Source organism: Platichthys flesus, chromosome 1 (genome assembly GCF_949316205.1).
Source record: "Platichthys flesus chromosome 1, fPlaFle2.1, whole genome shotgun sequence".
Taxonomy (NCBI): Eukaryota; Metazoa; Chordata; class Actinopteri; order Pleuronectiformes; family Pleuronectidae; genus Platichthys; species Platichthys flesus.
In genome coordinates this window covers 3927401-3997837 of record NC_084945.1, presented here as the reverse complement: position 1 = coordinate 3997837, position 70437 = coordinate 3927401, and the positions used below count along the sequence as shown (strand labels likewise).

General features: G+C 42.5%; 5 protein-coding genes across 9 annotated transcripts; 1 reads left to right on the top strand and 4 right to left on the bottom strand.

Moving 5' to 3' along the window:
• Positions 1–2844: 2844 nt before the first annotated feature.
• Positions 2845–12226, bottom strand: apip (APAF1 interacting protein). 2 transcript variants are annotated; one of them, XM_062393610.1, is made up of 9 exons: positions 12072–12211; positions 9169–9244; positions 8976–9044; positions 8106–8206; positions 5191–5239; positions 4942–5059; positions 4250–4385; positions 3398–3565; positions 2845–3292 (listed from the first exon to the last, which is right to left on the bottom strand). In XM_062393610.1, the coding sequence occupies exons 2-9, from the start codon at positions 9223–9225 to the stop codon at positions 3199–3201; spliced, it is 792 nt and encodes a 263-aa protein (XP_062249594.1). In that variant the 5' UTR covers positions 9226–9244; positions 12072–12211; the 3' UTR covers positions 2845–3198. The 2 variants fall into 2 exon arrangements, with proteins under 2 accessions (XP_062249594.1, XP_062249676.1); XM_062393692.1 differs by lacking the exon at positions 9169–9244 and having other exon boundaries at positions 12072–12226.
• Positions 12227–21465: 9239 nt separating this feature from the next.
• Positions 21466–26366, top strand: LOC133958579 (fibrous sheath CABYR-binding protein-like). Its single transcript, XM_062393494.1, has 7 exons — positions 21466–21619; positions 23285–24295; positions 24402–24545; positions 24645–24713; positions 25360–25428; positions 25536–25614; positions 25704–26366. The coding sequence occupies exons 1-7, from the start codon at positions 21547–21549 to the stop codon at positions 25876–25878; spliced, it is 1620 nt and encodes a 539-aa protein (XP_062249478.1). The 5' UTR covers positions 21466–21546; the 3' UTR covers positions 25879–26366.
• Positions 26367–26465: 99 nt separating this feature from the next.
• On the bottom strand, positions 26466–44643 carry LOC133958417 (excitatory amino acid transporter 2-like). Of its 3 annotated transcripts, XM_062393394.1 has the most exons (11): positions 38172–38510; positions 35777–35916; positions 34957–35109; positions 33439–33689; positions 33243–33351; positions 32497–32623; positions 32154–32387; positions 31454–31648; positions 30977–31111; positions 30002–30212; positions 26466–29037 (listed from the first exon to the last, which is right to left on the bottom strand). In XM_062393394.1, exons 2-11 carry the CDS (start codon positions 35907–35909, stop codon positions 28963–28965), a joined length of 1623 nt encoding a protein of 540 aa, XP_062249378.1. In that variant the 5' UTR covers positions 35910–35916; positions 38172–38510; the 3' UTR covers positions 26466–28962. The 3 variants fall into 3 exon arrangements, with proteins under 3 accessions (XP_062249378.1, XP_062249292.1, XP_062249210.1); XM_062393308.1 differs by lacking the exon at positions 38172–38510 and adding an exon at positions 44481–44643 and having other exon boundaries at positions 33243–33689; XM_062393226.1 differs by having other exon boundaries at positions 33243–33689; positions 38172–38515.
• Positions 44644–45719: 1076 nt separating this feature from the next.
• LOC133958335 (inactive serine protease PAMR1-like) lies at positions 45720–53860 on the bottom strand. The gene is made up of 11 exons (XM_062393107.1): positions 53605–53860; positions 52948–53145; positions 52758–52883; positions 51691–51805; positions 50795–51012; positions 48796–48987; positions 48490–48690; positions 48230–48296; positions 47599–47861; positions 47020–47357; positions 45720–46500 (listed from the first exon to the last, which is right to left on the bottom strand). Exons 1-11 carry the CDS (start codon positions 53696–53698, stop codon positions 45994–45996), a joined length of 2319 nt encoding a protein of 772 aa, XP_062249091.1. The 5' UTR covers positions 53699–53860; the 3' UTR covers positions 45720–45993.
• Positions 53861–55668: 1808 nt separating this feature from the next.
• On the bottom strand, positions 55669–59807 carry slc35c1 (solute carrier family 35 member C1). Of its 2 annotated transcripts, XM_062393025.1 has the most exons (3): positions 59673–59807; positions 57862–58373; positions 55669–56701 (listed from the first exon to the last, which is right to left on the bottom strand). In XM_062393025.1, the coding sequence occupies exons 2-3, from the start codon at positions 58364–58366 to the stop codon at positions 56121–56123; spliced, it is 1086 nt and encodes a 361-aa protein (XP_062249009.1). In that variant the 5' UTR covers positions 58367–58373; positions 59673–59807; the 3' UTR covers positions 55669–56120. The 2 variants fall into 2 exon arrangements, with proteins under 2 accessions (XP_062249009.1, XP_062249001.1); XM_062393017.1 differs by lacking the exon at positions 59673–59807 and having other exon boundaries at positions 57862–59577.
• Positions 59808–70437: the final 10630 nt, after the last annotated feature.

The following is a 70437-nucleotide window of genomic DNA, read 5'->3' as shown; positions in this document are numbered from 1 at the left end:
CCCAAATGACAGAATCAAACCGACCTGATTTTGGGAGGTTTCTCTTTGTGTTTCTGCAGTTGGCCTCCAGCAACAAAGTCACTAAACCAAGGTGCTGCTAATCCCATGAATTAAGGCCATGCACCTTAAAGAGAACAGAGTGTTCAATAAGGTCATTATGTTATTATAACGACGAGGCAGTTTGATGAGCAGGAAAAGGCCGAGGTGTTCCTGATAACCTCCATAATGACTCTGCTCTATTCAAGAGGCCCTGTCATTAACAGCATTATTTCCATCAGTGCTTCTCCTCACCTGCTTTCATTTCACACTGAACTCTGGAGATCTGGACTTTATTTTTTAAAAGTAAATACTCAACCAAACAGCTAATTGAACCACAACTTTTGCACATTTTGAATTATTCAAATAACTTTTTGGTTCATAGCTCTGTTACCAGGCTGTGGCTGGAAAGGCGGGAAGAGCTGGAAATAAGAAAACCAGAGCATCTCATTTCAGTCTGTCCGCTCTCAGTGGCTGATGAAGGATGTAGAAGTTGACCTGGTCCTCAGAAGGATGTGGAGCTGAATTTAGACACATATATCGTACTTTCTCCCCTTGGCCCCCTTGGCCCCTTGGCCCCCTTGGCCCCCTGGCCCCCTGGCCCCCTGTCCCCCTGTCCCCCTGGCCCCTTGGCTATAAAATCTGCAGAAACCCCAGAGGACACGATGTGAGACCACAACAGGAGTTTCTAACCAGGGACACATGCAGGAATGGAAAAAAACAAAAAGAAAACAAATATCTCAAGATGAAAAAGTGGAGCCTCAGACGTAGAAGACACCGAGGACGAGGTCAACAGAGCTTCTGGTGATAAAAACCTGAGATGAGCTGTAAATGAAAAACATGTGGTGTCAGAAATGTCAGAAATTCACTGTTTCTCCCACTGAGGTTTAAAAATGCTCCTCTGGTCGGTTCAAATCCTCGTTCTTCTGAGTTCCTGCTTATCTCCAAAGTGACCACCTGTGCTTTGTAGCTCTGGGCCGGTCCCCACAATCCAAAATGGATGTTTACCTGCAGCAGCTTCACTCACTTTAATTATTCGAGCAGCGGGCGTCACCACAGAATCGTTAATGTGCCACAGCCTCTGTGTTGTGACACCGCTTTTTAACCTTCATATTTAATTCTTAATGTGTCTGTTGCTGAATCTTTCTGGCTGACAGGTAATACATATTAATGTGAATACATAGTGAATATTGTAATATGCTGCATAATTCACACATTTGCTGCAGGCAGTTGACCCCTTGAAATGTTTGGAGGCCAGATTTTTTTATCTGATTTTGACATCGCTGAATATTTTGTGGAGTCGTTTTTCTTTTTTCTTGTTTATATACTAGTTTGTTTTTTGTAGATAAAAATAACTGAGCAGTATCAATAAAACTGAATAACAGATCTAACAATTCATTTATGTATTTACAAGGTCTTGCATTCAGTTTCTACTTTCAAATGATTTTCCCAGAATGCCTCAGTAATCAGAAGACAGGGGTATCTCGGCATTGTTAGTACAACAGGAAGAATTATTCTTATGTATATATATATTTCTTGTTTTTCCAATTTTGACTGAGCCTGCGGCAGATTTGCCAGAGCTCTGGTTTCAGAGAGCAGTTGCGGATGCACTGGGATGGTGGCAGCAGAGGTAGCTTGTTAAAAGAACAACAGCTCCAGCTTTCATGGGAGAAGGAGTGCTCTGACGGCTGAAGGCACGCTGAGCAAACATCTACAGGGTTTGTGCAATGCCAGTGCCAAATGGACCTGCCCGGGCCAGCACGGTGCAGTGGGAGTGAGAGGATCCACGGACACAGCGAGGCTCCTCCTACCCAGTGCAGGGTTATTTCCCCGGAAAGGTGTTTGACAAAATGACCGAAGCCGTTTCTACGTATCCTGCATTTATCACAAAGCAACAACAAAAAGGAGTTTGATGTTTTTGTGCAGAAAACAAAAGCAAACATCACTCAGCTTTTTCCCAAAAATAGATAGAGATATTTTATTTTATTTAGGGTATAAACCAGTTGTCAGTAGAGCTCTGGTTTACAATGGAGCCCCTTCATTTACATAAACAAGTAATGCGCTTTTACTCAGTTCCGTGTGTATGTGGGGTTCATCATGTGTTGTTGAGAAGGAGTGTGGTGATCCATATTTCTAACTTTTAAAGGGATGATAAATAAAGAAGTAGCTTTGTACGTGTGGCAAGTGAAGGCCACGCTACTTTCAGGTACACGGGACAATGATGGCTCCGATAACTGTCACCGGTAATAAAGGGAGCTGTGATATAAAGCCTCCGGTGGCTTCAGAGTGTGTAGCAGCTTGCATGTAAATCACATCTGCGTATTTAGCACTGATAAAAAATGTTGCCTGCACAATCTACAATCTACTTGTGAAAGTAAAACACCGATCATTTATTTGAAAGAAACACCACTTATCTTCCTCCTTGGCTCATTAATGTGTTTTAAAAGATAGTTTGTCATCCAACCAGTTATTTATAATTTTAAACTCTTAATTTCCACCAGTTTTTGATATTTAAATCCTGGTTGATTTGGGGTCTGGTGAAGAGCATGTACAGTAATTGGTCTGATCTGGGTCTGATACTAGTCTGAGTTTCGCAGGAGCACCTTGTCTGACCCAAAGCTCTAGAAAAAGACTAGTAAAGAAAGTTGTGTCAGTTCTTTGTCAATGGATTTGAATGCAGCTATTAATGATCGATGCTCCTCTAGGTCATTTACATACAGTGAGGAAACAACAACATGAGAAATGAATTGGTTTTACATTTTTGGTTCATTCTGGATTTTCTGTGGGAGGAGAAACCTCATTTCACAATTTACATTCCATCCGTTTTTATTGATTGAAACAAAGACAGGACAATTTAAATAAAAGCTTCACCACGTTCAAGACTCGATTTTAGCACTCGTCGAGCTTGAACAGGAAAGCATGTGAACCTGAGGACGTTGATTGGACTGCAGTCGTCCCACAGTGCTTTGCAGCGTACCTCCAGGTGCCTCTGGATCACGAGCGTTCAATCTCCTTCAGTCCTGAATCAGCCCGCAGCATCAAATGTCATCCAATTTGAAGCAGACCGGCGTGAAAGGCAAATGATTACGATCGGCCCGCTGATTGAATTCCACACGGGCCCGTTCTGCGACAGACGTCTCTTTAAGGAGCGGCAGCAGAGAGTCAAACGTTGTGTTCCAGTGGGAGGGCGGCAGGGTCCAGTCCACACTGCTTCATCTGGACGGAGATATCGAACAGGTAGTCGTAGCATTCGCACCTAAAAGTGAAGCAGTGTTTTACATTAAAGTTTACACTCTTAGTCGTAAACAAGGTCAGAGAGGTTAATAGCACTGGAGGGGGGGTGAGGGGGGGTAATACTCACATGGTCTTGGCTTTCTCCCACGTCTCGCCCCAGACGTAAACTCCATGCCGGCGCACGAGGACCGCGCAAGTATCTGGGTATTCCTCCATCGCTAGAGCCATCCGATCTTTCAAGTCCTTCTCCTCGGGTGTATTTTCAATAATTGGCACCACCAGGGTTTCATCGTACCTGTGGAAGTGCAGAACACAAAGATATAAACTACACCCAGGCTGGAAACTCTTTGAGACGTCAACGTTCACCATCAGCTTTTAAAAGTGGACTTAACGTTTGAGATAAAGACAATAACAAATCCTGAAGTGAATCCCTGAAATGAAGAGTGTAAATTCACTTTCTTTTAGAAGTGCAACACGGCCTGTATTACACAGATCAACAGGTTTTATCCTGTTAGCTGGTGAGAAAGTCAGGCAAGACAGAACATATTCGTGAGATGCCAACAAAGATCTTTTTATATAATCGTGTGCGTCTAAACACAAAACAGCCTGTGTTGAAATGCTCCTCTTCCCGCAGTTCACTGCTTGTACCCTGGTTATGCTTTTCTTAACCCAAATGAAGGGAATAAGTCAGACGTGTGGATTTCCACTGCACAGATGGCAGCTGCTGAACTAGGACAAGATGGAAATGTCTCTGATCTTTGTACATTTACTTCTCAATAGGGTGAGATGTTGTTATAGGACATGTTTTACTCCCCACTCTCTTTATCGACCCTCAAGAGTTTGGGGCAGTGAGTGAAAATGAACTTTGTACCATGGACACGCTCCTCTACCACAGAACTGAACATCTCGATGACAGTTCAATTACGTCCTAAAGACAAACTTTTCCTTCGTCACCGCTCCTCGCTCCCCTCATACGTACTGGTAGTTGGTACGGCCCGTGCCCTTACGAATCCCCTTGATCATCTCCTGGTGGGTTATCCTGAACTCTTTGCCAGGGTACATCAGCGTTGCCATCACAGCAGCCTTGGAGTGGGTGTGTATTACCGCCTGAGCTCCTGGAATTTTTAACAAAGCAAAAGCAGATTTGGATTTTTATTCCTACGTTATCTACAGGTGTGGGCTTTGTGAAATGATAACTGTAACAAGGCAAGAGGAGAAAAAAAAGCTATGACTGTGAATTACAACGCCCACGATGTGATCACAGCGGTGAAGTTCTCTCTGATTATTTAGTGAAATTACTACAATTTCAGTAGAAACCACAGATTTTCCAAATGGACATTTTCTGTGCTTTTCGCAGTTGTTTATGTCGAAAGTTTCTGGAAGTAAAGTCACAATCTCCTCTTCACTCCTGAGTTATAACGTTGAATACAATTTAATAATTTTTTCTTCTCCAGAACATTAGGAGGCCTTTTTGAAATTAGAGGAAAACCTCATTTCCATTCAGCCTTTTAAATATCAGTATTTAAATTCCAAGTAATTTTCTTCCTTTGTGCTGCAGTACCTCACAGACTTCATCTGAAAGGAAATAGGTGGGAGTCAGACCACTGGTCAGCTCCATCACCCACTGACTTCATTCTGTGGTGCCTATGGGGGACATGGTGTATGACTCACCTCTCATAATGTAGGCATTCATAAAGAGCGGCGTGCACTGGCTCTTCCTTAACTTCTTGGAGGGAGGCGGGCAGCTGATGTCCCTCTCCTCCATGTCACACACAAACAGGTCTTCGGGCTGAGCAGCACAAATCAGAACAAAAGGTAGGGATCATTTGAAAATACTGCTCATTTAAAAACTGCTTGAATACGACTTATCATCTCTGTCAAGCAGAGAAAGATTTCACATTGTGGTAGAAAATAGCTCACCTGTATTCTCTCCTTCTGGACCCCGGATGGTGCGATGAAGATGTGCTCTCTATGAGATACAGGACACACAACATGGTTGGTATTGATATCAGGGAAAGGGACAGTAGAGTTGTTGTTTTGTGTTACATCCAAGATATGTTTTTGTGTTAAAAGGTTTTAAAACGATGTCTGTTGCCACAAGAAAATTGAGCTCTGTATCAGTTATACCCCTGGTCCATACTAACATGCCTGAAATGAATATCATGTGATCACTTCTGTACAGGGTCATTTGGTTTATAGGTGCAGAAAGACTTAGGCTACGCATAATAGCTCGTGTCCTACGCATGAAGGATTTAACTGCCCAACAGAACAGGGTCAGAAACGCTTGTTATTGATTATCCATGTTGCTGCCCTGATAGTCGTGGCCGATAAGGAGGTCATGTGATGAGAGCCTGATGAATCAGTGAAGGCTACATCATGACCGAAAACACCCAATCAGCAAGGGGAGTGTCTTTGTTATTGTTTCCAAGCGTTTCAGATTGCTGCTGAAATGCAGCACCGAACCGAAACTTTGTTTAAGCAGCTCTAAAACTCACAGAGAAGTGTGGAACACCAAGCGTATCCACAGCAGAGGCGGTGCATTTTCAGATGAAAATATAGTCGTTTGGATGTGGCCTTAATTTTGGGATTTGAACTTTGGATGGACGATCCAGTTGCTCTGGTCATTCTTGGTAAAATGTCTTGGAGAATGTCCGAGTGACCCCCTATCAGAATACTCTACGTTTCTAATACGCAACAAATGCAAAACTCGGGGGAAAAAGGGAGATTACAAATATCTCAGGATAACAAAGAGGACCCAGAAGCCGCCCAATTCAGATATCAATCTGGAAAGATGGTGAGATTCCAGGACAGGTCCGAGCGTCTTTTGTCTTCACCTCAAAGAAAATGGTTTGGCTTGTACTGGCTTGCAACTCTCCAGCTATTGCAAAACCTGAGTCACAAAAGCTTTTCTTTCCATAAACCGGGCCCAAAATTTTAATGCACTTATTGTATTATTATTGTAATTTTTCTTGAACTGCTTTTTGTGGATCAGGCTCTGATCTTCCAATTTCTTTAAATACATATTGAACAATCAATGTAAAACACTTGAGTGACTTGTGTTGTGAGTCAGCTTCATCACTTTTCCTTAACAAGGTCTTGTCACTGTGGGAAAGTCTTGCTTCTATAGCCGTGGCCAAACAAAACCACAATGAGAAAGCAGACTGAAATGAAAAATCTACTAACACTGCAATGCGATGTTTAACACACATGAACAGTGATCATATTTTTAACTCAAGTCTTGAGCGGTTTAACGTTTCCCCACAGAAAGCAGAGGATACAGTCACTGTACTCTTCTTTATCTAACAACACACGCACCAGATAAAGGAGCAGCATATTGATTTTCAGTGCAAGTTTTGCCGAGGCTGCCTCCGGCTCTGACTCATCTCTGAGTCAAACCAAAGCAACTGCAGAAAAAAAACAAAAAAAGGGTTTCTAAACTTAAAATGCAGAGCTGCACTCACTGAAAATATAAATACACTTATTTTTTTGGTGGAAAATGTTTGACAACACTCCCGGCTCTTCAGCTCACTGCAGCTAAACCATACAGCTCCTAGATTCCTGAGCACTATTAAAGCTCATTAAATAAACATATAAGTCTATTTATGATTCATTGAAGCTCCCAATTATAAACAGTTTACTAGCAGCCACTAATTAGAATTCTGAGAGTAGACCATCACAGACTTTTATATGATTGTTACAATACAATTTTCGATGTAGTATGAATTTTATTAGTTAAGGATCTAAGCTGGATTTAATTCTATATTATATATATATATATTTAATATGGATGTATTCTGTAGCTACATCCATGGTACAACGTTTTTTTTTTGCTCGTCATGACCAATCAGGAAAAAGCGCATTATTTAACAAAAAATGGGGCCAGCAGTGTTTCTAAACTTCTCTGTTTTACACGCTTGAAAACTTTTGATTATTGTAGACGGTCGGTGTAGAGGTAGCAACAGTGATGTGTTTCTAAAGTAAAATGTAGTAGCCCTCAAATCGAAGTGCACAGAAGCTTGAAGCCTGTGACTCTGCCTGCTGGTCTAATAAACCTTTTCCAACCCAGGCAGCTGCAGTACGAGCTCAGCCTTGTGCTACACACTCTACCTGCTGACAACTTGAAAGTAGCCATCAAACCCACGGCTCTTCTGAGAAATGATCATTTACACAGATACAGTAGTGGAGTTGGGCAGAGAACCGCATATTCTCTATTGAAATCCAAAAGTATAATCATTTAACAAGATGAAAGAAAACTCTCTTGAATCACGTTAGAGTGACAGAGGTTTTTTTTTTACTTCTGTCAGAATGAAACAGCAGCAAACGTGCAGCAGCCGTCAGTAAATCCTATTTGGTTTCATTGTGAGATTTCATCAGGTTCCCCTGCAGGGCCTGAATAAAGGTCTGCCAGTCCCCATTTCAAGCAGGGATTTGCTAATGGGTGGTGCCTTCTTTGTAGCTGCCATCGGAAATAACACAGTTCAAAGACGTTCGTAATAACCTGTCAAAGTTTTCAGTTTGAATTCGGCTTCATTATGGCAAAACCGTGGCCTTCCATCTTCTCCCCCCAAATTTACACACATTGTGAGAACCAATAAAAGTGACCTCACATTAGCCCCCACCGCACTTTTGTCAGCATACAAAGTTTCTTTAAAAAAAAAATGTATGCAAATTCATAAAACGATTCGAATGCCAAGTACTAATTAAACTGGAATAACAAGTGCATTTAGCATTTAGCAGTGTTTGAGATGGAAAACAGATAAATGATTGAGATTAATAAACATGTGCTGTTTCTGATCCTGCGCATTATTCTGAAAAGACTTAATCTATATACATACCCTCGTCTTATACTGATCCCTCCGCCCGTCCCTGTCACCCATCCCAGCTGGTAGAAGAGTCGACATAACTCCGGGATGAGCAGTCGAGGGTGCTCCAGGTCCTGGAACAGACGCAAAAATTGTTAACGGCTTTATCACAGCTCACGTTTATCAAACTTTAAATGAATGAGTGTGTGTGTAAGTGTGTGTGTGTGTGTGTTACTTCTCCTGAAACATATTTCTCACTATGACAGACATGTGTCAAGTTCAGGTGTGTTTCCACAGCCTGTACAGACCTGGTGTTAATTAAAATTTGGAAATATGACTTTGCGAGTCACATAAACTGTCACAGTGAGGGATGGTACACGGGTACAGCATGTGTGAGTCAGGACCTGACGTATGAATTCTGCTACAGAAATTAAGTGTTCTTGTTTAAAACACATCACCGGAAGCTTTGGAATCTCACCCTCTTTCCAGATTGACATCCAAACATGTGCCTTCTAGGGTCATTGCCTCCCTTTGTTATCCTGAGATATTTATAATATATGTTTCCCTAACATTGTATTATTTGCCTACCACGATATCAACAAGGATTTTCAATTTCTTTCTTGCTAAAATCTAATTTCATTGAAGAGATCCACGCAGCAAATTGATTCGCTCGCCCTCTCGTGCAGCTTGGGTTCTCTCTCTCTCCAACACACACGTCTTTATTTGCATACAGAGAGGAGAAATTATATCTGATCACAAGTGGTCACTCCGTTTCAACGTCAGGTGTGAACAGAGGTTCTCGGAGCTGTTCACATGTGATTGGATCACCCGAGATGCATGTTAACACCAGGTGTGATCATCATGTCTCATATACATTTGTGTATCTGCCGTGTTGATGCTTGCCTGTTTCTCTGCGGCCCCTTGACCTTCATCTTGGAAGCCATTGCCGGAGCCACACACAGATGACATCTCCTGCGAGAAAACCCGTTGACAACATTAATAACAATTGAGAATGCCAGGAGAGATGTCTGGGAAAGGGTTGCAACAACACAGGGTTTTTATTTTGTCATCTGAGACCGAGGCTTAGGGCTCTTACGTAAGGGGAAAACAGCGTTTCTTTTTTTTGTTGTCTTACTTCCTTCAGTTGATTCATTCCCTGTTGGAATCAGACACTGTTGGAAAAACACATGGTGGAATACATGATAATCAGCCATTCCTTCCTTTTGTTCACCTCCCACACGTCGGTTAGCAAGAAGTGGTGTCTTCATTGCATGGAAGGATGATGACACGGATGATGGAAAGGAACATAAACTGATGTTCTGTTGGTGTGTTGAGGGAACCAAGCAGTGTCTTCATTGTACTTATAAAATACATTGCTGTACAGTTAGTAAACAATGCCACCATCATTTGTCCTTTTCTATAAATCTAGCATATATGTAAATACACAGATTATCAGATGATTTGCCAATATCGAAACATCTGGTAACAACATCTTCCCCATAAAATCCAGTATCGTTCAGCCTCCAGCGATTTGTGAGTCAGTTTGAACAGGAAACAGCTAATTATTTTCTAGTTTTAAAACAAACAAACGAGAATTTCACATAAATCAACAGTTTACCTGCGGGCTAGCTTGATGCAGAGACACCAGAGAGAACATTTTGTTTTATTTTATGTTTGACTAGGGTTTGAAGGGACGGGTGGTGCTGCAGGAAACTGTACAAACAGACCATTGAGGCGTGTTGACCGATAAATAGTGTTAGTTTGCTTTTTTGGAGTTTACAGTAAAGATGGACGGGTTTAGTGGAGGAGAAAATGCTAACGTGAGATGCCTGTGAGCTACACAGCTAGAATTCCCTCAGGAGCAGAACGGAGGAGCACAGGAACCTTAACTAAAGCTGACAACTGATCTTTACTTATTTCACTTTGGTTCTGACGACTACACAAAGTGGTTAATGTCCGAATCCGTTCTGTTAGAGGAAATATTTTATTATCGCCTTTTTGTAGCAGTAGCTTCTTCATTTTACTGTGAATCTGTCAACTTCACGTTTTAAATGCATCATGGGAAATCCCAGTTTCCCTTTATGAAGATAACAAATAAAGTACAAATAATTTAAACATGTTTTTCATGTAATTATGACTGTAATTATACAATTATGTATTTATACCCTCATGTATTTGACATACTTTCTTCTTAACCTGATGTTTTATGACCCGTCTGTTAAATAAAGATTATTCGTTTTATTGGGATGGTACAGTGGACATAACTTTTGAAATCTGAAGTTACTTAAGTGTAACTGACTCTTGGTGACATGTAAAAAGTAGGACCTAGTCAGATAATCCGAAGATTAATTGATAATACAAAATAAATATTGGATCATGACAGTATCAAAGTCGGTATTTCTCAACACCTGCTCTTGGTGATGATATATTAATCAGGGTGTTTTCCCAGATTCTATCCTGCACGTAATTCAACCTGTTTCCTGCTGGTGAACTTCGTGGTTGCTTATTTGGAAAACTTAACAAGTTAGCACCCGTACGTCAATCAATGTGTCATCCAACCCTAAACAGTAGAATTTCCAGAGTAAGGAACATGAAGCAGTGTTGAACTTACATAACTAACTAGTCCACAGCCGCTGATGTCACTGATGTAAATGAGTATATATATATATACTCCATTCATTCATATATATATATATATATATATATATATATATATATATATATATATATATATATATATATATATTCCATTCATTTCATCAAACTGGATCAATGTTGTTTTTACGGATGCAACAGTCATTTATTTTATCTTTCTCCTTAGCAAGCAATTTTAATATGGTGCATGTGTCAAACACTTCCAGATTAAGTGCAAATACTTTAGATTAGAATATAAAAAGGGGCTAAAAATACAGATATTCAACTAATTCATTGAGTTTTACTTAATTTATTTGACTAAATATACCACATTTCTGGGGGTTTCTGGTTCTTAAATGAATTCACTACTTTAGCTAAATTGAATATGTTGCTTGATTTGATGCGATTGAAGTACGTGAATCTGTGACCATCTTCGGGAACAAATTCAGAAGTACTGTGTGATTATAAAGTGTAATCTTCAATCGAATAGAAATTAAATAACTAAATTAAATAATTTGTATGTCACCACCATCTCTCACCTATGGTCAAATTATGTATTTAAGCAGTTTTACTTGAATTATTTGACTAAATATAAATTATCTCTTGTGGTTACTGGTTCTTAAATGTGAGGATTCACTACTTTTGCCAAATTGAATATGTTGCTGAGGATTTGATGAGTATCTTGGAGAAAAGATTCAGAAGAGCATTGTGACTATAAAGTGTAATCTTTAATCAAATAAAAATTAAATAACAAAATAATCTTACGTATTTTTTCTTTTAAAATAATATGATCATACTTCCAATTTAGCTTCAATGGCACAAACTTTAATTTTAGTTATTTTCTTGAGTGAGAAACTATTATATATATATATATATATATATATTTATATATATATATATATAAGTATTATGATGTAAATGACACTTGTTAATGTCATAAATAATACGAATGAATGTGCAGCTTTGACTTAACAACATATAAACAAATTAAACCATAAAGTATAGATTTAAAAAGTTAACACAAGTAGCTGGTGCTGTTGACTGAGGGATACACTTGTTAGATGTTTTATTTATAAATGAAATCAAATAAGCTACGTCACACATCGTAAACTCTTCCCCAGGAAATAAAAATAAGCGTGACAAGCGAAGTATCGAAGAGGTAAGCTAGCTAGGTTAAGCTAGTCTAAGTTGGCTAGCTGGGTAGTTTGTTAGCTCGTACATTACAGCACGACGTTACGTTGTGGGCAGGCTAGCTCATGCTAACGTTGACTCAGCTGTTGGATTCACATTTAAAACAAAAAAAAACACACACTCGTGCCGCCGCCACGCTCACTGTGCAGCCGCGTGACAACCCTAACGACTTACCTTCTTCGTGGTGTAAATCCAGTGTGTGGTTAAAAGGGGCGACGTATTAACATGCTAGCGCTGCTGCTAACGCTAGTGTTTATGCTAACGGCGCGTCGTCAATGTGCGACACACCCATGGGAAAATAATGTTGCGGGGAGAATGGTTCGTCCCCTGTAGATGGTTTCCCACCACGTGGATGGGTTTATGTTAGATTGTGATTATGGGACATGGGAAATATTTAAATAGGATGACAGTGGGGTTATAAACAACAGAAAAAATGTCTGTTTGTTTATATATTTAAATACATAAACACTTAATGTGTACAGATGTTTAAAAAAATACAGGATTATGGCCCAGATCGATTTCTGGTAGAGACAGCAATACCAGACTTTATATATTCAATAAAAATACTTACATTTAATTTAATTTAGCTGACGCTTTTATCCAAAGTGATTTACCATAAGTGCATTCAACCATGAGTGTACAAACCCAGAACTACAAGAATCAAGAAAGTACAACTTTCTCTAAGAAATTCAAACAACAAAATGCTTTAAGTAGTTGACATACAAGTACTACTAAAGCACGGTACCCAAGTTCTAGTGTTATGAGAAGGATGCGGGCAGCAACTGGTAACCAGTGAAGGAAGCGGAGGAGCGGAGCAGTGTGAGTGAATTTAGGTTAAAGACCAGTGGAGCTGCAGGGGTCGGATGGCTCTAGCAGGTAGACCAGCCAGGAGGGAGTTGCCACAGTCGAGGCGGGAGGTGAGCAGAGCCTGGATAGAACCTGCACCAGAGCTGGGACCAGAGCCTGGACCCTGACCTGCGCCAGAGCCTGGACCAGAACCTGCACCAGAGCCTGGACCAGAACCTGCGCCGCCTTCTGAGTGAGAAGGGCACGTAGGCTCCTGATGTTGTGCAGCATGTGTTGACAGGAACAGGTTGTGGCAGTAATGTTGGCAGTGAGGGAGAGTTGACACCAAGGTTCCTAAGAGTCTGGGTGGTGGCTCCTAAGAAGTTGTCAAAGTTAACAGTCACGTCATGGGTGGAAGAGTGTTTCCTTGGAAGTAAAAGTAGTTCAGTCTTTACAATTACATTAAATAAAAATGCAAAGATTTTCAAACGAGTGGAAAAATACTATCATTAAATGAGAGTAAAATAAATTAATTGTGAAATAATATGACATAAGCATGCATAAAAACTAACCCTAACAATTTCAGTATTATGATCAGTTATTACACAATATGTAAACATTTTCAATCGAGTCCAAAAAGTTACTGAATGTACACACATCTGGAGCCTCATTGCAAAAGTCACATTTGTTTCCAATATCTAAACACTTGGAAAGTTATAGATTTGTTGGTTATATATTGTCATTAACATTTAAATGTGTCCTTCTTTCATCTTATTGCTGATACAGAATTGACATGGTGAAATCTCTGCCCTATCTCTGCCAATCAGTACCTATACAAGTGTCCCAACACCAGATCAGGTTTGGCTGATACTCAAGTAGAGGGAGACATATCGACAGGGGACACAGACATGAAATGTGTATTTTTAGTGTAGGCTAATCCTTACTTCTGTTCATACTGTACATATCTCTGAATCATCTGTAGTGGACGATGTATTCAGATTATTCAGTGTAAGAAGTAGAATCGTGTTGTATAAGTATTCAATTTTTCCTTAGTTAAAAATGCTCAACTAAAAGACAGCAGGCTGTAAAAATACACAGATTTTTCTGGGTAAAGAAGAATAAAATCTGTGATTTTTAATTGCATTCTAAAAATAATATAGCTTCATGTAAAGTGCAGTTTCACCACCAGTCCCCCAGGGGGGTCGTGTCTGGCAGGTGAGGAGGCTCCGAGCATCTTGGAGAACCTGCCACATTTCTTCTGTGGATTCATTTGTCTCCTCTTGTAACTTAGCCTGACTCCACGATGTAGAGACCTGAGCTCCGCTGGCGTCTCAACCATCTGTTGCAGGACTCCCTGTCTCTGCAGAGGATTTATTTGATGAATGAATGATTTACAGACACCTACCTTGTTTGGACTGCATGATGGATAAGAACCAGAACATCTGTATTGCCTGAAACATGCAAAAGGCTTTAAATACTAATTTTACTTACACTATGTACACATATAGATCCCCTCACACTTTAAATACTGGTTTAAAGCTCAGTCTGGACCTCCATTAGTGTTTATACACATGCACTGGTCGCTCTCTCTGGTTAGATGCTGAACTGCAGTTTGTTGCTCTGCTACCCACTGTGATAAAATTAAAACTGAGTCTTACATCAAACTCTTTCATATCACCAGTGTGCAGCACTTCAACTCTGCTCAGTTGTGTGTAAGGCCTCGTCTCTGTGATAACATGCTGTTTGGGGGGGGGGGGGGGGGGGTCCATCACCCCTGCCAGCTGTTTTCCTTAAACTGAGATCACAGTAATGCAATTAGGGCTATCATCATAGTTGTTTTTTTTTAAATCTACATCAAGCATCTCTGCTCATTGACTTAATTAAACTTCGCGTTCTACATCAGACTTTATGTTTAACAAAGTTTTAAACATGAATTTTATTTTGTAACCCTTTAATCCCTTTATAAAAACACAGACTACACTTTTACCATAAGAGAACAGCTGGACAAAGATGATCAAGCATTTAAATAATTACTTTTAATTAATTGGATTGTTTTTCCATACGTTTGTGTGTGTGTTTGTGTGTGTGTGTGTGTGTGTGTGTATGTGTGTGTGTTTGTGTGTGTCCCCCCCCCCAACGCCACCCTCAAAGACTTATAGACGGAATTGATGATGGATGAGTGGATGATTTATTTTTGCCACGTGCTACTTAAAGCAATCTCATACCTTTTTAAATGATGTAAATTAACGAGCCCCTGTTCCCCTCCCCCCTTTTTTCTCCTAAATCAACCTCGATATTGAGCCCAAGCTATTGACTATATGCAGTAAATAGACTGTTTAATATGTCTGTTGTCATATAAACATTTACTGCATGTGAAAATATGCATATTGATTAGTATAACGCATGTTCCCTCATGTGGAAAACGTCTCTGTGAATTGGAAGATTCAGCAGAATAGCTGCCACCTGCACTTTGTGTTCCCTCCCTCTGCTTTCATCCGATATGGGTCAAACAGGAACAGACAAAAACAGCTTACATGGTCGGGTTGGGCTTAGTGGTTTTACAAGCCATGACAATAATGTTATCTTCAATGCTAACTCCACAACTTTAAATATGTTTATTATTGTCCATAATGTGATGATCGCAGATTTCAATATTCACCTGGAAACTGACTTCACACAAAAACACTTTCATTTTAGTTACAGAACACAGGCGGCAGGGGAGAAGAGCTTTAATTAGTATTTTTTATAGAAAAACTCATCTTGTTGGCTGTTGTGCGCTCAAATCTATTCCAAACAGGCCGAAAAACACTTAAGAGATTTACTTTATAACTTCTGCCTCTATCCGGAACATGCCGTCTCTTTGCTTTGAGGGACTTCACCGGGAATTGCTGACAATCGCTCTGTGCAGGGCAGCCACTCCTCCGTAAGCTTTGCTTTGTTCCCTGTTGAGAAGACTCCAAGTCCCCAAACTGGGTAGGAGAAACTGAAAAAAATGCTGTGAGTAATGTGTTTTGGCTGATCTACAGTCTGGCAGATGTCACGAGGGTCTACCTCTCGTCAGAGGCCTCGTCACAGATGAGCGAGTGAGTTGTGTAACAGTGAAGTGTCATTAAACTCTGCAAACTGCACCAGTGGCACAAACACAGGCTGGGTGTGTGTGTGGGGGGGAAATTGGTTGAAACAGCTCAATCTTTGATAATATGATCTATATGATCATATCTATGGGCAGATGTATAGACTGCATATACGGATTCATACAGTTCAACTTGAATCTTCTTTTCAATCATGTAAACAGTGACAGACTCTAGGGATGGTGGTGCCAGGCGGTCAGTCCACCACTTTGGAATTGACTACAATATGGTATGTCACCAATTATCTAATGGATTTGATTTGCAATTAAAACTACAGATATAAATGGTCCCCTGAGGGTGAACCCATATAACTTTAATTAATTAAGTAATTACATCCAGCAGCAGGTTAAAGGTTCATTTATATTTCAAAATCAATCGAATGAATCCGTGCAGAAATGTGGCGCACTCAGCCAATTCTGAGACAGTGAGGCTGATGACTTTCGAGGATTCTCTTACTTACTTGTTTTATCTGGGGCTTTCATTAAGTAAACACATCATCCAGGGTGAAATATCAAATGTAATAAAAGTGTGGAAAATAAGTGAATGTGATTTTGGGTGGTAAATGAAAGTTCTCTATGAATACAGACCATTTACACTATTTCATCTGATTCTATGTTTTCTTTTCTTCTGCACAACTAAAACTTTACAGAAGAAATTGCACAATGATAGAGCTGAATTAAAATAAACAGGATTAAAATCCTCCAAAATATGAATAAACTGAATTAAATGTTCCTTAACTTATCATAAGATGTACAATAATAAACAAGTTAGCAAGTTATAATAAAGTTATAAATAGAACACGGTAAATTTACGTCTGATTAAAGGATATAAAAAACATAATTAAGCATTTCAGAGTGAACATGTCTTATAGTCATCCATACATCTACTCTCATATTTGTAATTTGATCAACAAGGAAAACAACATTTCAATAATTTATATGTGATAAGATTAATATATTTTTGAAGCTCCCAGTGATAAAACCACTGCAGAACACTTGGATTATACCATTTATACATGAATCAAAGTGAAACCATGATCGGGCAAGTAATGCAATCATATGTATGGCACATTATCAATACAGACATAAGTTTACGTGTCTATTCGTGGATTGAAACAAATGCAAAATCGGCCCGTCCTGGTTATAATAGTTCCTCAAGCCCTTGAGGCAGAATTCACCTGCAAACGAAAAGGAGTGGCACCTTTGGAATCGTGCTGCCTGCCATGTTTTGCCACGTCAAGTTTTGTCGGTGGTGTAAATAAATCGAGCCGAGCCAGATTTGAGATAAGGACGTCAGCAAATTGGACTCCTGCCTAATTACCTCAGCAGTTAGCAACATGCAGACACAAACATTGGGTGTGTCCCAAAGGTGGTTTCCAGGTGGCGAAGTGGACAGGAAGTCATAGCTCCTGTGTTTTAATGCGTGTGTCAGAATCCAACGAGCTTGGCACTCTAATCAAAGTAAAGACACTTAGTCAAGTACTCCACTTTCCATCATTTGAAAGACCGGCACGGACCAAGACGCTTGTTGCCTCTTGTAGAAACACAGCTCCGCTTAAGCTGCACCACTTATTTACATATGACTGTGAATTCAACGATTCAGCAGAAAAGCTGCCACCTGCACCGCGTTGTGTTTCCTCGCTGCGCCTTCACACAATGTGGGTCAAACAGGGATAGAGGTTCAAATGTCATCCAGGTAGAAGACACACAAATACAGCTTGAGAGCAACTTTGACTTAGTGGTGACGGTTTGGAAGCCACAACAATGGTGTTAATTTTAATGCTAACCTGTTTATTATTGTACATCTTATGATTAGTTAAGGAACATTTAATTCAGTTTATTCATATTTTGGAGGATTTTAAACCTGTTTATTTTAATTCAGCTCTATCATTGTGCAATTTCTTCTGTAAAGTTTTAGTTGTGCAGAAGAAAAGAAAACATAGAATCAGATGAAATAGTGTAAATGGTCTGTATTCATAGAGAACTTTCATTTACCACCCAAAATCACATTCACTTATTTTCCCTCAAAGCTGTCAGGGGACATTTGGGGCTCAGTATCCTGAGAGGACACTTTTGGAATCCAGACTGGAGGAGCCGGAGATCGAACCACTGACCTTCTGGTTGGTGGACGACCCGCTCCACAGCCTCAGCCGACCATAATGGACCTCATGGTTACAATCCCCATAACCTTCCAAACCTCCATTGAATGTTATCTTTCCATTCCAGTTTCTTGCCTCCATATTTGAGTTAATAAATCCTCCTTCACATCTCAATGATGAGGTCAACATGGGACAGTAATAAAGCAGCATGATCTCCTCCCCAGATCTGTATATGAGGTAAGAGGAAGGAACACGCTCTGCTGTTCCTGTCGTGTTTCTGTGAGTCTGACAGACTGAGGTGGATATTTGTCCACTTGTAGTATCTCCTGGTTATTCTTGGTGGTATTACCTCCGGCTACTTAGCTCAGTTGTCCGGGGATTTCAGGGACAGCAACAATGGAGGCTGCTGTGAACCATGATATCAGAGGGAGGGAGTCTGCAGAGGCGGCTAATTGCAAAAGTTTGTCCATTCACACATTCGATTATACATGAGCACAGAGAAACCAGGGTGAGGTTGAAAATGTGGTAGTCCTGAGGTGTATGTGTGTGTGTGGGTGGGGGGGGGGGGGCATGCTCGAGTGTGTGTCGGGTCTTTTACTTGAGAGAAAAGATGAACATCAAAGATTTTTACTCGCACATTTGGAAACCGTCCAGCAGTGCTCATGTTCAGGCCATGCTATTTCAAATTCAGGCTATTTCACTTTTCAAGATTTAAACGCACTGGAATATTTTTGAAGAAAGAAGCCCTGCACCAGCGGGGGGGAGGGGGGGGGGGGCGACGTTCAGGGCTCGATATCAAGGCTCGCTGCTGAAAAATGTAAAACACTCAACCAAAGAGAGGCCAGATATCTCAGAAAATGTAAAAGCAACGGCTCACCTCGAAATGAGATCCTGTCATCACTGATTCACCCTCATGTTAGTTGAAAAGCCAGTGAAGTTTGCAGGGTGATGAAACTCTTTGCCAGTTACAGCCTCCATCGTTACTCATTAGACTTTCCCCCCCAGAACACTGACGTTATGTGTCTGCACCAAAGCCCACAACAACTTTGCTGCTTCAACCCGACTATTCAAGAGGCGTTAGAGCTCAACAGGGACAAGTTTGTATTATTGCGTTTTAATTGGTGTATAAATACATACAAAACTACAATATATTGCGTGTGCTGGAAGTCGTTGGAGAGGAATCAGCTGCAATGTTGTTGTTTTTTTACTTTTTTTTGGTTTCCAAACTTCCAGAGAATGTTATCTTTACAGTTCAGCAGAAAATAATTATCTCCTGGAATCAGAGCTGCTCTGAAAGTGGGCTCTATCCTCCTCTGATACACTCTGGGGGATGAAGATCATTTGAATAATAAAAAGCATCATTGACTTCCTCACATTTAGCCTCCGAGGATTCAAACTCTCCCACACTTTGGTGTACAGACCCTCCTCCGTCACCCACTGAGAACATTTAAACCTTGACTCACTGGCATTGTCTAGCCGGTGCAAGTGGGTTTTGCAGTCAGTCAAGTAACTCACCCTATAATGAAATTGTATTGTAATGAGTCATTATCTAAAGCAACAGGGAGAAACTGTTACGAGGTGTGGTGTTCAAGTCTGGACGAGCACGCACCCACACACGCTGAGTAATTCATCACGAGTGTCGCAAGGTTATGAAACGTGCCAGGAAGCCCGGGGGCCAGAGCTCTGCAGTGACGCATCCATATCCGTCATATACCAGCATATCACAACAATCATTATATACCAGCACACACTGCCTGAGGGAAGAAGATATACTGAGCTGAGTCCAAATCTGTGTATTTTCAGAAAAGTCGAAACAAGACCACGAGTGAGGGTTGTTGGTTTGTTCGAATCCCCCGGCTGGCGGGAGATGGAATCCCGGGGAAGTGCTAATGAGAGAGGGGGGGGGGGGGGGGGGGGGGGGGGTGGGGGTTTGTCTGATGTGTCTCCAGAGCCGCTCATGATTTATCATCTCTACCTGAGCTCTCCACCTGAGCTGCGTTCGGAGGAGTTTGCTGTCGGGCAAACAGATTCCGCATTTCTCTGGAAGCTGTTTTCCAAACTGTGCACAGAGAACTTTCACTTTCTGCTGTTGTTAATAATGAAGCTGGGACTTTATCACACAGCTCTGTGGTCCTCACTGATGGTCTGTGGTGTTGGTCTGTGGTGGAGGTCTCTAACCTGTCTGTCACAACATGAAGATCTGAATGCTCCTTCCGACATAGATGGCAGTAATAAGCTTCCATGTTTCATTGTTTATTGGAGCTTTTACCTATTATACTTCAGTTATCTTTAGTTGTATATGTGAATCTAACTAAAAAGACAAAAAATGTAATTGAAATTGTTCTTTGTGTGTCTGGGATCAGCTCATGAGTGGGTTCCGAAGGAAGAGAAAAATGATTCCTGTTGATATGAATCACTTCTCAGGTCCAAACACAACAAAAATTCTTCAGTAAGAAAATGATGTTACCCAAACTAGAAAAGATTATCATTGTTTAGTCTTGAAATGTTCCTGCCATTTTAAAACGGGATTCTGCCTGTTTGCCGATCACAGCGATAACTCTGCTGGTTTTCATTTACCCGTGATTAAACTTGACACGTTGGCTGGAGGTAAAGGTCGGGACCTGGTGTTATTGATTTATTTCTTCAAATCCATCAACGGTCAAGGTCACAGCATGGGACAAGAGTTAAAGGTCAACGCTAATGCATGGGAAATACATTGAAAGCACTTACACACACCTGAAATGGTCTTTAATGAGCTACACATGTATTATTATTATATCTACTCGTGTTCTGCAATAATAATCTGCGACTTAACATGCGAGTGATAGTATGGGAAAGTATGTAAAACTACAGATGAAGCATCTCTCTGACTTTCTAGTTCCTATTGATGTATTTGAATCCTGGTTTGAATTGTTATGTCAGACCAAGTTCATCTGGTTAGATCATTACTTGTACATGTCGCTAAGTTTCACTGTCATGAGCCAGCTCTTCTGTCCATTAGACATCCATACAAAGGGATAATTCACATTATTACTGTAATGATACAGATTGTTTTTAATGGTTAAACGCTGGTCCCCTACAAACTTAATCTAATAGAAACTTTATTCTCTTGCGGGTTCTCCTATAATGAAATTAGGGAAACTGTATTTTCTATTTGTATTTTTTGTTGGTATTTTTGTTTGTACCTGGCAGCTATGGATCTCATTATGGCCTTTTAATGTTTACAGCCTTGTCTGCTGTATTTGTTATCTTTGTTATATTTGTGTTGCTTGGTAATGAAGATACAGAAGTACGGAAAATAAAGAAATACTCATTTTTTCCGAGATAACTATCTCAGAAAAACAGATTTTTTTTTTTTACTGTGTATATTTTCTTTGTGTGTCTGATGAGAGAAGGAGGAAAGAAGCGTGAGAAAGTGTCAAAGAGAGAGAGGGAGAGGGTGTGTTCCCAGGTGTGCCGGCCCTCCTGTGTGTGTGTTTGTGTGTGGTGCCAACCATTGTTGTACTGATGCAACACCTCCTTGCTGGTGTATATAACAGGCAGATGCATGATTCATCTGTTTAAAATCGGTTCAGCTGAATAGTTCCGACCTGTGAACTAATAACTTCAGTCCTTAGCTCAATCCCTTTCTGGAATGATGATGAACAATGTTCTTGTGGGACTTTTTCTTGGACTTCTGGCTGTTGTCCAGATGACACCAGTTCCTTGTAAGTTTGAAATACTTTCTCTTTTTAATTCTTTTGGTTTTTAGCTTTAAGCTTAAGCCAACACTCCCTTTTTCACTTTGCTTTAGTATCCGAATTAACTTGTCAGCCATTTGATTTTTACTTTTGAGAATCAAACTTTAAAAATGAAGGTCCAAATCCTGGTGGGATTCATTTTTCTGTTTACGTGGTCACTCTCACTGATGGTCAATGAAACTCCTGACTCTTGTCTATATCTCAGGACTCGTGAGGCCGCACTCACGGGCACTGAAGGCTGAAAACTACAGAAATTATTCTGTGCAGACCTCTGAAATTTCATCAATTCCCAAAGTGTCCTTTTCGCCCCCTCGTGAGTCAGCGATTTCGCTGCCGCCTGCTCGGATGCTCCTTGTGTTCCACGTCTGACTCTCTCCATAAGAATAGGATTTCATAGTCGCTGCACAGGTTTCACTGGCACCTCCAGATTACACACAGACGCCTTTGTGAAATGTTCCGAGCGGCTCCAGGAGGTGCATTAATGCGTACGGCTTGAATGAGGTGAAACCAAAGATCGGCAGAGAGCTGTTACACGAGTCTTGGCGACTGGTAACTTCATCGTGTTCACTGGAGCTGAACGTGATGTGGGCAGAAATGGGAAATGGAGAAGTGTGATTTGATTCTTATTGGTTTTTCCTTTAGTTTTTTAATTAACGTCTTTTTGAGATTTCACAAGGCTCTTTAAGGTCAGTGAGACAGATCGTTTCCTCAGGTGAACGTAACAATGTAGTTTTTGTGTTATTAATGAAATTCAAGCATTTGGGAATTTTTTTTTTAATTAAAATAAAACAATACTTTTTCACTATCCTCTAATCTTTGCTTTTGGGGGAAATGTTATAATTTTACCTCCTTGGGCCTCAGATTTTAATTCAAATTAAATATTTTCAGACGTTAAAGGGAAAAATCTTTCATTTGTTGCCCATAGACACTTTCTTTGTAGGTAGAAACATGACAAATAGTTGGAAACCACATATTTGTTTTCAGTTTTCAATATAAAATCTTTCTCTGAAATGTAACTAGTGGCAACATCTACACATATAGTGAATCAAAATCTAAATATTTCATTCGGTAATGGAGAAGAGTAAAAGTAAAAAGGTACAGCATAAAATCCCTTCACTGATCAGGTTAATAAACTATAACCTCACCACTATTAAACTGGGATGATACATGCAGCTAAAACACATTTAGATGCACAAGAGAGGATGAATATTTATATTGTTATGTGATCAAACCCGTGGCCTGATTCCTGCTCTTGCTTTTTCCTCTTTCTGTGACATGAAACTGTGTCAGTGGCTTCAGTCCAACTCACACAGAACTCTGGTGGTTTACTCGGAGGTGTGTCAGCGCTGTGTGGTTTGCTCTCAGCCAAACTGCTGCTTTGATGATCCGGCCTCTCTTTTGTCAACCCACTCGCTGATGATTAGTCGCTGGTGTTAATCATTACTGTTTCTCACCACACCCGGAGCGCAAGTTTATACAAGAGTATGGGGCGAAGCACATAAGCCCACATGAGACGACTTTGTAACACTTCACAAAAAGCTCTGTAGCTTTCCTCCTCCTCGCTCATGTCAGGGCCGGTTGGTAAACACTTCACGTGACCTGTGGGTTTTTTCCATCTCTGTTTTCTCTCAGCTGTGACCGAGATCCCGGCCAAAGCTGAGGACGACGTTCTCCGAGAGGCGGTGACCGACGGCTTCCTCGTCAACTTCTTCACGACTGAATCGCCCAAAACGATCGCCACCGCGTCCCAGCAGCCGCCCTCTGACCCCAAAGAGGCAGTGACCGAGGTGCCCACTGAGGAGCCCAGCGAGGAGCCCACCGAGGAGCCCAGCGAGGAGCCCACCGAGGAGCCCAGTGAGGTGCTCAGCGAGGAGCCCACCGAGGAGCCCAGCGAGGAGTCAAGTGAGGAGCTCAGCAAGGAGCCCACCGAGGAGCCCAGTGAGGAGCCCAGTGAGGTGCTCAGTGAGGTGCTCAGTGAGGAGCTCAGCGAGGAGCCCAGCGAGGAGCCCAGTGAGGTGCTCAGCGAGGAGCCCAGCGAGGAGCCCAGTGAGGTGCTCAGTGAGGTGCTCAGTGAGGTGCTCAGTGAGGAGCCCAGTGAGGTGCTCAGTGAGGAGCCCAGTGAGGTGCTCAGCGAGGAGCCCAGCGAGGAGCCCAGTGAGGTGCTCAGTGAGGTGCTCAGTGAGGTGCTCAGTGAGGAGCCCAGTGAGGTGCTCAGTGAGGAGCCCAGTGAGGTGCTCAGTGAGGAGCTCAGCGAGGAGCCCAACGAGGAGCCCAGCGAGGAGTCCACAACTGCCGTGTTCATCCAGCATGGCGGTGACCACAATACAACCACAACAGACCCATCTACCACTCACAGCTCTCCATCTGGCTCTACGCCCTCATCAGTGCCAAATGACGCCAAACCGTCAACCACCACCCACACCGCGGCCGCCCAGACCACTGACCCCGCTGTCTCCAGCTTCCTGAGCACTCTCAGTTTAGACTATGGGTCTGGATACGGAGTGGATTATGAGGATTTCACCATGAGCTCCAGCACGACCCCTGTGTCCGACACAGACAGTAGCACTGCAGCATCGACCTCCGAGGCTGCTTTCATCCATCTGTTTGAGGACAGTGAAGGATCCGGGTCAGGATTGACAGCAGGTACGTCAATTTCTCGAAAAATAGTTCACCTCCAATCACCATCATGTTGTCTTTATTCTTTGCCTATGAAGACTTTAAGCCTTGTGTTTGTAATGTTCCTTCACAGAAACCAGCATCGCACCATCGACTTCCACGGCTATTCTCCTCCCATCCACAACTCCCGGACCCGAGGTTTCTTCAACCTCATCAGCCACCAAAGAAAAAGCAATGAATGAAACCAGTTTGTCTGATAATTCAATCATAAAATCAGGTAATGTCCTCTATCCCCAACAGTTCTGACCTGATATCACTATAATACTTTCTTTATTGTTTCCTATGGAAGGTTTTAAGAGTGTTTGTTCTTCTTCAGGTCGTAAACTACCCAATTTTGAAGAAGCCAATCCTCCATCACTGCAGGGGGCAGCCAGCAGTACAACAGGTGAGTCCAGGACAAAGATCGATTTCATTTTCCAGCTTTGGTTAACATCGATAACATCTTGGCATAAAACTATTCAACCCATTCTGGCTTTTCAATGGTTCCTCCTCAACAATAGAGAAGTCTGCAGTCTTGCCATTTTTCTCCATGGTGACCTGAAAGCAATTATCAAGAACATCTAACCACTGGAGGGCCAAGGCACCTTCATTCACAGACCGTCATCGGCTGTGGGCAGATAAGCAATAGTATTACAATCCTTATTAAAAATGATCACTAACTTCAAAGCATCAGAAAAATAAAAGAAAGTTGTATTACACAGGCAATGAAATATCAACAGAAACTTAATGCATGAGAATTCTCCGAGCTTCTGTGTGTTGAGGACACTAAAGCCACGCTATGGGGAAGGGGGGGGGGGGGGGGGGGGCTGAGATCGGCATTTCATGAATGAATGCGTCAGTTTGGATGAGACATCAGTGAAACAGATGTCTTTGTGTGTACCACACAAACTCTGAGGAGGTTATAGAACAAAATGTAATTTGGTCAGGGCTGCCAGATAATACATGTCCAATTGGGTAGACAAAAGTGAAGTCAAGACATATCACAACTTTGTTTCCTATGGACGATTTTAAGATTGTTTGTCCTCCTTCAGGTCTTCTTCTACCCATTTTTGAAACTGGCATTCCTCCATCGCAGCAGGGGACAGCAAGCAGTACACCAGGTGAGTCCAGGACAAAAAAAAAAAATCGATTTCATTAGCCAGGTTTGGTTAACATCGATAACACCTTGGCATGAAACTAATCAACCCATTCTCTGCCATATCTCCAGGTTGGGTCATCATCCTTGGTTTCATCGTCGGTGTTGCAATGCTGGTCATGTTGTTAGCCGCCATCGCTACCAGAGACAAGTAAGACTCGATAATCACAAAGACAGGAAAACTATTTCTAACTTTTCACGATTATGGAATTAAATCCCCGTCTCCTCCTCGTTGTGCAGGTGGAATGGACCTCGCAAGGTGTCCGAGGCCGAGACCAAGACTGACTCCACCGACCAGCAGAGGGGGCAAGAGATGGAGACATTCCTGCCCAAGGACAAGCCCATGGAGAACGGGAAGTCAGAGTACACTGTCATCCCTCTGGAGGAACTTCCGGAGAGTTACTCATCACACTGACAAGCAAGAGAGAGAGAGAGAGAGGGAGAGAGGGAGAGAGAGAGAGACCCTCGGGGGGCTTGGGACTCATCACCGAAACCACGCGACTGTTTTTGTAACAGACGGATTTGACCAGAGGAACAAAAACTGTTGGAGCAGAGAAGCCCTTCCTGAGCAACCAGCCTGATCTGGTTTTTCCTGCTGACTTTCGCCACACCCTGCCTTAGAATCAACACTTTGGTTGATTTTATTTATTTCAATATGAACTCTGGCATTAAATGTAACAAGCCAAATCGGTCTGGGCTGAGATGCACGAATGCCCTTTATTTCAAAAACGACTACAAAAAGTCGACGCTTCATTTCCTTTTGTGTCCTTTTGTAAATACTTGATGACAACCGTTTTTAAATCTGTGATGAAAGACAATGATTGTTTTTGTCAGTGCCTTCTTTTTATTGTAACTTAAATCACTTTGTGTTAATGTTATTAAAGACTGTGATGTGGATTGTAACTTAACGCTGCTTTTTTTCCTCACGTTTGTTATGTAAGCTCTAAAGAACTCAGCCCATTAGCTTCAATCACGTAACCGGAGAAATAAACACAGCAGCGGCTCATTCAATAAACGTTTATTTGTTCCCATTAATATTTACACACACACAGGTATTAAAACATGTACACGTTTCCAGTCCGCTCAGCCTGAGAAATGTTTCTGTGCTCTGTTGTCGTCATTAGCTTGTAGTCTAGTCAACGTCAGAAAGAAGTTGTGCGTCACAATGAAAGTCCGACACAAGAGGAGGTGTTGAAAACGTACTGGGACCAATATGTGCATAGAAACAAAGAGAAACGATAGAAAACACAACTTTTATTTCCTAAAGATTGTACAACTGGACCTGTTCATAGAAAACACTAAACACACTCGGCCAGCTGACTAACAGCACATTCTGATCTGGTGAAAGGACCAGTGGAATCAATGGGAAATTGGTGTAATTGATTTACGATTGTTTTTCTTTCCTCCAGAAATCACGGTGTTCTGATGATTTTTGGTTTTCCAGGTAGGTGATGATTGAGCTAAACAGCGAATCGCATTGAGGTCAACGACATGCAGACAAAGTGTAGTTGCCAGCACCAATATTATCATGCACTCAACACTGCGTCAAAACACCACATCTGTAATGAATCAACAACAATACAAAGTCGTCAAGAGACAGATTTCCTCCGTGACAACCGTTTGGAGCTCAGTCGTTTCTCTTAAAGCAACAACATGCAACTTTTTCTTTCTTAACAGAGTTTGGTGGATTTGTTACAGCGGCAGCTCTTCTGGTTCATGAAGCCGAGGATCATGGGTAATCTCCAGCGTTCCCTTGTGTTTCAGTTCAGTGAGTGCGAATATGCAGTCACAGCTCCAATCAACACATTGATAGATTTATATTTTTCTCTGACAAGGAGCCCAACAGACTCAGCCACCACATGGGGGCGCTGTTACTCAGTAAAAGTTACACAGTGTTGCTTTAAAAATATAAATTGAAGGTATGGTTATAAAATAAATCGCCCTACTTTCACAACCTCTCACAACTAGTGGCCCATTAAAAGAACATTTCCACTGTACTAACATTGCTACACACATACATATTTATATTTAAATAGAGAGAGCTAGAGCTATAGTCTTTATAGAAACTTTAAGCATAGCAAAAAAATTCAAATTCTATACATATGTCTAAAGAAAGTATATACACAAAGTGCAAGGAGGCACTTTAAACATGAATGTATAAGCTGTCGCTTATATGAAAAGAGAAAAATAAATAATTCAGGTTGTTACACAGACTTAAACTCAAAACATGTACAAATACAGCATCAACATCCAACGACCTTGTTGTTACGGCTTCTGATCCGAACGAGAACTGGAGGCAGAAGTTAGTGAGCCCTAAACAAACGTGACCCGAAGCTTCTTAACTCTACATGCAATTGCAAGCCTTGTTGTGTCTACTGTGTGAAATAAAACTTTAAAATCTGCTAAAAATCCGAGTTGATATGTGGTGAGGAAGGCCCAGCCGTCCTCACCCAGAGGCCAGTGAGCCCGGAAGGTCGAAGCTGTTTTTATATTTCCTCTGCTAAACTGTTATTCATGAACCGGAGTAACTTTTCTCCGGAAATCATACCGACTGCACTCGGCAGTTGACGTCTTCAAGGCAAAGGTTGTATAACAGCAAAGAAACAGACAGTTTGAAACAAAACAGAGCAACGCACCGGCCTGCTGAGAGTTTGAGAGACTTCACAATCACAAGCTTTCCTTCAAACTTTCTCCCCCCCTCTCTCTCTCTCTCCCCCTCTCAGGAAAACACATAAACTCAAGTACACAGGCATACTTTTGTTAAGTTTTTTTTTGTTTTTGTTTACTACAAACAGAATCGCAGTGCTTCACTCATAAACAACATATATACAAAAAAATAAATACGTCAATAAATACATAACAGGGAGGGCACCCTTGTCGTTCTCTATCCTCCGGCTGTATAGATCTTTGCAAAACATCCTGTACTGTTTGTTACCACATTTAGAGGCCACGCCCCTTCTCCCCTTATGGTCCTAAGCCCTAAGCTTCACTTCTTAGGCTTGACCATGACGACCAAGGCGTAATCTCATAAGTCAAACAGTCAAAGGTAATAGCAGTATTTAACCTTCTTGCACTTACATCATAATGCCTCGTGAAGCACTGTTCACTCCTCCCATGCTCTCGAAGCAGCACCGAGTAAGGCCCTGAGTGTTGTCAAGCAAGGGTTTTTTATTCTTCCGGAACGAGTGCGTGACCCGCTCAATGCAGTTTGTGTCCAGGTAGCGCAAATGCAAAAGATCTAGTACAGGTTGGTGAGTCTCGAGTGGTTTGTTCCAGTAGCTCCCCGCACGGGTCACTGACCAAAAAACAAAAAAAACAAATGTCCGACTGTTTGTTCTGATCTCGCAGAACTGTTGACTCTGCTAATTACATTTGTCTTCGTTTTGTATATGACATAAATATATATATTTTTTGGTTGTAGTTTTGTTTCTAGTTGCGTCAGCAGAGGAGTAAAAGATGGTGGAACTCAGGGTAAGGCGCAGCAGCTTCTGAGTCTGCTTTATTTCTGGCATTTCCATGGTTCCTCCTCAACAAGAGAGAAGTCTGTAGTCTTGCCATTTTTCCCCATGGTGACCTGAAAGCAATTATCAAGAAACATCTAACCACTGGGGGGGCCAAGGCACCTTCATTCACAGACCGTCACCGGCTGTGGGCAGAGAAGCCATAGCTTCAGTACATCGGGCCACTGGCCTTGGGGGCGGGGCTTAGTTTGTGAATCCCCGGCATTGACAAACATGTCCTCTGATCCACTGATACATATTGTTGTTGACAGAATTGTACAGAGGAGCTGTCTTCCACTGTTGGCCATGTATTTTATGGATTCTCTGCCCAACCGAATTACAAGCCTTATCAAAAATGATCACAATGCAACTTTATAGCATCAGAATAATAAATAAAAAGTTGCATTACACAGGAAATGAAAGATCAACAGAAACTTAACGCATGAGAATTCTCCGAGCTTCTGTTTGTTTAGAACGCTAAAGCTACGCTATAGATGGGGGGGGGGGGGGGATCTGAGATCGGCATTTCATGAATGAATGCGTCACTTTGGATGAGACATCAGAGAAACAGCAGTCTTTATGTGTACCACAAAAACTCTGAGGAGGTTATAGAAAAAACTGTAATTTGGTCAGGGCTGCCATAAATACATGTCCAATTGGGTAGACAAAAGTGAAGTCAAGACATATCACAACAAAGTACAGACTAAAGTACAAACGTGTACAAGACAACGCTTTCTGTAAGATTGATTCATTTGGGGCTTATACAAGAATTTTTGTTGGATGATAAAAAAAACAAAAAAACAAAAGTAGAACGTGAGTTTTGCTTTTTTTTTTTGGAACCTGGTATCACAAAAAAACTGCTTTTTCATAATGACAGTCACTATGCACATGGTCACAAATGCACCGACACAGGAAGTCACGTAGAGAAAAGAAACACGAGCACATAGAGAGGAACACAAACACACGTGGACAGAGCCCGGGGGGGGGGGGGGGATTCCTCTACATACACGTCTCTCTGTCCGTTAACATGAAGTGTACCTTGCAGTCGTCTATCAAGATTGAGTTGTGGTTAGTGTATACATTCTGGTTGCTGTTATTTTCATAGAAGGATTGTGTCTTTGCCATCTCAAACTCGTCCATCCGGGCCTGCTGGGCGTCGAACGAGTCCAGCTCGTGTTTGCTGAGGTGGTAGACGATGCCGGCGCCGTACGAGTCGCCCACCACGTTCACCGAGGTCCGGAAACGATCCCTGCGTGTGGGAGGAGAGGGCGAGGACACAAACCAAGACGTTAACACTGCACAATCTTATCCCAACTCATTTTGGGAGGGATTTATATAAAGTTGCGTTTAGCTGATTATGGTTTCCCTGACATTTCCCTCTAGTTTTGTCTGAGGTCTTTTAAAAGCTATGGGATGGATTCCCCTGTACAGGAAGTGATGGCTTCTACATGATTGGTTTGGGTCAGGCTAACTCTTATCTCAGCCATTTCAGCCCCTTAGCCAGAGTTGTATTAGTTGTGTACACCGCCCCCCCCCCCCCCCCAAAAAAAACATATGGTAGAGACCTGAGCAATGTGCTCACTGATTGAAATGAGACAAACTTTAAATTAAATTAAAGTTAAGCATCTGTTTCAATGTCTGCGTGGGAGTGAAGAATCCATAATTATATCTACAGAGTCAGACAAAGAAAAACAAATTTTCTTAACTACACAGACATTCTATTTAAATCATTATGTTAAAGAAGGTGTGGGTTTTATTGTTAATGTGATTTTATCGTCTTTTTATATTTCTTTATTCTCTTGTCTACCTCATCCTGACGTGCCTGCTGCTTAATTTCCCCGGTGTAAGTTTTATCTTATCATGAAGCAACTTCACCATTTCTTACATTTCTCAGTTTTGTTGAGTGAATGAATCCAAAGTAGAATAAACCTATTTCTGTCTGAAGGGAGTCTTCTAACAAACCCGTGATGGATCTGAAATGGACGTCCGGTGTTGTGTTGGTGTTGAACTCACAGCAGCCAGTCGACAGCCACCAGGAGGCTGATGTCCTGAGTGGGCAGCCCCACCGCCGTGAGGATCAGGAGCATGGTCACGAGGCCCGCACTGGGGATACTGGCTGCTCCCACACTGGCCAGGGTGGCTGTCATACTGCACAGGAGACAAGTCCAACGCTCAGCGGGACAAACCACAGGCTCACGGCCTCCGACCAACACACACACTGCACACGCTCGACACTCAGTCACTGCATTTCCACATAGAGAAAATCATCTTTACTAAGAGGATGGAGAGATTCAATTATATTAACCATAGTTTTATTTAAGAATGTTAAAAAGTACATGTTTCCAGGTTGAGTGTGGTTAAAAACATTTTAATTTATGCACATTCAAAAGAAGGATTTACAGGAGAAAAAATTATAATATTCATAATTGCTGCAGAATCTTTCTTTCATTGTCAATTCATTCCCTCACAAGCGTGCTGTGACGTTCTCACCTGACGGTGATGATCTGTCCCCAGTCGAGCTGGATCCCGTTCATCTGAGCGATGAAGATGGCCGCCACGGCCTCGTAGAGCGCGGTGCCGTCCATGTTGATGGTGGCGCCCACGGGGAGCACGAACCGCGTCACCCGCTTGTCAATGCCCAGGTTCTCCTCCAGGCAGCGGAACGTGACGGGCAGGGTGCCGGCACTGTGGTCAAACGGGTAGAGGGGTTTTGTCTTAAACAACTTAATTTGACTGGACCCTTTAATCTTGTATTTACACTGGAAGAAATCCACTTTATACAGTTTATTACATGACTTCTTTCATGAGTTTGACTTTGCCGAAGAAACTAAAACTTCTACTCATTGGAATTCACCACGAGTCGACGTGAGACAACGTCGGTTGTGACTCAGCAGTTGTTGTGTTTGCGTTACTCTGATAATTAAGTGTTTCTTGTGTAGATGGCGCCGCGGTGAGCAGGCAGCAACTTGAAAGAAGCGAGCGAGCTCACCTCAGGAGGCCAGATCTCATATCATTAATAAAACATAGAGCATAGGAAAGAAACATCCCACATGGAGGCAAAGTGAGTCGCCACTGGGAATAAAAGTTGTGTTGGTTATTTAAAACACGGCAGAAAGACGTGAAGGTGTGAATATAAACCTGTGGAATTTAAAGCAGGAGAGAATACTTAAAAAAAAAAAATGTCACCAACCTGGACGCTGTTCCGAGCGCGGTCACCCAAGCCTGGAATATTCCCATGAAGAACGTGAAGGGGTTCTGTCTTACTATCACAAAATATATCAGCGGGAGGAAGATGCCCCCGTGGATGATGAGGCCCACGATGACGGTGACCATGTACATCCCCAGCTGCCTCGCCACCACCTCCAGGTCGGCGATGGAGATGATCTTTCCGCAGATGAGGCAGGCGATACCGAACGGGGAGTACCTGGAGATACACGTGTGTGATTAGGAGTCGTGTTTGTGTTTTGTGTGATACTCTGAGTATCGGCAGCTGTACTGATCGTGGATCAGTGCCTGCGCCGGGCAGCACTCACCACATGATCGCACCGACGAGCCTCATAACGATCTCGTTCAGGACGTTGAAGAACTCCAACATCATCTTGGCCTTTTCTCCCATTTTGCCCATAATGACTCCGAACGCCACGAAGAACCCGATGAGACCTGGAGGAAGGACACAGGGACATTAGCTCAGTGTCAAAGGTTTACTCCTCAGTGGGTCTGGTTCTACGAAAACAAAGATAATATTCTGTGAAAAGACGACATACGAACTTTGTTCTCTTGTTTTTTTTGCTGCATGTTTTCTTTGGATATGTGTTTCTAGACATTGTCGGCATGTTTTGTCAAAATGTTTTTGTCGAAATGTTTCCACGAGATTTTTTCTTCGGATATTTTCCCTACATTTCTCTCTACATGTTTTTAATAGATATTTATATATCAACTCTAAGAGTTAATGTTCATGACGGGTATTCAGGCTGAACCTGTTATGATTTGTATTATGATACGTATCTATTCCGTATTTCTGACTCATAAAGACCAAATAAATCCTTTAAGAAGAACTTCATTTTTCTGGATTTTCTCTTTTCAAAGCATATAAATAAAGAAATCTGGCACGTGTCCCTTGACTACAAGTACTTTGACACAGATCTGGATCCAGATGCAGAATTAAAACCCTTTTTCTATGATTATGATAAGTCTGACTGTGCAGCACTGGTGGAGGAATATGAATTATTATGTACTTGTGTTCTTTATTTCTATTTCAGTTTCCACGCACTTCACCTACCCAGGACATTCATCCCACTCTTGAACTGCAGCGCCCTTTTCACTGTGAACTGTGGGGGTGCCTTGGTCCTGTTGGTGGGCACTGGTACTTTAGTAACCACGGTTTGGATCTGGACAAGAAGCGAAATTAAAAAAAGAAAGCAGTTGGTGGCGAGAGGCAAATGAATCAGACTTGACTTGGTGGGTGAGACTCCTACCTGCTGAAAACAGGCCTGCACCAGGTTCTCCGGGAACAGATTCCGGATGAGATCGAAGAAGGCGTCAACGCTGGACACGTCGTCGTTCTTCTTGCCCTGCCCGAGGTTGGCCTTCAGCTTGGGGTTCCCGGGGTGGATGAGCAGCACCAGGATCACCCCCAGGATGGCTGCGATCACCGTGGTGGACATGTAGTACACCATGGCCCTGGTGCCCAGGCGCCCGCTGGATTTGGCGTCCAACCCGGCGAGTCCTGTTAGAAGTAGAGAGACATGAAGACAATGTTCACAATCAGAAGGATTAAAAACCCTGAAATACTGAACAGATCCGTCGTGTTTGTGTGATTTCTGTGTTGATTTGACAGTGAGACTTGCTACCGGTTGTTTCCCACCTGCAGCTGTGTGATCGTGACTTCTCTCTGAGGAGCTATTGAGCGAATATATTGGAAAAAACTAATTCTGCACCGTTTTATGAGAATTACAATCAAAGTGAGACGACTCGGTCGGAATCTGCCGCTCGAGCACACGTGACCACGAGAACCACTGCTGCTCCCCACGTTTGGACTCAGTGAGACAATTGGATTTATCTTTTGAAGTCAGGGTTTAATTATCCAACGTGACAGTAGGTGACTGTGACTCAGTCTCTCCATTGACTCATGGAGGGAACAAGAGGTCTCCACTTCCTGAACAGCACACGCTGCCGATAACATCTGTCGTCTGCACGTGAGCTGTGCAGGGTGGTGACTCGGAGGGAGGAGTCAGAGGTTGTGTTTAAGTTGTGGAGATGGAGTGTTTTTTAAAGAAGTCTGCACATTGGGCAATGTACAATTTTATAAGTGCATTAAATCTTCATATGCTCTGGATAGCTGGTGATTATTTGGTATTTCTCTTATGTTTTTTTGCATTCGTAAAGACAGTTAAAGTAGTTTGTTAAAACAGGTCTAGTCATTTATAAACACAAAAATACACCTGACCAGTAAAATATAAAGAACAATTAACACTATTCTAATATTCTAATAAAGAACTAAAATGTATTATTTCATTTGATTGTGTATTTCATCAATACGTGGGTTGTTTTATATGTGGGAGATTGTAGTTGTGTAATTCTACATTTAAAAGTAATGTGAGGTTGAAGTTTTCACTAAAAATATACATATAATATAAATAAGTCATAATCGTAGAACAAAAGACCTCCTGTCTTCCACACAGTTTTGTTTGTATATATCTAACATGTATTTGAATCTAATACAAACAATAAACACAATGATTATAATTATAAATTGATCTGTAAACTGCACTTTAAACAATGCTCGAAGACACTTTAGGTTAAAAACAGTCAACTCAAATGAAAGCAATTACATATGAATATAAAATACACATCATTAATAACACATTATACAATAAGTTTTCATTCGGGAAAGTAAGACACTCTGCCTGTTCTCCCTTTCGTCCCCAGCAACAGGTCGCACCCTGAATCTCACTGGTCCCTGAGTGCAGCTGGGAGCTGTCAGCGTCTCGTACCTGTGACCAGACTGGAAACCACAAGGGGCAGGATCAGCATCTTCAGCATCCTCATGAGGATCTCCCCCGGGAAGGCGATGATCATGATGACATCAGCGGGCAGAGGAGAGATGTGCCGCAGCAGCATTCCAGCGATGGAGCCCAGAAACACACCTGAGCCGGCGAGAAGGAAAGAACGACTATCAGCTCCACACTCCGAGACGCGTGAGCACTTAATGTGACTTAATGGAAAAACATTAACGACCATGAGATGAATCAAATCTCCACTTTCTTCCCATCAGAGTCGTAATTATCGCCACAAACTGACGTGTGAGTCAGAGCCGAGACGTTAACTCTAGATTCCGGGATAATTAGGAAACACATGTGATGAATAAAACCGTTAAACCCGCGAGGTCGTTACGTTTTACTTTGCAGGAGCTAATGAAATAAAAGCACCACTTTGTATCTGATGTTACCAGTCAGCACAAGAGCATCAATGGAAAAAAAGCTCAAATTAAATATAAAGTGCTTCAGAGTCATTTAAATCCATTAAGGAAGAAAACCATCAAAAAAAATATGTTGCTCACTATTAAATCTCCTCTCAGCCGAAACCGTAGGAGTTTAAAAACACAGCAGCCATTTAAAGTAGAGTTTGTGTGTTCTTCCTCGTGTGGGTGGAATTTCTCCCACAACCCAAATTCATGTAGGTGGGATAATCGCCCCGGGAGCTGTTAATGTGTGCAGCAAACCTACATTTTGTCTGATGCATGCTGGGAAAACCCTGCGTCCAGGACCTTGATAAGTGATGATCAGTGAATGAGTTGTGTGAGTGCAGACCTACCGAGGATGGTGAGGGTGAGAACCATGTGCTTCATGACTTTGTCACAGAAGCTGCTACACATGCTCTCGGGATTCTCCACGATGGGCTCCAGGTGGCTCTCGTCCATCCTGACCTCCACTTGCTTCTTCATCATGTTGGCACTGAAAGTGGAAGAGAGGAAGAGGAGTGTTCATCACTGGGTTTCCAACAACTCCTGCTGGGTGGAGGTTACGTTTCTGTCCCTGTTTGTCTGGACAGATTTCCATAAAACTTGGTGGAAGGATGTAAGATGGGAGAGAACGAGAAAGACTGGTGGATCGAGACAGAGCGGTTGTTCCAGGTATTTTGTTTTTTGTTTCTTTTTTAAAATTTAAATATTCACCAATTTCCCACAGAATAACTCATGGATCTTAACTACGGCATATTTACAGGACGGATATCCAGGGTTGTTTTGTTGGCGGTGCTGTAAATGCAATTCAATTTTTTTTATTGCAGAATTAAGCAAAAACTACTCATCGGATTTCCCATGAAACTTGATGGAGGTACTGGATATGGACCAAAAACAAAATGAAATTTTAGATCAGAACAAAAGGGAAAGATCAAGTCTTCTCTTCCACCTTTTTCACATCGCCAGTTTTCCAGGGAATAACTCATGGATCTTGAGCTTCACATTAAAAGAACTGAAATATATAAGTGTGTGAACTTTGGAGAGGAGACAGTCAGACTTTGGCTGATTCCTTGATATCAAAATAACATTTAATTGCGACATAATTGGAGCCTGAGGGCGTTTAATGGGCGTGAAGCTCCCACACGTTACCCGACGGGTCACTGCTGGTGTGGGTAGAAAATACAAGCAGCTGATTAGCAGCAGCACACGTGCACTGGAGGAGACTGGTTTCCATCTGTATCTCCAGTGAGGCCACAGGAGCCACAACACAAGAGTTGATTGGTGATGGAGAAATGGTGCGCACAGAAAAAGGTGTAAAACTACTACGTCTAATTGCTAATTAACCAAAACAGACATATGTACACTTGATTAAATCAAATTAGTTCTGCACACTCTTCAGTCTGGGTTCACAGGTGGACTTTTATAATCAGGGACTGACATTCAGAAAACAATTAGCACAGAATCAACATAAGAGTTTGATTTGTAGTCGGCGTTTTGAGCAATTTATTCCATTTTTTTTCTCGCTGACTTTGAATAAACACACGAAACCATCTGTCCTCCGCTCTGCTGCTGCTTCTGTTCAAAAGCAATCTATGACAGTTTATTACACGTGCATTTATTACACGTGCAGATGTGCTGATCTGCTGGTGGATGAACCCGGCCCCTCTTCATTTCACTGCTCATACTCATCGTGTCACCGAAGCAAAAAGCATCTCAGGTTTGTTGTGGTCTGGCGTAAAGCCTCTTGGACTTAAAGATCAGCTCGACCCTGAGCAGCCTCTAAATCCTCTGTGCAGCACAGACGTGCACACTTATGTAACAGCGTCGACCTTCATGTCTCCAACACCTGGAATATTAACGCTGCCGGCAAAACGCAACAGGAAAAATACTTTTCTCTCCTGAGAGGTTGTAGATTAAGTGAAACGTTTCCTCTGAGAGAGAAAGTGCTTCTCCTCAGAGAACAGTGCACGACGGACAGCAGGAACAAAAGCTGATGGATTTATAAAAGCACAGGAACATGAAGCACACATCGCTCCACATTCAATAACTCCAGTGTGAATTAGTTTCTGCAAAAAGGAAAAAGAAAAGGGGCCAGAGAACATATAAGGTGAGGACAAATTGCCTAGTCAATCACGCCTGTCTGAAACACTGTGCTCCAGCATTAATGAGACTTAAGCCCTTTAAAGAGGATATAATTAGCGCCTCCAGCACACAAGCCACCGGGTTACGCAACAGAAAAGGGGCTTCCCAGGAAAAGTCAAGGTGTCACCTCCATACTTACGATTATACAGGAGATTAAACTCATTTTAAAAACAAGAGCGCCACGTTCGCAACGGGATTTATTGTTGTTTTGGGGCGAAGAGGCAACGCAAACAAATCAGTTTGAGTCCAAACAATCTGCACGAGTGACAAAGGAAACAGTTTGAAGTTTGGATTTTTCTCTGGTTTTGACACCGGATGCAAAAAAGTCAAAGATCACAAACAGGTGCGCCATATTTAAAGAGCTTCAGCAATAAAATCTGAAAATTTAAATCAATATGCGTCATTAAAAGCAAGACTACAAATGTATAACTGTATAAATATAACCTTTATATACAACATATACCCATAATACACCTTTGCATTATTGCATCGCTTATACATCAATATACGTCAATTTAAAGCTGCTCAGGGTTACTGAACTTTATTTTGAAAAGGATCTCTTCATTATAACAGTACGAAGACGATCCCATTAAAACAAATACTCACCAGTTGTCTTGCAAGTTGTTTTGGAATTGGAAATGAAACTGGTGGAGATCTACTACACAGCCGTCTTCACAGGGGAGAACATTAACAAAGCCATGACTCACTGGTGCTTTAATAAATCCAATCAGAACATGATTGAAAAAAGAAAATGATCTTCAGTAATTTAAAATCTTCTTCCTCAGCGTTCGAGGGTAAATCCACAGTCACCTGCTCATTCGGCTGCAGGGAGGCGTGTAAAGGGAAAGTGATGGAGGGCTGACAGGAGCCTCCCAGACAGGAAGGGGCGGAGTCAAGCAGCTGAGATTACCAGCGAGTGAAAATCCTGCAGGTGGTCTTTTTATAACTTTTGTGTTTTGTTTACTTTACTTTCTTGTTTACTACTCCAGTGTTAAAGGGCGGAAATAGTTTTGTTTTCAGAAGTTTTTATTTCGTATTTCTTTACGGGGTCCTGCTCCTCGCGGCCTAGAGAGGAAACTGAGCCCGACACCAACATGGCGGCTTCCTTTCCAAATCATATTATCGGTAGTGGCAGCACGATTTATCTTGTTGGCCTCACTGACCACTTGTAGAACCTTAGTGACATTTAAAGTACAAAAATCTCGACCAATCAATTATGAAAATCATCCTTTGTGACTTATCTGTGGCCAAATTGTCTCATATTCAGCTTGAGCCAATATAACATTAAATGACTTTATTCCTAATGTGCAAATCCATGAATTATAAAAGAAACACCTTCAAAACATGTGGAGGTGCGATGTATTCACTTGAGATTAATTCATCGATCAGGAATTATTCTGAGAAACTGTTTATTATCTCGTTAATTCAGAAAAATGGTATCAAATTGTCTTTTTTGGGGACATTTTTGACAAGAGGAACAGTAGCTGATTATTTTTTATTCAAATTTATACTTTACTCATTTGAAAACCAAGTCTAAAGCTGTTGCAAACTATTTGTGTTAATGTTAATTGGGTTCATCTGCATTTGTCATTATTGTTTTGAAAGATTCAACAGAAAGAACGAATTAATAAATTAGTTAACATTTGATTCGCACTGAATTTTTTGCATTGAGTTCACGACGGACAGTTTCTCCCCAATTTAGCAGCAAAACACTTCAATGAAAAGTGATTTGTCGGAATAAAAGAACGAGAAATATTAATTGCGGCTGCTTCCTCGAGACATTCTTGAACTTTCGATCTAACACATAACCTCGCTAATTACGACTCATGCACAAAATGGACCTGGTTTTCAGGGGATTTTAAGTGTCTGTAAGTTTTGTGTTGCGAAAAAAGAGAAAAACACAGAAAACATAAACCTTTCTATCATTTTATCAACTGTTTATCTTTTTTTTGTTGTTGTTATTATTATTACTATCATCCATGAATGTTTTTTGTGCTCATCTGCCTGAACCACATCTTTTGACCCCGAGGCACAGGAAGGAGGTTTTAGTGTTCAGTGCTGCTCGGTGTGATCGTTCTCTTCCTGGAATCGAACGTAGCTTCTTTCAGTCTCCTCTTTTAGAGTGACACGGCCGCTGTGCACGGGTCAGTCTCTCATGTCCACGTTTTGTTTTCTACCTCACTTCTCGCAGTTGGAATGGAAGGTGAACCGAATGTCTGATCGAAGACGAGCACGTATATAAACTGCTGCAGGAAACGGGCCCCATTGTCCCTGCTGTGTGGAAGGAGGCCCCTGTGCGTCGGGTAGGTGACCCTCAAGATCCGCAGGGCGTGTGCGAGGCCTCCCATTACCCAGCATCCTCTGGGCTCCTACAGGGCGGAGGAGGGCACATGGCAAAGCCCTCGTCCGTGCGTCTCCACACCTCGCTCCACCTTTTCTGCCCTGAGCACCGAGCCAGCCTCATGCTTCAACACCTGACAACACACAGCACGCTTAGACAGCAGGAGGCTATAATTATCTAATCTGTCCTGAGCCACGCTAATCCAGCGCACATACACACAGAGATGGATCAGACACACGGGCCGAGAACAGGTCGGCAGCTGTGAGATCTCAGGACATATTTCCCACACATCACGGCACTGAGGCCTCCTCCCTTCACGTGCTGGGGACACCTGCTGGTACTGGTGGTGGATCACCTCGCTGGGATTAGATCATAAAAACCAGTTTAACGATCACGCTGATGCATCTTCAGACCCGTCCGCCTGTGATTCCACTTGGGAGTGGGGGGGGGGGGGGGGGGTTCTGTGTGAAGCTTCGCACACGTCACTGCACAAAGTCACAAACGCAACAAATCCTACTTGTGTTGATGTCTTGAGTTTCACCGATAAGGAGCCAACAGACTCTCAGTCCATAATATTGTTGTTTTTAATGGAATTGATTGAAGTGGAAGTGTAAAAAAAAAATTCAAGATCTTATATTTAAGATAAAATACCATAAACCATATGTTTCTATCATAAAGGAAATTATTGAACCGTCTTGCTCTGGGATTGAAACAATAATTACACAATTTAAAAAAACTATTGAGTTTAATAAAATGTACAAGAAAATAAAGATATGAAGTGTATTGTGTGTGAAAATAAAAAATATTAAGTGTGTACCGAGTAAATGCAGAACTGGTGCCTCACAGCAACTACAGAAATACAATATGTTAAGGGAGACAGTCAATTTATAGTTATAGTCACATTAATAGAAATAGTTTTAATCATAATATACCAAATCGGAATTAGAAAGAATGAATGAGGATGATATTTCACATGATATTTCACATATTTCCGCTGATATAAAATAAGTTGGTAACAATTAAGTATTTTCAGATAACAGATTTCAAAAGTCTTTGACTTGACCAGTAGCTGAATATGATGCTAATGATAAATTAACCTTGGTCCTGATCATCAGCTCTGACTTTAAGCTACTTCAACAGAATACTGTATACTATAATATACCTCACTTTATAATATGTATTCCTTCAAATGCATCAATCTGAGAGGTATCTGTGGCGAATGGTTCTTCCTACACTCAGCTGACCTCAAACTCAACTCAAACTATTTCTGAGAGGAAGATGGAAAAACATCAATCGATAAACTAAGAGCTGCAAAAATATGGATTCACACCTTTCTGCAAAAGACATGATGGCAGGAAGTAGAAAAAGTTTCCCAGTGTAATAAATAGATTCAACAAAAACTAAAGACCAAATACAAATTCATTTGAAAAATAGTCTGAAATGCGACTGGAACAGAATAACCCTATTATTTTGTGTTTTAGATTTAATAAATGTGTAAATGCAACACAATGGACCAGTGTGGACCACAGGCTCTGCAGTGGGAGCAGTGGGAGCAGTCATCAGCCAATAGAAACCCTGTTTGGCCTGGATTGCAATCACGCCGCTCGGCTGATGATGGTGTTTCCGTGATGAGTTTAATGACATCTGTCTGATGAGAGCAGCACTGGAGCTGCATGTGAGGCGCAGCTCCTGAGTACCAGAGCTAACGGCTCTTACTTACGCAGGAGATGTACAATTAAAACATTTCCCAGCCGAGGAGCAGCTCTTGACTCCACTTGAGGAACGAAGCTGCGAAAGAGAACCTAGTTTTCCCCGCGTGTCCTCGACCGCTCCCTTCCACACACTGAAGCTAATTAACCAAGCTGTAGGGCGGGGCACTTTCCTGCAGTCTAATCATGGCTGAGGTGAGAAGATGATTATTATTCATTTGCATCTCTGTGTATTGAAAAGCTCGCAGCACAAAACTGGCTTTGACTTGTAACTCAGTGAAAACCAGTTTCCATTCGGCCCAATAACCGAAGTATACATCTTTCAACAGCTCTAACTTCTTGTTTACATCTTGTTTACATCTTGTCTACATCTTGTTTACAACTTGTCTACATCTTGTTTACAACTTGTCTACATCTTGTTTACATCTTGAACATCGTGAACGAGCGACCAGCCAACACTGATCTGGTTTCACTGGGGGTTGTGCATTGCTTGGTTTTGGAGTTTATGAGATTGAAAACGTCACAACGGAGACACAACTTCTGAGATGTTGCACATTGTGACAAATAAACGTCTCCGGCACTGAGCTGTCTGTCGGGACGGTTTTCATCATTGGCTTCTACCATTGAGAGAGTTCAACAAGTGTGAATGATCGGAAGTAAACACTAAACGTGCAATGTAAATACACGTATTATTAAAGTTATTATAATTATTAATTAAAAGAGTATTCATGCTTTTGTTTGTGTCTTTTTTTCCTCTTTGCTGTCATTATATTTTAATCATAATAAATTACCTCTCTGGTAGACAAATAGATCAATATGCATATGCATGGATTTACAGAAATTATAAATAATTTATTGTTCAAAATGTGATTAAATCTTGAGTCTCCTGATGCATTTAAGAGTTGAATGATCTAATGCTGTAAGACCGGGGGAACCTGCATTATGAATGTAATGTGCACCTGCTCCAGGAGCCAAGTCTTGAGGAAGCAGAATAAAACCCCCTCTATAGTCCCGTGATGACCCGTTTCCATCACATGGTGACTGTCACTCGATTCATTGTCAAACCCAAAGAAAGTGAATTGAGTGGTTGCTTGTTGAAATGACAGCGTGATACATGCCAAGGCCCCTCCGCTGCTTCCTGTGCCCGCTGAGAGTAATTACACCACAATCATTTCCTCTTGTGCCTGAGGCTGTGAATAGAAATATGGAGGTGGTGGGATTTTTAATCTCTGAAGAAAAAAATGTTTAAATTATAATAAAGAGGAGTAGGTGTACGACTAAATCTATTGGGAATGAATTCGATATTTGTTGTGTCGTTTTGTCGTCTTTTGGACTTTGTGTTTCAAAAATATCATCGATGTGAGGAGGGTTTTCTTTCGATGGGATAAGATGAGTCATCGTTGGGTCGGACGCACTTAACCGCAGGAGAGATTGACCTAGAGAGGAAACGCACCCCGGTGTTGAGAGGAGGTGTTGACTACTCAGGTTCTCACATGTATTCATAATATTTCAAATTCACTTATGGTAGAGAACGTTTCATCTGTAATTCTGTTAATAAATAAAACACAACATGTCTAGGGAGCCATGTAACATTCAAATCCTGATGCAAAGTTGTATTTATATTCAAAGAAACAAAATCAAACACAAAACATTCATGAAACTGTCAATTTAAGATATCCTGAAAACGATTTTTTTTTAAATAATTTAACAGATTTTTATGGGAACTGAATTTATCCGTGCCGCCATACAAATTGAGCTTGATGTGTTCTTCATGTATTTTTGATCCAAGCCATAGTCATTTCTATCACGTGTCACTGAGTGATTGGACCTGGAGATTTCTCCTCAGGATTTCAAGTGAATAAAAGGGACAATTATTTTACTGACCACCTTCTAATTCTATGGAAGAACATTGTCTACCTACAGAATGGAAAGAGTGATTCCCTTCATTACAGTCTAAATGTCCAAACTATTGTTTATTTCTATTACTATGACATACTATTATTGTTCTATATTAATGTCTTTATCCACCGTCTGTCACTGAGTGTGTTTTCTGTGTGTGTGTCTGAGTCTGCAGAGAACATACGGATGACAAAGTTGCATTGAATGTACGAACTGCATTGTTTAATTTATACTGTGTCAAAAGAAGTTGTGTGATCGTGTCTTTAGTCACGATCACGACTAAGAGAGAAAAAAGAAAGTGATGTGCAACTCATCCAGTTAATTTCACTCGGGATCCACGGAGTAACCCTTCTGGCGATTCTTTTGAACTTCATCTTCTTTTGAGTTTGAAGGGTGTGTGTGTGTGTGTGTGTGTGTGTGTGTGTGTGTGTGTGTGTGGGATGGGGGGGGATTGAATCTCAAAGAGCGCCAGTATCTCTAATGATGCACATGCGGCCCGGGGCCATCAGTTTTGCATTGCTTTAAGAAACTGTCACTTCCAGAAAAAAAAAAAATGCATGAGTTGACTCGTTCCTGTCCCGAGATGTAAAGTCATTAATCTTTTAATTCACTAACAGATGTGTCTCTCACCAACGCAGCTTATTTCAAGACTTTGGGCGCTGATGATGATTTTTTTTTACTGGTAACAGGCGTTTTGCCAGTTTCCTAACGTGACCCGCAATGAGCCATTGATTCAGGAGAAGGGGAGTGGGAGTAAAACCAAGCACAGCAGCAACCAGTACACTCAGGTGTCAGGAGAAATGGGTCACAGCTCGAACAACACAGCAAATCAAGAGCTTACGATGAATTGTGTCGAACCAAGAAACCAGCATGAGGAAGAAACACTGATGGAAGTTATTCGTAAAAGTTCTCTTCATACGAACATGTAGAACAAGGTATCGTCCAAATCTGCGTGAATATTCTCACCTGTGGAAGTCGTGTCTTCTTCAAATTTGCTTTCCTGACAGGTGCTTTCCTTTAATCAATGATGTGCAGAGTCTGTGGACTGAGCTCATACAGGTGTGGCAGCAGGTTTCTCCTCCTCTCCCGCGCTGCTCCTTCCCCCTGCGACCTAAACAAGCGTCCTGCCTGTCCACACTGAAGCACAGACTGAGGGGGGGGGGACTCGAGATGAGAGGTCAGCACCTCCCGTCAGGTGCGGGTGGGGTGTCCTCTCGGTTACAGAGCAGCAGATTAGCCGAGTCTCAGCCTGTTTTTAGCAGCGTGGCGTCAGAGAGTAAGATGGAGACCTCCTGCTCGTAGGAGACATTAAGGCCCAATCGGTTGAATCCCCTCGTAAGCAGAAAATTCACAACACTTTAAAACCCTTTGTATTCACACTGCATGAATTACCTCTCTTTGATTCTCAAATGTGCAGCGGAGCCACTGATTATTCTCCTGCAGTAGAATCAATGAGGCATTTTTCTAGCCTTGAACTTCTGTGTGTGACTTTACTTTGTGCGATTTGAGCGGCAACAGAATCTCACCTCTCGTGTCTCCACTCTCCCGGCTCGCAGAGAGCGACCACTGAACGATACTCATTGTTAAATTGGCCGGGATTAAAAGGTGTCCTGCACAAAGCCGCGGACGGCCCAGCGGGTGTCTGCGTCTCAGGAGTAAGAGCTAAGTTTAGCAAATCCTCTCAGTGTGTTTGTTTCCCTGTGCCCTCACATGCGAACACGCTGCAGACAAACAGCTTCTGTACATATTAAGATGAACATGCAGTCTGCACACGGTGAGCCGCCGATGCACGTGCACACATGCACAGCTCCAGAATGAGGCAGCATGGCCCCTCTCTGTTTGTGCTCTTAAAACTGACAACTTAATGTGCATGTTTGTAATGTGTGAATTAAAAGTTTGTATGTAAACGGAATAATTACTACCAATTAAGCAGGAAATAACTACATGCACGTTTGCACTCCTGCAGCATGAACACAACGACTATGTCCAGATAGAGACTCATCCCTCTTGGAAAATTGTTATCTCCTGGTTAGTCAGAGGTCAGAGGCCTGGAGCTGACAGAGATCCGCGTGCCAAGGACACGTCAGCAGGACGGAGAGGTGGAATTAAAGGATGGACACTCTGAGCTCCTGCGCACTTTTTCAGATGTGACAGTGGCTCGGCACTGAGTTGGTGAAAGAAATCCGAAAAAAAACAGGAAACAAGTAAAGTTTAATAGGTCTGACTGTCAGAATGGAGAATTTATTTCCTGAAAAAGGATTATCGACCAAATTTGTTGTGAGAAAGAAGCCACATACCCAGAAGGTGCAGAATTAATAAGAAGGTGGATGTGCACCTTGTGTTTGAAGTGGAGGTGACCCAAATACAGAACTTTACCGTGCACACACACACGAGTGGCACAACACACAACTTGTCTGCACCAACTCTGAGATTTAACTGATTTCAAGTAGATCAAAATAAGCTGCACTTAGAAACACATTTAATTCATGTTTCTCTCGATCCAGTCCCGAAAGCTGCCGACTGGAGTCTGAGCTGAGTGAGTCTGTCGCTCGTTCTCCCCGCAGCTGAAACCCTCCATCGCCAGCAGCTGCCAGCCCGAGCGGCTGGAGGCTCGACCTGTGGGGGGGGGCACAGCTGGCAGGGTGGTGAGGCCCGGGACAGCACAGGGGCTTTGAGGACTGGCCGGCCTCCTGACGACACACAGTGTTCCCCCCCGAGCGGACTCTTCCTCACAGCGATCCACGTCACTCCACTCAACGAGCTCCGTCTGGCTCGGGGCAGCGAAGCGGCTCAGGTGCCTGTGGTTGTCCGGAGGGATCCACCTGGAGGTGAAGGCCTGCCGCACCGTCCCCTCCCCGCCGTGCATTGTGGGTAGACACACCGGCAGCACGCGCTCGCTGATCCGGGCCTTGTCTTTCAGCTTGAGCACGGCCACGCTGGCGTCTGGTGTGAAGGCAAAGTTTGGATGGATTAAAATATCTGAAACCTGGTGAGGATAAAGAGAAGGGGGAATTAAAAAGTAGTATATTGGAGAAAGTCGGATTCCCCCATTTTCCAGTTTTGGAATAACTGTTGAGATCAGATAATACGCATCAAGCTGTGCACTTATCTTAAAACCCAAATCAAACACAGTTGTATCCCGGTGAAGCTTTAAGTGCACACGCTGATGCCGGAAGGATTTCTCCCTGTCACCATGTCAAAACAAAACCCTGTCCAGGGGATTATATTTATTTAATGAAGATTTCCTGCTTAATTCTTCATTGCATCTGCTGTTTGCTCAAGGGGAACTTTGTGAAATGTTGAAAAATAGAACCAGTGTCAGTGGAAGACTTTAGATGAAACTATATTGAGGCTTCAAGGTTAAAAGTAAAATAAATGTTGTTTAAATGGAATAAAATCCACAATCAACACAAACCTTTTGCAATGAAACAGTTCATTTCAGTAATTAAATGCAAACATGTGAGAGTATGTCCCTCAGATGTGTGGGGGATCCACCGTGTTGTACCCTGAGGTGGTGCAGGCTCCTCGACTGTGCCCCGGACGCCCGGAGCTGCTGCACGCCGATCACGACCTTCACGTGCGCGGGGTGAAGCGGCCGCCGCTCGTCCTGGTCCACCACGCACCGAGCCGCCACCAGGACGCTGCGCTGGGCGAGCAGAGCCCCGCTGCAGGCCAGGAGCCAGAAGGTGGACTCCTCCGAGGCCTCCCGGCCGCCGCTCGCTCCCTGGGACCTGTGGCCCCGGGCCGTCGGATCAGGGGGCGAGCGGACATAGACGGCTGCGTGCCACGGCCACTGGGTCTCTGAGAGGTTCTGAGGACTGAAGGTGTCGAGTTTGCCACAAACTGTCGGAAAAGCAACAATCAGAGAGGAAGAGGTGTCAAAAAGTAAAAGTAACATGTGAAGATTAGACATAATTCTGCTGGAGCAACAAGGACCTTTGTCATGAATACTTAAAGGCCCTTCACACTCAGGTATGTTACATTGAAGAAACATGTTTTATTGATGCTTAATTTTGCTCATTTCAAAGAAGAAGACACATTGACATTAGCTCATCCTTCACTTCACAGTGTGACCTGCTCTCACCCGGCGAGCAGGAGACGTGGCGCCCGCTCCACCGGCCGCTCTTCAGGCAGCTGCGTCTGGAGCTCCCCGTGTGGCGGTAGAGGGGCGAGGCGCACTGGTACTCGATGCTGGTGTGAACTGAGTGAAAGCCACGAGGAAGCTCGTCCAATGAGACGTCATGTCTGTCCGCGGGAGACAGTCGGTCCAGTGTCAGTGGGATGGAACCAGTGGACGACAGATGGTGGATGTTGAACCTGGAGGAGAGCCGCTGGTTTGGAGTCTGTCTGTGGGAAAGAGCTCAGTCTGGTCTCAGTGGCTCCTCACGTGCATTTTACATTCTTCATGTAAGAATGATGTCATCACTGTGACGTTAACATCAACAACAAGATCAAAGAAGGAAAATGTTTTTAAAACTTCTCTTTCCAAAGTCAATAATCAGTATCAAAGATTTACGTGAAGGTGATTGATTGATTTTGACTTAATGGAATTTGCTGTACACAGAGGGAATTGAGCCTCTTTCATTTCCACTTCTCACCCTGAACATCCCTGTGTGTGTGGCTGCAGGGGGCGCTGTTGCTCAGTCAAAGTTCCATTGTGTTGCTTTAACAATGTCTAACAACAAGTACACACAGCACGTTGATATGAATGTTACCTTGATAACAGACGCGGCCTCACAACACTTTGTCGCACAAGTTCCGACACTTTGGGCTCTCGACAGGCTGCAAATCAAAAGAGCCACTGTTGTTATATCACAATCATTCCCACTGTTTCACTAATGTGAATAAAAGGTGATCAGGAAGTAGAACTACACAACTGGAGCTCGTCTTTGTGATGAAGTGGAAACATCGTGTGTGTGTGTGTACCAGCGCGTGTGAGTTGTCGACCTCCCGTGTGTTCTTGAAAACAACTCACCTCTCACACACTTCGGCGGCCTGCCACTCCAGGATCCATTAGAGAGACAGGTGCTCTGGTGGTTTCCACTCAGGACGAAGGAGTTTTTACAGAAGAACTCCAGCGTCTCCGCCCCCGCACCCCCCGCCGTGTCCTGAGCCGGCCTGTAGTAGCCGTTGAGCAATTTGGGTGGGGGGGCACACTGGACTCTGCTCGTTTGGCCTGTGGGAGCGATTAAGGAGAGATCAAGAGTTTCCTCAGCAAATGCACCATGTGGCTTTTAGGTTCAGAAATGAAGCCCAGAGAAAACCTGGTGGAAGAAAGTACCTCTCACACAAGTGGGAGCGCTGCCACTCCACAGGCCACCAGGCAGACAGCTCCTCTGCTGGGAGCCGCTGAGGGTGAAGGGTGGACGGCACTGGTAGTTCACAGACACAAGCTTCTGCTGGAGGCTGTAAACTGGCAGCCAGTATCCATTCACTGGTTCCTCTGGGGGCGCACAGCCTGGATCACCAGGGGCTGAAGTGGAGGAGAAAACAAACCTAACTTGAATACATTTTATTACCATCAACAGTAAAAAGCTGATTATGTAAGTTTGAAAAATGAGAAGATAACAGTCCTCACTATGGGGACATTTGATTGTACAAATATATTAAAACTATAGCTTCGTAAAAATAGAACCATCAGTAAAAGTAATATGAGGAAATATTTTTGAAAGAGATGATAAAGCAAAAAAAAAAAACATATCTTCCACTCTGCAGATATTTTACATAATGGGTGGAATTGTTGAAAATTTGATAAATATGAATTTATTGTTGTGTATTCAGCCTTTTTGCGATTGAAATGTTTAAATTGTAATAAAATTACACTTTTCAATCAGTGTAATAGAAAAATTCCTTTAGTTTCTAAATCTTACAATGTTGCCCAAGGTAGGTTTCCTCAGTAAATATTAAAAATATGTTTTAAGGGATTTAAATAAATGATTTATTTGCAGCACTGGAGGTGGTTGAAGGTTTGAAAGTTCTTTTGCAAACTTTGACAAACCCTCTGCCTGTATCAGAAGGTGGATCTGGGATTGTACTTTTCAATAACCAATTAATCTTAGGGGGATTAATGTAGGGATCAAATCCCACTTGTTTAGGGACTTGAACCTTTACATACATTTTTTTTGTCCAGTGCTTTCATTTCAGAAACAGAGCAGAGACATTTTTGACCAGAAGTTTATGAAGGGGAAATATAAAAAGTTATTTCAACCTGACAGAATTTAACATTGAGAGAGAAATTGACCTCTTTTACTGCAGCACCTCTGAAAACCACCACCTTTTGGTTTGATCTTTTTTACCTCCTCGTTTTTCAAAGGCCCCTTCTTTTCCCAGGGGAGAAGGTTCTATGCTTAAAAAGAAAAATTCTTCTGTGACTTATTGATGTAAATCTTTCCAGAAATCTCCCAGAAATGGCTGAACGCCCTCTCGTGCAGTAACACGGTGATATGATACGGTTTGGTGAGCGGCCGGGAGAGATGCCCATGAGAAGGACAACACAGAATGAATGGGATGCAAGTTAGATGCATGAATTGCTGCAGAGAAACGGAGAGAGAGAGGTGAGTGTGATAAATCTGTGTCACCGACTGCCCGTATCCCATCGCTGAACACACACACACACAGACACACACACACACACACACACACACACACACAAAGAAAAAGTCCACAAGCAAATGTGCTGCATTTCATGGGAGAGATGTGCTGCACTATGCATGGGGGGGGGGGGACGACTCATCATGTATTCATGATATCTGAAGTAGACACCTTCAGTATACCATGAAAAAGAATGAATCAGAGTGGTGTGGTATTATTCTGTGTATGTGGACTCCACAGAGGAAACCAGCTTCATACGCTGAATAAGATGACTCTGCCAGGACTGGGTGGACAAAATAAGAAGGAAAACCATATAAAGAAATATGTATTTATAATTCTGCTTTTATTTCAGACTGATTCTGTCTCATGATTCTGTGAGTGTCCCTTTTTCATTTATTTTTTGATCTCATTTACTTTTATCTTGTGTCTTTTTTCACATCTTTCTCTCAGACTGTTTTTTACTTTTGTGTCTATACTTGTATTTTCTTCCTCTTATTGTTAACATGCTACAGAAATTAATCTGACTTGATTTATAATTCAATATAATCCACTCACATCTTAAACCTTTGAATGGAAGCATTTGATTAAACTGTTCAGTGATTGTGTATTTTTTTCCATGCTGTGTCGATATATATATATTTATGTATACAGTATATACCAATCACATTACTAATAACAATTATACCTGCCTGAACTCTCCTGAAAAGTGAGAACAAATCCATCGAAGTTGTTGTAGCCATCTGAGGTGAACAGGATGTGCAGGAGGTTCCCGGAGCTTTTTATTGGTGGAGGCAGCCGATCCCCACAGAACCGGCCAATCACAGGGGAGCTCAGGTCGTGGCCGTCGCGCACCTCCACGTAGTCGTATCGACACGTGTGGTCGGACTCCAGACTGAGCAGAGAAAACCTGCAGCACAAACACACAGAGTTGTGTGATGGTGAGGTTATAATCTTTGTGTTGTTTACAAACACACAAACCAACCAACAAACAAACAAACGCATTGGGGCTGAATCAGAACCTCATTGGCTGATGGTAGAAATGATCCCAGTCATTCATAAAGAACCTGGTTCTCACTCTCACCGTCCCTGGTAAGTTCACAGTCAGACAACTTTCTAATCATCACTCATGATGTGCAGGAACTCGGCTCTTCCCAGCATGCACCACACTCTACATGGGCTGTTGTGTCCCAGTACTCCACCAACACTCTTTAGATCCCATGTCACTTCCTGTTAAAGGTATTTACTCCTCACTCTAATCTCAACACTCGCTTTCGAGTGAGATCCGATTATGCTGCTCATGTGCAACTTGTTGATTCTCTGTGTTTATGGTAAATATTTTCCCCGACTGGAGCCAAACGTAACCCCGAGGAATTCAGGAGGCCGAACACAGACAGTGACATCTTCTTCTGACTGCCTGACTCACTCTGGTGTCACCAGGGGCTCAGCAAGGCCTCTCAGAAACACGCTTTTCAGATTAACTACATGTTCTCTCTCTCTCTCTCTCTCTCTCTCTCTCTCTCTCTCTCTCTCTCTCTCTCTCTCTCTCTCTCTCTCTCTCTCTCCGCTGCGAAGAAGTGGCGTTCACCTGAGCTCGATGCTTCTGCCCCTCTGCACTTGCACCCTCCACTCACACCGGGCGTTTGTCGGGTAACTCTCCAGGGCCACGAGCCCCTGAGCTCGCTGGAGGACGCCTCCACATGCTGCAAGAGAAACGTAGTGATGTGTTTTCAATGTGACAGGTGGTGACATGATGGGAAACAACCAGCTAATCCACAAACCAGGATTATTGACTATTGAGTAATTGAGCAAAAACAAGATTAGGGAAATTCTAGAAATTGATTTCTATCACTCTATCACTAATTAGGGTTTAAGGTTTTATTTGGCATTTTAAAAGAATACACAAAGGTTTCCTCCTTTAGCAAATCCTCAGTCAATGAATCAGCCAATTTAATTAAACATCTTTATCAGTTTGACAGTGAGACACCACACAGGTGTTTTTCCACCAGAGCAAAGTTTCACAGTGAAAAGAAGGAGTGGCAACGTGCTCCACCTGTTTGTATGAATCTATTATTAAACCATGAGCTTCACCAGCCCACACTTTATTCAAATCATTTAACTGCGGCAGCTTCGGCAACATATTGCTGATGATTATGTTTATTAAAAGAAAAAATTAGACACTACTAAAAAAAGGACGCTGTCGCCCCCAAGTGATCATGTGGTGTATTACAAATGTGTAGTTGAAGTTTATAAAGGGCGAAGCCACGGATTTGATAAAGATTACATCCCCCCAAATAACGTGTATATTTGTACATTATATATTATGGTAGATATTAAATAAATGTTATCTTAAAGAAGGATTATAATTTTAGACTTGTAAATACTAAGGTAAATGTCAAATATACATGCTGGAAATTATAAATTAAGATTGTAAAACTTTGAAAAACATGGAGACATTTTAATTTGTCGAATATAAGTTGCAGTCACAACCACACTCACTTGTCAAAAGTTGCATTTAAATTTAAAAATGTCATATGTTCACAAACCACATTGACACTAAACTGGCAAAAGCAGTGTTTGCCCCATGTGATCAATGATCAAATATCATCGATTAAGATCTAAACTAAAGCAAGATAGGAGCTTACAGCGACTCACTTTTACAGTCCCCCCCGCTCCAGCCTTGGCGACACTCGGTGCAAAACTTCCCATCGATGAAGAAATCGTCGTTGGCCCTCCAGGTCCCGTTGTGGCAGGTTTTGCAGTTCTCGAACAGGCTGCAGCCTCGCGGGGTCAAAGGGAACAAAGAGGACGACGGTAACGATTTCAGGGCATCGACCAACAACACTTTGCAGGAGCCGGAGTGAGGCAGTACCTGGGTGGATGATACAGGGGTCACACTGATCCAGAGCGTTGCGGCAGCAGGGGACGGTGTAACCCACCCTCGACCCTTTGGAGGGACACCGGCACTGGATCAGGTGGTACTCACAACACGGACGACACATGGCGCTCCACTCAGCGCTCGGGCAGGTGTCCCCTGTGGGAGCTGTGGGAACCAGACCAGACACCATTGGATCAAACTTAACAGGAAACATCTGACCTGTTAGTTATTGGCCGTCAGCTCGGGGGCCCCCCGGGCAATTCCCTGCTTTGCTGTTGCTACGCCCCTGGTTCAGATGAGGCCACAGCTAATTGTCATCGTCCCAAGTTTAATACAACCCATCAATATCTATGGATTTCTGTGTTCTGATATCTATATTTATTATTTAGGGTTGAACAAAGGTTGACGCAGGATACGTGTTATTCTGATTCCAGTCTGCAGCACGAACTGAGAGGAAATGACTCATCCTCATGAAATACTTCCACAGTTAGTCAGCACATCAGGAAACAGGACTTTTCTGTAACAGTCAGCAGAATTCTAACAAAATAAGAAGGCAATTCGTACAAAGTTGTGTAAAGTAAGAACAACATTCGATCAAAGCTGTGACAAATGCTTTCTACTCACCACGTGGCCAAGCTGTGACACACAAACAGATATTGAAGAGGAGGCAGTAGAGCTCCGGGGCCACGTTCATCTTCCTCGTGAGGAACGGGAACATCTCAGCTGCAGGACACGTCCAACGAGGTTCAGAGAGAGCAGCTCACAGTCAGATCATCCTCTCTGCTCAGAACACTGAATTCTTCCATCTCGGCAGAATGGACCGAAATCCTTAACCCATTCCTCCCGAGATGTTTTCGACCTCCCAATCAGTGCTCCATCTGCAACTGGTTCCACTCTCTCTGCTCCCGTTATGAGCTCAGCCTGATCAGAGCCCACTGTGACTAACTTGGGGGGGGGGGGGGGGGGGCACTCACTGGCAAAGTGAGTGGAAAGAGCATTTGAGGGGAAATGAACACAAGCTAATGAGAAACGCAGTGATTGAGAAAGTCCAGAGGAAAAATAAAAAGTCTGTCAGTTCAGGATTCAAGGAAACAGGTTTTCTTTTTCTTGGAAGCTGCAGAAGCTTCCTCTTGTTCCAAACATTCAAAGTCATATAAATATGTATAAATATAAATAAATATAAACATGTGCTGCACATGCACAAAGACAAACGAGTTTACTGATGTGTCATACCAGCTGTCAGAAGCCCGACATAATGGCGTCGCAGCTTCTTTGTAGACAAATACCAGATGTTGTCTGAAATGACCCCATCACAACGTGTATGATGTCAGTCTCAGTAGATCTGACGGGAGCAATGAGGCCGACAGCAGTCACAGCCCATTTCAGCACCAGGGTTGCTTCTCCATTACCTAAGACATTGTGTTACCTGGAAGATTCTGTGTTTTCATATCAGTTCTCATCTTCTGCATTACAGCAGGTTGCAGACGGACAGAGAGATGAGACTTCAACTGCTCTTTAGAAATACTATTATCTTTTCTTTTGTTCTTGCAAGACAGGATTGAGACTTTGGGACTTCGGCTCTGTTCTTCATTGTTTCATGATCGTTCACAGAAATGCAGCTCAGGTACCTTTGACACAAATTGCTCATGGGTGTGAGCAGTTGCCTTTGTCTGCCTGTCAGCCCTGTGATCCGCGGACAACCTGTTCCACGACCTATGTGAACATTAACTTTGCTCCATTGTCAGCTGGGATATGCTGCAGCCTGCTGTTGAATCAAAGGATAAGAGATATGGATGACAGACGGGGGGGGGGGACGTCGATCTCCCACAGGATCGCATCATTGAAAACCACAAAGTGTTCTAAAAACATGTAGCACCGAGTTCAGGAGAAACATGGGAAACACCATTGTCTCTCTATGAAGATGACTGCTCCCTAAAAGAGAAGCCAGAGCCTCTTGATTGCCCCCTGGTGGCTGGCGGCAGTATAAAGGTCTTTAATTCCTCAAAATAAGATTTCTCAAAGTTGGTTCCTGTAGTTTGAGGTACTTCTTCTCCCACTGATGTATTCAGGTGTTTACTTTCACACGTAGAAGGGATTTAATTACTTATTTGATGGTATAAAAACAAAGGGTGTGATGTTAAGTGTCTTTCAGCTCCTTGCTGTTTTACAACTTGCAGCTTTGCTCTTCTGGTTCAGTCTCGGTTGATGAGATGGCTGCTCAGGATATTTAACCACGTAGAACATGATTTTACAACATAACATAATATAAAATGTTCCTGATAAAACTGTGGACACTGAAAACGTGCTTATTATTTTTGATTCTTGAAACCTTTGAATCAAAGTCTGAGACTCGACACTGATCATGAGTAAGATGGAAGCCTGGGAGATTATGTGTCCTAATTCTAACAGTTACAAAACTTTTATTTATGTCACAAGGCCAAACTCGCCTTTGAAATGAGCTCCTGACATCAGAGACCAGTGGTTCTCCGCTCGTGTAATTACCCCTGGTGCCCTGAGCTATTTTCAACCCTCCATGTTGGAGGAAAATCACATTTGGAGACTCGTTGATAGGAACCAAACAAGGTACATGCACAGTGGGGGCTCCCACTGAGATCCTCGTTAAATGAGGCCCCAGCAGATTAAGGACAGATACTTAGATCTGCAGCAACCACACAAACTTTGCAAACCTTTCTAGAAAACAAGCAATTAAACATTGGCTTTATTAATATTTGCGACAACTAATAAATTTATAGCCCAACGCTCAAATCGTTGACATGATTGTTACATTATTTTTCAGAATTAACAGCAATTTGAATGTTCAACATCCCTTCGATTAAAAATATCTGAATTAAATAGATATTTTAAACGTGATACCAAGTGAATATTTTCTCTCCTCCCGCTGAATAAAAAATGTCACAATTTCCATTATTTTTCTCTATTAAAAAAATATTTAAAAGAGGCCTCAAATAAATATGAAGCTTTAATTTAATATGTACAAATTCCTTTACACCTTTAGTTAAGGTGTATACAAGAAAAGAAAACCCACAAAACCCACTCTGATTCCACGAAGGAAAAGTATCACATCATATCACATCATATCACACCACATGGAGAAGTACTACACACTCCTCAGCCGGCGGTCAAACCCCAACACCGTCCTCCTCCTCTGGAAGCAGTTTTTCTTTGGTTGAGTCCTGAGGCTCTTTGCGGGGGTCGCCCTTCATTTCTCGACTTTTCACGATAGTGTAGGCCGACGAGCCGCCGAGAACCATCATGTTACTGGTCCACCACAGCAGGCTTTTAGTCGACGAGTAATACACCACTGCGATGACAGTCTGCGCGCAGGCTTTCGCCGTCCCCGAGACGTTGTGTGAGAGCGGACTGGTGTACTTGATCTGGAGACCCGTGACGTAGCCGATGCCGAAACCGAACACTCCTCCGAGGATCATCATGCCCCAGAAGCCCGTGTCAAAGATACGGGTGAAGCTGTAGAGACGCCCGAACTCTCCGAAGACGAGCATGAGCGGCAGGAAGAGGATGCAGGCGTTGATGTTGTTGTAGTAGGACAGTTTCCAGATGTTACCGTCCACGCATGGCATCACCTTCTTGGTGTAGATGGCATTGAGGCTAACACAGGCGCTGGCAATGACCCCGAAGAAAATCCCCGACAAGGAGAGGGACCCTGCTACACCTTCCTGGTCCACACCGAGCCAGAATCCACCTGAGAAGACACACACAGGATATCAGAGACATCGGTACACAATAAAGCTTTTACACAACTTGAGCCATACAAATTATAAACTTTAAATTTGGATTAATTGTAATTTTCAGGCACAAATTTTATTATTGCTCAAACTGGAGCTGCAAAAATTCTTTGTTTCCTCTTTGTAAAAAAATATAATAATTTAATAATTCCTCTCAGGTACTGGAAAATGTATTTTACTGAAGCATAAGTTTGTGTCACATCCTATAAAAATGCAAAAGTTTGCCGATCTGCTGGACAGGAGACTTAAAGTGTTGGTTTACACATCAGAACTCATCTTGGGTCATATTTCCAAACATATACTAAACAACCCTGTTTTATTGTGATGACCCCTGAGGTGAATCTAACTGAAGATCTGTAACAATGGCAGGTTTTAGGTTCCGTCCCTGACCCGGTTGAGGAGGACATATCAGATCCTGACCTAGGTGAGGACATATCAGATCCTCACCCAGTTGAGGACATATCAGATCCTGACCCAGGTGAGGACATATCAGATCCTGACCCAGATGAGGACATATCAGATCCTGACCCAGTTGAGGACATATCAGATCCTCACCCAGATGAGGACATATCAGATCCTGACCCAGATGAGGACATATCAGATCCTCACCCAGATGAGGACATATCAGATCCTCACCCAGATGAGGACATATCAGATCCTCAACCAGATGAGGACATATCAGATCCTGACCCAGATGAGGACATATCAGATCCTCACCCAGTTGAGGACAAATCAGATCCTGACCCAGTTGAGGACATATCAGATCCTGACTCAGTTGAGGACATATCAGATCCTGACCCAGTTGAGGACATATCAGATCCTCAACCAGATGAGGACATATCAGATCCTGACCCAGTTGAGGACATATCAGATCCTGACCCAGATGAGGACATATCAGATTCTGACCCAGTTGAGGACATATCAGATCCTGACCCAGATGAGGACATATCAGATCCTGACCCAGATGAGGACATATCAGATCCTGACCCAGATGAGGACATATCAGATCCTGACCCAGATGAGGACATATCAGATCCTGACCCAGATGAGGACATATCAGACACTCACATCTACCTTCAGGGACATCACAGTGTAATAAACAACCGACGGGACGTACCCAGGATGACGCCGCAGCACATGACGGCTTGCAGGGACGTGGTCTGCTTCAGGATCACGTAGGACAGCAGCACGTTGAACACCGTGGTGAGGGAGCGACCCACCGTGTAGAAGGCCACGCCGACGTGCTTCAGGCACAGGTTGTTGAAGGTGATCATGCTGATGAAGACCACGGACAGGGGCAGCACCTCCCGGGCCGTCTTCAGGTCGAAGCGCACCGGCGGGAAGTCGATGAGCCACGGGCACAGTTTGGCCAGGACCTGCATGAAGCAGCACAGCACCGAGGCCACCAGGCACTGGAAGAACGTGACGAATAGCGGCGCGTCCAGCTCCTTGTTGTCCAGCAGGAAGTTGTTGAGGAACACCATGGTGATGGAGATGAACCAGTACAGAGCCACCACCGCCGCGATCCGCAGCGCCTTGTACAGGTAGGTCTCCTCCCGGCCGCCCGGCTCCGACTCCCCGGAGCCCCACAGCGCCATCTTCAAGATGCTGAACCGCTTCATGTGCGTCCTGTTCATGGCGACACGGAGCGGGAACGTCCGGCCGGAGTTAGAGTAGCGGAGCATTTACATTTAGCTACTAAAGCTAGGTGCTAACCGGGAACTTCACGGACATGACTTCCGCCTGGGGCAACAACAACTGGCACTTCCGGTGGGTTATACTTCAGAATAAAAGCCCCCCACCACCTGGCGTACTATTTCAAAACCCCAAATATAGAGCACGCCAGGGTATCAAGTTAAAAAAAAGAAATAAAACAGAAAATATCATTGCAGTTTCCACAGGCTGTTTTTCTTATATTAGGAGGAATAAATGGTAATTTTACAACAATAAAGACATGATTAACCAAGGATAGTGATAAAGACAACTTGTTTGTAAGTTGTACTTGTAGAAGAATATAGTGGACGTTTGCGAGCATGGGTTCTCGTTGAGCCTTTGCAAATTGAATCTTATAAAACCGGTCGTAATGAATTCCAGCTTGAAGCATCTGCCTCCTCAGAGACGATATTTCACATTCTGTCCAGATGGCACCTTTACAACAGGAAGTGATCTATAATTCCTCCAATGATTGTTCCGAATAATTAACATTTAATGCGAAACACTAATCCTGCGTCTGATCTACGGGCTGAGGAGATCTAATGTGCCATATATCACAGATTGTAATCACAGAAAGGAACGACACCTTTATGATAAGCAGCAAGGAGAACCCATGCTCGCAAACGTCCACTATATTCTTCTACAAGTACAACTTCATTCTGGTACAAGTACGACTTTATTCTTGTACAAGTACCACTCCATTTTAATATACAAATAATTAAGCAAAAGCAAAACAACAAGCCTCATGATGTGGGAGCATCTGGAATAAATTGCTATACATTTGGGATTCAAATTTTACACTGCACCGAGCCACATGTTTACATTTTGTGACACAACGCACGACTTTTCACTGAATGAATCACTAAATGCTTTTATTTTGACAGCAGGTGCCCCAACCAGAAATCTTGAGCGAGACAACTTCCGCATGTGATCTAACGCGTTATATTAATTTAAATACACAGGCTACTCATAACAACACATTTCTCGTTCTCACTTGTGCACTTTTCTTGACAAATAATAATTCCAGGTTGTTAATTTTGAAACTAGTTTACTCATCCATCCATTTCCTCTCTGCTCCATGTACAGGTGCACTGAGGCGTTCACCCTCTCATCCAATAACCAACCAGATATATAACCTGCTGAAGAGTTAATCACGTTTAGATTTGCATGTTTTCTTGCATTTAGTGCTGTGATATTTAGAAATTGTCTCCATACCTTCAGCTGTCCCGGGTTCGTCTCAACGTGATGCCCAGCCTGAGGAGGAATCTTCAATGAGGAAGTGCATGGTGCTGCTCCTCCCACGAGGCGACAGGACAGGTGGAGCAGGAACAGCCACAATATCCTGTTGAACCAACACCTCCTGCCACGTCAGGGGACAATACGTGGGATCTGGGGGAGGTTTCAAACGAATTAAATGGAATCTTCAACAGTGAAATTCATTATTTCACCAAGGAGGAGGAAATGAATGACGAATGATGTCATCAGTCAGCAGATGGTTGAGCAGGAAAATCACTGCATGATATAAGAGTCGACCGGATGCAGGAGGCGGGAAGTATCTTTGTGGTATTTTAAAGCAACGTGCAATCAAACAAATTAGGTTTATTACTCGAATTAATAGAATAAAATATTCTACATTAAATACTTTTCTTCCAGTTGTCATTCATCTGATCTGATTCCCCGTCACTGACTTTAAAACATGTGTGTGTAGAATGGAAAAGAAGAGTGTGAGTCTCATGCTGTGTGTTGGTCAAAGGCAGCAACAGGTATTTATGGTCCTGTGATCCCCTCCGCCTGTACTACTGCCTCAGGACAGGAGGTGGCAGTAAAACACCATAAATGTTCACTGGGTCTGTAGGAACTCAAGTGCACACAAACACAAACACACACACACTCACACACAACTAGACAGAATGTACTTGCATAGTAATGATGACCGGTTTACACTATAAGTTACATGAAGCAACATATAGTGTATTATTATTATATTTACATTTTAATAGCCTCAAACACCACATCAAGACACAAGTGATGAGAGAAGCCTACAGTTTTACTTGCTGTACTTTTTATGTGATGTACTCTGAGTACGCCCAAGTTTACAATAGATATCAAGACACTTTTAATTTCTCTACAAACTCTACAACACCTTATTTTCTTAGTTCAATGGAAGTGGCTTCAAAATCATAAAAACCTCCACCCACCCAGGTGCAGCTGCTGAATGCCTGAAACCCATTTCATGTGGGATTTAGTTGTATTGATTGCCGTTATACTTTCTGAATATCTGAGTGTGTACTCTGCATTTCATTTGCACACATTTCTTTTCACTTTTAGTATTCAGTTTAGTTTAACTAGTTATTGTTCTGGAGGAGGAAATTCCGATAGATAACCCAGAGAAAGCACATCCTGGATATCACAGTGACGTACAGTAAAAGGGCGAAGCTGGGTTATCAGTTGAATGTCTCATTGAGTGCTTCAACAGCTGCAGGTCTACTATTTGCCGACTATAGGGCCCTGTTGTTTCTCATGTACGTACGTCCTGCATGCTTTATGGTGAAGTGGCAGTGGAGTGGGTGGGTGTTGTCGGGTGTGGGAGGACGTATGTTGTTGGCAGCAGTGTGTGTTACGTGTTTGTTAGCCTGGTTTGTGACACAGATCCTGTTGAAGAAGCAGGTGGAGCAGTGGATCCAGCTGAGTGCAGTCGCTGCTGTCACAGCAGAGCATGGCACATTTATTTCTCCATGCTGCTTTCTAAATATCTTGATAAGTGTGTCTCATTAAAATACAGCGACTGTGAGTTTAACCTGCTCTTCACTTCCCGGTAGCAACCCCCTGAAGTTGCTGGAAATCTGCTGTGTGTTGGTGTTACACACAGTGTCTTCTTCAACAATACACAGGTGCAGTCAGTTTGCTGGTGCAGCAATTCTCCTACAGGAGCCCAGGAGCCTGACTCAGCCTGTGAGTCCATCAGAGGGCGTCTGACCCCTCGATGTTCCCCCCTCTGCTCGGGCTTTTCAAGAAGAATCATGTCACGCTGCAGCCGAGCTTAGTATTCCCATTACTGTCCTGCCCTCCTTCCCTCCGGACCCCTGGCAGCTGAGGAGAGTTGATTAAGCAAGCACAAAGAGTGAGGGAAGGTGCTGCAGGTGAGTCCTGAAGCATCTACACTGTGTGTGTGTTAGCACAGGTCCGTCCAACATGTCAGTGTGACCAACATGTCAGGACCTGGACAGAAAATAAGAAATGACTTTCAACTCCAAAATGAAAATGAAGGCACCACTATAAAGTCCTGCCAAGTAATTTTCTTTTCTTGTGTACGCAATAGAGTTATTTGTTTGCATAAGACAAGTAAGTTGCACAAACAAGAAATAAAAAATATATATAAGCTATAGAGATAGTGGACACTGTGCATGTGACATAGGGGGAAAGAATGATATATCATATATTTCTATAACTGTCAATATCGTCATTATTGATCCCTTCATCTCTGTTGGAGATTTGTTTTTGTATAAATACTTCAGACACTGATCCACTCTCTATTTACTGTGGGGAATATTTTCTTTTTCTTCCCCTGACAAAAGTTGTTGTTAAGTTTCTCCTCATATTGTCGAGGGTTGAGGGCGAAGATGTGAGGACGTGAAAATGGGCTAAACCAATATAATTTGATTGACAGCCACAGAACTGCCTAAAGCGTCACTTTAACACTTTGAAACCTCCAGATTGTTCTCATGTTGTGTGACTCACGTTAACTTTGATGAGCCTTTGCAAATTGTATCTTATTAAAACGGTCGTAATGAATTCCAGCTTGAAGCGTCTGCCTCCTCAGAGACGATATTTCACATTCCGTCCAGATGGCACCTTTACAACAGGAAGTGATCTATGATTCCTCCAATGATTGTTTCCGAATAATTAACATTTAATGTGAAACACTAATCCTGCATCTGATCTACGGGCTGAGGAGATCTAATGTGCCATATATCACAGATTGTAATCACAGAAAGGAACGACACCTTTATGAAGACATCACCTTCTTCTGAAACATGACATAGATCAGTCATCCTGTTGTGATGCTGCCGCTCTGTCGGCTCAGATCAATCAGTGGAAAGTGCCACAGTCATTGAGCAGCGGGTGAAATATCACCACGAGCTCCGTGAATCCCCACATGTTCGCGTCAAGGGCAGAATTTACAGGCTTTCATTCCCCCTCCCGCAACCCTCCTGTTAAATGTCAAGGGCCTCGTTCAACAATCGTTTGTGGAAGACGACCACTTGATAATCACAATGACAAATGTGCTCATCTTAAAAAACTCTTCAATGCTGTTTGCTCGAGTGTCACGAGCGAGAGGCGCATCGGGTTGTGTCCTTTACAGAACTCTGTGTGAGGCCCCTACAGCAGCAGAAAAAAATAAAGACACAAAATAGAGGAGGAGCGTGAATTTTGATATATAATGAAATAGAAAAAAACTTGAGAAAAGTTCAGTAAAACACAGTTTCTTGTTTCCTGGGAGGGGGGGAATCAAACCTTCACTTCCTGTGGTGAAGCAAATCAACAGCGTGGGCTTCGACTTTGGTGAAATTTTGTTTGTGTGTCCGTGGCCCACATCTTGGCCAGCAATGGGCATTTGTACCGTTTGGACTGTACCATCTTCTCAAGAAAGTGGGGTATAGGGCCGTGGACGGTTGTTTAGCGGGGGCAAATATGCCAAACATCACACGTAAAAGAAGATGATCATCATAATTAAATCAGCTTGAATAAAACATAATAAGCTTCAGAGCGGTTTAACTCCTCGTCCGTCTTCAGTGTCCCACACCTGTTGTGGAGGACATTCTTCAGTGTGACCAGGATCCCCTGGAATTCTGATATAAATCAACATTAAATAAAGCAACTGGGAAAAAACCCACATTCTGTTATTTGTTAAAGTCGGATGATAAATGATTAATTGGTGGAAGAGGCGAGTGAATAGAAAAGTCCAGGAAACAGCTTTATCCCAGCCTCCCCCCCGCTCCCCCCCTTTTTTTTCACTGGATCCGTGGGTTATTTATTATTAATGACACCGCCATCATTAAATGAGGCCGTTGTGACCACAGTCTCAGTATCAGCACGGAGAAGTTAATGCTCCAGTCGAGCTGAGCCGCCCAGCGAGTAGAGGGAGCTGATATCGGGCCGGTGAGGCCGGGATGTGACACAGTTCACGAGGCAGATTCATTTCAAACAACATAAATCATCCTCCCTGTTTGACCAGCGCTGCTTTTACCACTTTGATTTCTGTGGTTGTGACAACGTTGTGTTTTCTCCCTGCAACAAGCTGGAGTGTTGAAGTAGGCTCGAAAAAAAAGATAAAGGAAAAAGAAAAAATTGTAGAAACACACACTAATGCGCCCTGGATTTATTTTGCAATGAAAACAAAACTCTACAAATCCTTCACTGATATTAAATTACAGAACTACCTGAACAAACAGCTTCGGCTTTGAAGAGAGTTTAAAGGAGAGTCTGAGTGGAAACGCACAAATCTCAATTACAATTTTTATGTTGTTTCCCAACTTATTTTGTACTGAGTCATTGCAAAACTTTATTTTTTTACTTCCAAATCCCTGTAAGAATGAAAACAGCTCATGTTTCTACAAATGCTTCTTTAACTTCTACAGAGAAAAACTGATTCTTGCCCCTCCACATGTTCCAATCTGCATAATTTCAACTGTAATCAATTTACATTGATTTTAATTCACTGAAAAATACAAAATAAAAGCACAATCAACTTAAATTCCATTTATTTTGTGTAACTACTTAACAGAATGAAATAGTTTCCATGCAAAATCTTTTATAATCCTGTTTGATTACCTAAATGAGCTAATTGGCATTCAGGCTTTTATTTATTAGCGATAAAACACGTTTTTATTTAGAGGTGGCTCCCATTATTTACCCAGGCATCATATTGATTTAAAACAAATAAACAACAACAACCTGACTTGTTCTTCTTTTGAGACTGTTGAGAAAGACAGGAACAAATTGTGCAATAGAGAAATTACTAAAAAACTGTTTTACCTTCCTACCAAAGCTTTTAGTGTTTGTTCCCATCACACCACATATCACTGGTCGATTTTCTGCCTTTTCTCACAGTATATCATCATATTGTTCATCTGCGAGTCCAAAACCTCAGAGTGCAGAGCTAATGGCAGCAATCCCCCATGAGGGGACATTTCATCGGCCATCATGGCACATAAAACATCCCAACCTTGCAAAAGTTTTAGAGCCAAGAAAGGACGACATCCTCCCGAAGAACCAAGATCATAAAACATGAATGAGCCGTCCTCTCAGAATGAAATAGTGCGATAGAGCTAATAAGAATCTCGTTAACTATTCAGTATATACGCTGGCCATCGTCCTCTTGGCTCGGCTACATGAAATACAGCTGCCGCACGTGGTGTGTGCAGATGTTGTGTTTGTCACTGTCAGACTGTGTGATGATGACTCATCCTCCTGTGAGTCGCACAAAAGGAGCAGGGCGATGACAACGCTGCTGTCGTTCTGTTTAGGAAACTGATCCGTTATCTTCTGTGCTCCCATTCATTCGTGGGGAGGGCAGGTGTCCATCCCAGCATGCAGTGGGGGAGGGCGATACACCATCCATGGGTTAGCAGTCAAACAGTATAACACAGAAACTCAAACACATTGTCAACTAAAGTAAAGTCACGGTTTAAAGAAGGAAAGTCAAGCAAATCCTGAGAGATTAAAATTTTCTTTTTGCTGTTGAGCTCATTTATTGTTCTGCTGTTTTCTTTGAAGTTGGTGATATTGGTATAAACTCTGTACAACTCCAGCTAAAAGGTTATGTAAGTTAATAAACCATATAAATTATAAAAGTACTGAAGTTGTGTTGTAATTGGAAACCCTGCTTAATAAATACATAAAACACACAAATCCCAAAGATTTTTATTTACAGAAACTTAAACAATAAACATTTTTGCTCTGTTTTGTTATTTTTGCCCCTCTCTGGTGCCACCGTGTGGTATCGACAAGAATTTCACCCTACTTGAGAAACTTGATGTTCTCGTCACATCAAATGTGATGAGGTGGAAAAAAGAAAAGATGAATCCTCTTGTGTACCTTTGTGTACTTATTTATATTTTACATCTTAGGATCATCATGCTACAACAACGTTTTTCTTCCTGTTGTTCAAGATCTAACGCTGGCATGTGTTGTTTGTGATGTTGAACATGACTCACCAGTGAAAAGAAGAAGAAAGGCCAGCTCCTTCAATGGGAACACAGTCAATCACACACAGACGTATAACAACCGAGCAGTTACATCATAGTTTCCTGAAACATTTATGATTCAAGCCTCATGATACAAGAGAAAAACATATAAACACAAATCGTTTCCATTTGTTTTACTCATTTCTGGTTGAGTTAATAAAACTACTTGGTCCCGGGGAATGGAACCAAGCACGTGAAGTGCATAAGAGTGCTTTACAAAGGTCACCAGCCGAGCAGCTCACCGACTGACTCACTGGTTACAACACCGCTAATGAAGCTAAAGTGGTTGTGTACTGCACGCTCGTGTTTCCACTCTCCTGCACTGCTGCCCACGGGCTTGCTTAATTATCTCCTTTGTTTGAGATTGGTCTCACACCAGCCTTGAATGTGTTGTTAGTGGGCTGAATGAGCCGTTTGTGCTTGATCGATAATAGGACTCTTGTGTTTCTCTCATTCAATCATTCCCCCTTTTTTTGTCTTGTTTTTTGTTGCTTTCCAGCTTCATTTCCATGTTTCTCTGAGCCCTCAGCTTTACACCCCTGAAGGAGGGTTACCCTGCACAAAGAATTCACCTGATTTCCACACCTGAGATTTCATTATTCATGCTTCCATCTATCTCTTCTATTAGCCCCTTACTGCCTGAATTCATTTCCAATTATAGAAAAAAAATATTATTTGTGTTTTGGGCTGTCATACAGATGCTAAATTAGGAGGAGATTGTTAATTTCAATATAGCATTAACAGTAGATATACAATTAAGGTATGAGACAAATTAGCGACATTAGGCAAAATGGGGCCTAACCTTAATTTAACACATTTTTGAGTCTCTTGTATGTAGATTGATGCTGCTTTTGATTGAAATCATTGCTGTTCCATCATCACAGTATTTGAAATACAGCTTATAACCTCAAAATAACTTTCCTGCACAGTCCCAAGGGGCTAGTATATATTTTCCACTTCGACCACTAGATGGCGGCAAAGTGCTTCCAATACATTCGTTGGTATGTGTAATATTTGCACCATCAGGCACAATCGTCAACTCGGCGGCATTAAGATCGGAATTGGGTTTGAGGCAAATTCGCGAAATCCGTCTACAAGGGGTTGTGTGTCATCAGGCCTCTTCTCCAGTTTGTAGTGTCGAATGAAGTGCCATGTTTGGAATGTGGTTTTCATGTGACTGCTTCTAAATTGTTAAACTATCAGAAGAAGGTTTGTTAGTGTTGAAGGTTGCTCTTCTACTAAGGTCCGACCGTGGGTTTACCCAGGGTTCCATTGTTGGACCATTGTTGTCTCAGCCCAATTTCTCATGAAATTCAACTTTCATTTCATTGATAAAGGATATCTTAACTGATTTAACATTAAAAATATAACATTATAATAAAACACAACATTCTCACCACTAGAAGATTCCTGTGAGTTCATGTAAGCTGCTGATCTACTCCAACGCCCTAAAGATGAGGAAATGATCATCACAACAAAAATCTCTCTGGACACGGAGCCAGTTTCACTAACCGGGCAACGAGTAGAGATCCGAAAGAACTTCAAATATCTCGGGAGTGTCCTGGATTACCAGCTGAGCTTCTCTGGGAAAACAGACAATTTGTTAGCTAAATGCTCAAAGCCCATCTACCTTCTGAGAAGACTCTGCAGCCTTGGTGTCAGCAGGAAGATTCTTTACATGAGCCTTGTTGAGACTGTTCTAACAACAGTTCTTCCTGCCTGGTTCGGTCATTTTAACTGTTGGACCAAAAGCAAAATTGTTCAAACATTGCACTGATCTGTAGCAAGATAGTTGGCAAACGAGAAAAAATACCTTTGAACCAACTTTACACTGAGAGACTGGGAGAACTCTCATCCTCTCAGCAGCCAGTTTGAGCTCCTGAACTCTGGGAGACGCTACAGAGTTCCTCTGACGACAAAAGATGTTTTCAAAAAGCCTTTTTATCCCGTGTGCCGGCGACTTTCTTATCTCAACATAGCCATCGCCGTCTTTTAACCCTCAGTCTCTGTGTCCTACTTTTTAAGGGTTTGACTGTTTTTAAAGTGTCTCAGCAGCTCTGAGAATCTTAGCAATTTAACCCTCAACACCAAACTGCACTTTTAACTGCTTTTAAACATGATTTATTTTACACCAGTTGCACCTCAACCCACAGAAACTGAATTGATATTTAAATTTTGATGAACTGTCCTTTCACCTGTTTGTCTGATTTGAAGTTGTACTGGTGATCCGGATGCAGAATTCCACCCTTGGTAGATGATAACTTATTTTCCTTCGTACCTTTTCCCGATGTGAGTGTGTATAGTATGTGTGAATGTGTCTCGCGGGTGTAGCACAGATCTTTAAGAGCTGTGGTGATGCCCTCAGACTCCACAGATCATCTGAATTGTTTGTGATAAACCTCATTGTACAGTTAAGCTGAATCCGCAGCTGTGATGTGAACACGATCAGGATACGAACGACAAAACCATAGGTGTTTATGCAGCTTTCCTCTTCTGACCCTTTGTGTTGTGGGGAAAAAAACTGCTCCTGTAAAACAAGTCAAATGTAGAACTGCACAAAGTAAATACCTTTTTAATTTCACTTGAAAGAAGTTTTAAATAAACTCTGGGATCAGCTTTGCCTAACAAAGGCTTTTTTTTTTCTTTCAACATAGATGAAGCCCAAACTCATTAAAGTTTAATGTGGAGGCCTCCAGCATCTGAGCAATTACAGCTGCTGGAACTTTATCAAAAGAAAGTCGGTTATTTCTTAAAGTCCCAGAAAAACTCATTTTGAAGAAGAGAAAATGAAAATATTTAACGGATCTGTATCCACTCAGCATCAGCTCAGGAGTAACAGCGGGGGCATCCTCCTGCCGAATATGATTAAACCGGTCAAATTAATCAATCAATATCTAAATGGTGAGTAACAATGATTAGATTCTCAAGATAATAATGACTTTAATAAACCAGGGAGAGCATCTGGTACTTGATTTCATGCTGCAGTCATTCAGAGGGCGTTCATCATCATTTTAAAAGATGCTCAGTTGCAGTTCGGTTTGACTCAGTGAACTTTTGACTTTTCGGTTCTTGCATCAGCTCCGTCACTCAAAATCAGTCAGCAGGGGAAGTAACTCATCAGAGGGGGAAGACAAATGATTATATAAGTGGGACAGCTTAGACGTGTGTGTGTGTGTGTGTGTGTGTGTGTGTGTGTGTGTGTGTGTGTGTGTCACAGAGTGTGATGGGGTGGTGGGGGCGGGCCAGGCGGGCGCGTAGAAAGAAGTTGTGTTCTCCGTTCTCTCGTGGCCACGGCGGCGTTTCTGCTGACACAGTGTGGAATAAATTCCCATCTAATTAGAGTGACTGAATTAATCAGGAAGCATTTAATTAGCTGAGTTTCCTTCTCAGTCGAGGGGGGGGGGGTGGTTCTGATCCGAGACACACGGTCCTTCCCTCTGATATGCGGTGGCTTTTAAACGTGAACCTTTGTTCAACGCGTCAATGAAAATGAGCTCTATGGCGTAAGAGGGTGATTTGTGCCATAGACCCGGGCGGAATGAGATAATTGTAATAGCATTACATAGATGCACTGTATCCTGCTGCACTGCTGGGAGAACCCACATGTGCTGATATGTATTATATTTTACAGTCATTGGTGAAATATGCAGTAGTTTCTTCTATTTATTAGTTGTGTACCTTTCTGATTCACCTACAGGTTATTCAATATGAGGTTTAGAGTGGAATCATGTCATCATCTGGGAACATCTGTATTTCTCAACCTCTCAAGCTGGTAAGAGCAGTTTGGTTGGAATATCAGAGGGGACGTACAGAGTCCTGTCTTCTGATCGGCCATTATCGAAACCCCCTGGACCATTTGGTACTGTGGCAGCATCCAGGTACAATGAAAGGGTGGTGGAGCCAACTGGCGCTGCCTCCAGTTCACCCCCCTCTGTTTTGAAATTCCCCAGTTCCTATAGTGCCAGTTTGTGTCGAGGTCATCCAGGGAGGCATTCATGCCTGCACAACCCGAAACCATCTCAGACATCCTTGAGGTGTTATACTGAGCAGCAGGGACAGCAGGATTATCAGGAGGACATATTATGCCCATTTTACCACAGTGGATATGGCTCCTTGGGGTCTTAATGAAATGTCTGTAACATATTTTTGTCAAAACACCACAAGGATCATTTAAAACAGCACCTTTTACCCTGTCTAAAACAGCCCTCATCAGATTGACCTGTTTTGAGTGCCATCATGGTCGAGGTCATAATCCTCTGAAACAAATGGATCCCCTTTTGGTTTTGCCCACGTCTCATTCACTCACATGGAGGAGGCAGGGTTTATGACTGGTACTGCAGCCGGACAACCAGCCACCAGGAGGCGATAAATATGATTTGGTCCTTTTTTATATAGAATCTGCGGTGGTGACAGATGTGTCATCACAAAGTAACAAACTTCCCAACGGCTTCCACAAATACATATAGCAGATAAATAATCAAACCAGACACACACATCTTTAAAGGCTCTATATGTATAAAGCATGTACTCACCAGTGTTCAGCTAAAGAGGAGGCGGCAGGTGAATAATGAAACGACCTTCAGATCTGTGGAATTCATCAATCTGTCAAACAACAGTGTTTTAAAACAGCTTTGTGTGAATCGTGCTGCAGGTTAATATTTACAGAAAAGTGTTTGTATCTCTTCATTTCCCGGCTCGTGATGGAACCGTTGGGTTAACCATGGATTTGATTG

Bases quoted from the DNA above. Each gene is read 5' to 3' on its own strand.
- LOC133958579 (XM_062393494.1), top strand. From the start codon at position 21,547: ATGATGATGAACAATGTTCTTGTGGGACTTTTTCTTGGACTTCTGGCT. The intron at 24,714-25,359 runs GTGAGTCCAGGA...GTCCTCCTTCAG, and splicing joins GGCAGCCAGCAGTACAACAG to GTCTTCTTCTACCCATTTTT. The intron at 25,615-25,703 runs GTAAGACTCGAT...CTCGTTGTGCAG, and splicing joins GCCATCGCTACCAGAGACAA to GTGGAATGGACCTCGCAAGG.
- LOC133958417 (XM_062393308.1), bottom strand. From the start codon at position 35,909: ATGATGAAGAAGCAAGTGGAGGTCAGGATGGACGAGAGCCACCTGGAG. The intron at 32,388-32,496 runs GTGAGTGCTGCC...GTGTATCTCCAG, and splicing joins CTCGTCGGTGCGATCATGTG to GTACTCCCCGTTCGGTATCG. The intron at 31,112-31,453 runs GTGAGAACGTCA...TCTCCTGTGCAG, and splicing joins GGACAGATCATCACCGTCAG to TATGACAGCCACCCTGGCCA.
- apip (XM_062393610.1), bottom strand. From the start codon at position 9,225: ATGAATCAACTGAAGGAAGTAAGACAACAAAAAAAAGAAACGCTGTTT. The intron at 5,240-8,105 runs GTATGTATATAG...TGTATCTCATAG, and splicing joins GGGATCAGTATAAGACGAGG to AGAGCACATCTTCATCGCAC. The intron at 3,293-3,397 runs GTGAGTATTACC...CTTCACTTTTAG, and splicing joins TGGGAGAAAGCCAAGACCAT to GTGCGAATGCTACGACTACC.
- LOC133958335 (XM_062393107.1), bottom strand. From the start codon at position 53,698: ATGTTCCCGTTCCTCACGAGGAAGATGAACGTGGCCCCGGAGCTCTAC. The intron at 47,358-47,598 runs GTGAGAGCAGGT...CTTTTCCGACAG, and splicing joins CCACGTCTCCTGCTCGCCGG to TTTGTGGCAAACTCGACACC. The intron at 46,501-47,019 runs GTACAACACGGT...TATCCTCACCAG, and splicing joins GGAGCCTGCACCACCTCAGG to GTTTCAGATATTTTAATCCA.
- slc35c1 (XM_062393017.1), bottom strand. From the start codon at position 58,429: ATGCTCCGCTACTCTAACTCCGGCCGGACGTTCCCGCTCCGTGTCGCC. The intron at 56,702-57,861 runs GTACGTCCCGTC...GTGTCTTCTCAG, and splicing joins GTGCTGCGGCGTCATCCTGG to GTGGATTCTGGCTCGGTGTG.